The sequence below is a fragment of the Pleurodeles waltl genome, chromosome 12 (assembly GCF_031143425.1).
Source record: "Pleurodeles waltl isolate 20211129_DDA chromosome 12, aPleWal1.hap1.20221129, whole genome shotgun sequence".
Classification (NCBI taxonomy): Eukaryota; Metazoa; Chordata; class Amphibia; order Caudata; family Salamandridae; genus Pleurodeles; species Pleurodeles waltl.
In genome coordinates, this window is record NC_090451.1 from 687,016,166 (window position 1) to 687,088,254 (window position 72,089).

The window sequence follows — 72,089 nt, forward strand, 5'->3', positions numbered from 1 at the left end:
AATAACAAAAACGTGAGCGGTACGATATAGCTAATCTAAGTGCAAATGCATAAAGAATCAGTGTAATGAAGGCTCTCGGTAAATTGGCCAATGCAGAATAATGTGCAAATCAGAAATTATTAAAGCTCCAAGTGAGCAGAAAAATCTGTACGAAAGCAGGCAACATCCTTATTAGAATTAGAATGTCTTCTGGCTCACCCTCTAAAATCTGGGATTTATAATCATTTTTCTCACATAGAAAATCATTTGCTTCTGCATAATCATCGTGGTGTGAGCAAAAGCAGTATGCTTTTACGAAATCAAAACACAGTACTATATAAAATGTCTTATTGTCTTACCGTCTAAGCATTTAATCCCACTACACGAATATTGATTCTGCCCACTCTTTGATAATGCCATCCAGAGATTGCAGGACAAACTGGTTACAAGAACAGCAGAAAACTATTGTGAATGAACACAGTACAGTGAGCTAGTGGAAAGACCTTGAAAGGAGACATTACTATGTCCGTGCTGGAGAATTTTTCCTCAAGAACAGCAAGGACAACTTTATTGGAAATAAACAAATATGACTCTGCTTGACTGTGTGTTTTAGAAATATCAGTGAATATGCAGGTGGAGACATCCATTTTGAAAAAGACGCGTCAAGACCTAATTGATCCCTCGTTAACATAAGTCAGGAAAACGCACTTTCACAAGACACAGCAACTTTGTTTGAATGCAATAGCAGCATGTCAATTTGAAAGGGAATTCACATTCTACGCATTGTTAATAATGCACAAAGATATAAAATGCACTAAAACTCTAACAAACATATCTGTAAGTTGTAGGTGCTTCACATAGGTAAATTTATAGAGACTAAACTAGTCTCTATAACTTGCTCTCTATTTACCACTTGATCTTTCACTTCAGGAGTAGCTTGTATCCCCCCGTGTTGCCCCTGCATTTGAATAGTCCTCCCCTCACTTCCTGCCCTGTCCCTTGGGCAGGATGAGGCGCCCAATGGCCTGACGGTGGACCTGGGAGGACTCTCCTGGATGGGGCAGTCGGTGGGTAGATGGAAAGATGAAGGGGTGGACAGTTGGATAGTTGAATAGATGAAAGGGTGAATAGATGGGTGGATGGAAGGAAGGAGGATGAAAGAAGCTCGTCTATGGAGAGTCCCATTTGCTCGCTTCTCACTCTTGGTCAGATTAGAGGCATATTTCAAGTGGGCGCTATTTTAATTTTCTGTTTACTCTCTTGCAAATAACTCCACAGCGGGCCCATTTTTGTCTGATGTGAACTGGACATGGTGATTTCCTAAGAGGCCTTTCAGGGACCGGTGGGGCACGTGACTGCTATGTGCCAGCTGTAACCCCATCCTTCTACCGTCAGCCTTCCCGAAGCCTCCATGTCACTTAGAGGGCCACTGAAGGAGATCAGTGAGAGCAGGCCCACGAGAAACATTCTCCTAGCTCCCCAAGAGGCAGCAGAAGACAGAATTGTAGCCTGCACCACTACTCGTTGACGATCTCTCCTCACTCAATGAAAAAAGGGGTTCTCTCCCTCACTGGCAAAAGGCAATATGCTTCAGTGGCAGTAGTGATGGATCCCCAGAAGGGAAGGCAAGATGCTTCAGTGGCAGTCGGATGGATCCCCAGAAGGGAAGGCAAGATGCTTCAGTGGCAGTAGTGATGGATCCCCAGAAGGGAAGGCAAGATGCTTCAGTGGCAGTAGTGATGGATCCCCAGAAGGGAAGGCAATATGCTTCAGTGGCAGTAGTGATGGATCCCCAGAAGGGAATTTCTGGACAAATGGGTCAGAAGAAGGAAGTAAGTAATCATGTATGCATGTACTTGTGGGTGCAGGGAACCCCTAAAATTGTACGCCAGAAAATACTACCTTCAACAGCACGCCCAGGGGTCAATAATTGAGTTTTAGAGCTGGAATAACATTTTCAAACATCTAATAACAAAAACGTGAGCGGTACGATATAGCTAATCTAAGTGCAAATGCATAAAGAATCAGTGTAATGAAGGCTCTCGGTAAATTGGCCAATGCAGAATAATGTGCAAATCAGAAATTTTTAAAGCTCCAAGTGAGCAGAAAAATCTGTACGAAAGCAGGCAACATCCTTATTAGAATTAGAATGTCTTCTGGCTCACCCTCTAAAATCTGGGATTTATAATCATTTTTCTCACATAGAAAATCATTTGCTTCTGCATAATCATCGTGGTGTGAGCAAAAGCAGTATGCTTTTACGAAATCAAAACACAGTACTATATAAAATGTCTTATTGTCTTACCGTCTAAGCATTTCATCCCACTACACGAATATTGATTCTGCCCACTCTTTGATAATGCCATCCAGAGATTGCAGGACAAACTGTGGTTACAAGAACAGCAGAAAACTATTGTGAATGAACACAGTACAGTGAGCTAGTGGAAAGACCTTGAAAGGCGACATTACTATGTCCGTGCTGGAGAATTTTTCCTCAAGAACAGCAAGGACAACTTTATTGGAAATAAACAAATATGACTCTGCTTGACTGTGTGTTTTAGAAATATCAGTGAATATGCAGGTGGAGACATCCATTTTGAAAAAGACGCGTCAAGACCTAATTGATCCCTCGTTAACATAAGTCAGGAAAACGCACTTTCACAAGACACAGCAACTTTGTTTGAATGCAATAGCAGCATGTCAATTTGAAAGGGAATTCACATTCTACGCATTGTTAATAATGCACAAAGATATAAAATGCACTAAAACTCTAACAAACATATCTGTAAGTTGTAGGTGCTTCACATAGGTAAATGCAAGCATAAAGTGAATCAGAGATGGGCCAGGCAGCTGGATTCTGGGAGTAGAAGTGTGCACTGCTGCATTGCAATGTAGTGTTCTTTAAAGAGGTGAGTCCTCAACTCTTTCCTAAATTGGAGCAGAGGTACCGCATATGATTCCAGAACCTGGGAGCAAAGATGGAAGTGACATTTCACCTGCACAGCATGCATCCCCCTTCCTCTAGGATATCAACGTCATTAAAATGAGATTGTATTTCACCATGGCATCCGCAAGTCTTTCCCTCTGTGCGCCATGGAAGTAAGCAGTGCAAAAAAGGGGGTTTGGTCCTTGTAAGGGGCATGGACTCTAAATAAAGATACAGAAAATGTACATTATTTTAAAGGTGTAGTCATTGCAGGTTAGCACATCACTTGAAATTGTATCAAGGGAGTAGCCAGAAAATGAAAGTATCCGCAACTTTGAACTAAATCTCTGATGACAGAAGCAAGCAAAGCAAGTCAGCCTAACCCTCCCTCGGAGAGGTCCCCTGTCTCTTCCATCCAAGCATCTATCCGTTCATCCTTTCTACCTTCCACCCACCCTATCATATCCACTATTTCACCTTTGCATTCTGTCATCCATTAATTCTTTCATCCACCGGTCAGGCTTACCTCATTTCTTCCATCCATTCTGCCATCCATCCTGCCACCCACCACTCTCCCATTCATCCACCCATCCATCCATTGGTCCACCCATCCATCCCCCTACTTAACCATCCATTCAGCCTTCCACACATCCAACTCTACCATCCACCCATCCTTCCATTTGTCCATCCAAATTCCTATCCATTCACTCGATTTTAACTCACTCATCCATCCATCCATCAATCAATCCATCCATCCATTCTTCCATCCATCCATTTACTCTGCCATCCATTTACCTGTTCATCCACCCTTCCATCCAGGCCTTTACTCTGCCATTGTTTCACCTGTCCGTTCACCTACCCAGTCACTGTCATTCTTCTATCCCTTTAATGTGCCATCCTTTCACCTGCCGTCCATCTATCCATTCACTCACCCATACATCCACTCATCTACCTACTGCTCATTCCACCCACTCATTCACCCACTCACCCATACATCCTTGCACCCTGCCTTCCATTCAATATTTCTTCCATCTTTGCCTTTTCTGTTTACCCATCTTTCATTCTTTTTTCCCAAGCTTACTCTTACTGCAGGAGCGGCTCACAGAGCTTTGAAGGGGCGTGTGCGGGTGGAGGAATTTATTTAAAAAAAACATAAATAAATAGATTAATAAAAACCTTTCTTGCCGCCCCCAGCATGCATGACAGCAGCATTTGGATTGGCTGGAGCTCCTAGCCAGGGTGCTCCGAGGCAGAGTGAAAGTCTCTGTCTTCTCTCTCCAACCCGGCAACACAGTGCCTGGTTGGAGAGAGCCAAGTGCGCATGCGTGTTTGGCCGGCCCAAGATGGCCGGCCAAACGTACATGCGCACTGAGGGGAGTGCTGTGTACTCCCCCCTCCGTCCCCGTCATAGCCTGTGGCCTCGCCCTTTTTACTATAAAACGATAATACTATAGTAAAAATATAATGGTTTGCAGATGTTGCTGCTGGTGGAGGTGGGGGCTGCGCTCCTGCGCCATTGCGGAGGAGCTGTGCCTGTCTTATTGGTTCAAAGTGAGGGGCTTTTTAATTTTCTGGCTACTCCCTTGCCTGAATTTGTACTATTGAGTGAAGGTTAAAGGATAAGATGCAGGTGATCAAGCACTAGCAGCCTCTTTTAATAATGTATTTTTCTAATGTGTGTTCTCATTTGGAATCCAGCACATGCCTAGGTTTGAGTAGATGCTTGTACCTGTGTACCATCTTCACTACTAACCCTCTACTGTGATTGGGCGCTGTAAGCTGTCTGCCTGTTTTCTTTTCTCCAGGTCGGAGGAAGTAAGAACAAAACCTTCGAAGTTCGCATGCGCGAGGCTAACCAAGGTCCTCACTGCCCAGTCATTGAACAAGAAGTGAGCACTGCATGGTTCTACATCCTGTCACGTGGTTCCTTAGATGACTCCGAGGGTTGGGTTGGCCTGCTGCGCCTGGGTGCCACGCGCTGGACCAAAAGACTAGATAAAAGTGATTGGACATTGGGGGTTGCAGGGAAGTCTCACTTTTTGGTGCTTCTCAGATGCTTTGCTGAATGACATAATAATATTGTGGGCTATGCAAGAACAGAAGACTCAAAGATTCTCTTGTTGGAGAACATCCTGCAATGAAAAAAGATAATTTCACTTCTCCTGGTTGTAGATTCGCCAGAGGGGGGAGTGTTGGGGAGTGAAGCGGGTGGGTGGGGGCGTGTGGGTGGGTCAGTGCTTCAAATGGAAAAACAGAAGTGCAGGTGTCCACACTTTTTAGAGTACCTGTTTGCTCCTAAGAAGTGCAGGTTCTCTCTCATTAAATGTATTACAGCAGTGCTGAGAAGTGCCGGTACACTCCTTTTCAAATTAAAGAAGTGCAGATATTCAGTACCATCCCATTTAAAGCACTGCTTGTGTGGAATAAAACTTGAGCAAAAACTATGACACACTGGTGAGACAGCAGAGTTGTCTACAGATATGTAGAGGGGGAGAAATGGGGAGACTAGATGAACCAGTGCTGGTTCCCTCCCTTAATATCTATTAATATAAATAGAATTTATTATGAAGGAGGGAAGGAGCTACACTACAAAATAAACAACCATTGACAAAGCAAAAGGATCTGGCGTTGGCTGCTGGCCTCTTGGCTTTGTCAATGCGTGTTCTCTTTTATCAAGCAGGGGAAGCTTCCAGGCTCCAGCTTATTTGAAATAAAAACTTTGCCATTTTGTTTAGTCTCAAAAAGCACACATGGCCATACTAGTACCTGGCACTCAAGGGAACTACTTTGTGTGCGGATGTGCTGCTTGTGAAAGTTGGTAGTAAAGTTAGCCAATGGCAGAAGTGGGCTGACCCAAGACTCTGTGATGTAATAGGTGGAAAAAAATATGAATGAAAACACAACAGACCAATGAATGCTGAGTGGTGGGTGAAAACTCCTACGTATAAGTATATTATTCATATGATTTTAGTAAATTAATAGTTATTGGCTAGCACTAGACCTAAAAACAATGAATGGAAAAGGAGGAGCCTAGACTAAGAAATGTTAATGTGCTTTGTACTTTCCTCATTTCTCACTTAGTTTTGATCACTTATAGGTTTGATGAAGAAACTCTAATGCGGGAAGTGGCAGCGCTGCTGAGATGCCCCAGGCATGAAGACAAGACGAGGATCAACTACTACAGGTGCCTAGAGACAATTTACAAAAGCAGAGCAGAGTTCATTGTTGATACTGGAAGTAAAGATATTCAGTTCATTAGCATTTGATCCTATATGTACCGTATAGTAACATTGGCGTTACAAAAGGAAGTGAAGTGTCATTGAGCATCAAAGTAACCCTACTGCAAAGGGCAACCTTATTTCTATTACGGAAAATGGGCTGAATTCGAAAAAAATTAAGTGATTGCAGATATTTTGGTCAGCTCGCTCAGCAAGCTACCGTCCGTGTAATGACCTCCAATTCTAGCGAGTCACATACTTCATGACTATTGATCAGGTAGGCCAGATTGCAGCGCACTGCAATCCAGAATTTTATGAACTGAGCATTTAGAGCATAAGTCCATTTTCAAAATTCCACACTGGTCGCAAAAATAGAGGTCTCAAATTATGCGCAGTATATTGCGATCAGTGTTTCATACATCTGGCTCTTGGTGTCACATAGGTAGGAAATGCGGGAAAATGTAGGGAACACTGCCAATCTTGTTTGCTTGTGGGGAAACATAAACTAGTTTTTCATGTGAATGTCAAGAAAAAGAAACTTGTTTTCAATGAAACATCACAAAATACTTAAGGCCTGATTTAAATCTTGGCGGAGGGGAATTCTTTGACACAAAAGTGATGGATACCCTTTCCGCAGTATTACAATCCCATTATATCCTATGGAGATCTTAAAAAGGTGGACGGATTATCCGTCAGACGGAGTATTCCATCCGCCAAGTTCTAAATCAGGCCCTAAGCCTTGGACATGCAGATCCTTCACACACAAAGGATTTTGGAGGATAGGCAGAGGCTAGGAAGCCACAAGGTTGTGATCTCTAAAACGGAATGTGTTGTGCGAGGTTCTTTTGTGACTCAGGCCCTTCATTTCTATGTGTCTTTCTGCCCTCGCCCATAAAACGCTTACAAACAGGTTAGCCTCAGTCATAAATATTTTAAAACCAGGATATTTACTTTCCCCACAGGTCAGCCTTGAAGCGGTGTTGCAACGCGTCTGATTGGCTAATAGTGACGCAGGAGAACGCACCTCTGGGTCAGAATATTGTCTACGAAACACAAAAAAACAAGAAAGTCAACGTGACAGAGGAGATGTTCAACCTCTTCCCGAAGGTAGCATAACCGGACAAGGAAGCACGAGTGGGTGCATGAATGAATTCATCAGTGAACGAATGATTGTGAACTGGGTGAATTCATTCATTAATGGATGCATGGATGACTGAAGAGTGCTAGGTTGGATCCGTGAATGTGGGGGTGGGTGAATAAATACATTGAGCAATGAATAGATATGTGGATGAATTAATGAGTGTTTGGGTGGGTGGGTGATTGGAAAATAAGCCACCAACATACTACACAAAGTTACTTGGAGGCTTTGTATTTCCATTCATCGTATATCTGTAAGTAGTTGTCCATCTAGTATATAGTCTCCCATCTAGTCTGTCTCTAGTAACAACTGTGAATGCTGCCCTATATATTGGCATATTTTTTACCAGTAACAGTTACTCTCACTCTCTCTCTCGACCTCCTGCTGCCCCAGCTTGCTTTATACTGCCTTCCTCGGCCCGAATTACAAATTGGGTACACTATCCCTCTTTGCCCTGCAGCACATTCAGAGAAGTTTAAGGCATGGGCAAAGTGGGTCCTGGTCCAGGGCCAAAGGCTTCCAGGGGGACCCTGATACAGCCAGCTGTGTTCTGCAGAGAGACTTGCCTGATGACCTTTAATATTTCTTAAACAGATTGTCTTTAATACCATTTTACTTGAATTTATTTTCAATGTGTGTCTATTACAGACATTTTGCAGAGAAACGTTATGTTTATGTTTCATGCAGCATCCACAAAACAGGACCTCACATATGAGAAATGGGAGGGTGTCACAGAGATTGTTCGCAGTAACATTTGTGAGGAGCTGCTGTGTTACAATATTGAAAACACACATTTAGAATTCGGATGAGTGCGTTTGTGCCCTGTCAGTGACCTGGCCAAAGAGGGCACGAAAGAGCTGAAATGGGATCCTTAATCCAAAGCTCTTCTGAACAGGGGCCCCAAAATACTTTTGGCCAGGGCCCCCAAGACCCTTAAGATCTCCCTGAGCACATCCTTAGCTGGGTGCACCTGATTATATTATAAATGCACCGCCCTCAGTGCAGGAGTGACCTTTGACATTAGAAAGACTGGGTTGTGGTTTGAACCAATGGCTGCCTGTTTCGCTTCGGGGTGGCATAGGAGCCCCTTTGCACCTTTGGGAGGGAGGACTGACTGTGCACTACTATATATGTGATGCACAGACAGTGACCCTTTGGGTGAATTTTTTGCTGTTGTGCTTATGTTTGTGACACGACGTGGGTGCAATGGTGTTGTCCCCTGCCGGTGAGTGCATATCTCCTTGTGATGGTGCCAGCGCGATCCATGTTATAAAAACGATTGCACATGCATTTGCAGCCCCTTCTATAATACCAAAGTGCTCCAGGAACACAAGAAGCGGGTGCAAAAAGCCCACTGCACCAGGGGAAACTATCTGTAATACGACCCCTGATTGAAAAGCTCTTCTGCGACCACGGATAAACTATACTAAAAATTTAATTGCGGATGAAAAGATAAGATTGACATTGAATTTTCTGAGCTCTTTGAACTCCATAAAACGTTCCCAAATGTCCTTTGTGTGGCAGGTAACCTAAGTCTCCCTGTTTGGCTGATAATCTGTATGATTCAGATAGAATAAGTCCAGGGCTCCAAAAATACTTAACGCCAGTGATGGTCTGAAGGGCCAGGTCTCCCGAGCAAATCACAATAAAAACACTGATGATTTTTTAAAGCAGGTACACTTTCATGGTATTTGCTTTTTTTTAATCTGTCCTGTGGATCACATGTCTCAACTCTTAAAATTGTCCAGTGTGCTGCTACCAATTTGAAGCATGTATAATCACTTTGGAGGGGCAGCTAAAGTTCAAAAGCCTGGTTTAAAGCTTATGAAGCTCTTTTTCGAGAAGGAGCTTGGAGGAAAGTAGGACTGGGTGTAGAGACCATAAGCCCTTTATTGATTCTGTACGGCAGAAAGCCGTAAGGTGTGCTTTGGGGTCCTGAGGACTGGGCACATGGTATGGTGCTGCTGAAATTGTTTTTGGGGCAGGGATCTGGGTGCATTGCATAGCTGAAGCAGACGGTTTAGGGAGAAAAGGTATTGGGATACTTTTGAAGATTTTCCTCACATGCTATGTATTTCTTCTGTTGCGTGCAGGCGGGGGCCATATCTCCTTCACAACATGCTACATTAGTGGCACCATTTTTCAGTACAATGGCATTGGTTTCACAGTAAAACAACCCATTTGGGAGGCTGTCCATCTGTGGTAGAGGGTTGGGTGCAGGATCTGGCCGCGGTCAAAGGCTGTGCCCTGTGGGGAGTTGACTGCCCTTGGAGGGTTGGGCCCAGTGCCTGGCTGGAGGCCAGGCCCTGCGGTCAATGCATCTCTCTACACGGCGAAAGGCCTTGCTCAGCAGGGTTTTCCACCCATGGGGGTTAGGGCCGGGCCCCCTGCTGGGCATGGACCCCTATGCGCAGAAGGTGATTGGCTGCCCATGGCAGGGCCGAAAGCTGGGCTAAGGTGGCCCTTAGTGCAGTGCTTCTCAGACTGTGGGTCTCCACCCTCTGGTTGGTTTCCATGAAGATTTTTGAAGGGGTGCGAACGTCCAAGCAATAAATAAGCAATAAATAAAGATGCATTTAAGTTCTATATTTATCTTGTCACATTTGCTACACTTAAAAAGACAGAGGTCAAACGTCAGGCTATGTCTTCTGACAAATCGCTGCCTATGTTTTTAACATGGGGATTGGTCTTTACAGCCTGTCACAGTTCAGACAGGGAAAGAAGAGTAAAGTGAATTATGTGGCAATCTTGCTTGTGAACAGGGATTGTGAAAGAAGAGAATATATATATTTTTTTTTAACAGACAACAAAATGTAAATACCTCTAACTGAATTGAACACATTCAGCAGATAGGAAAGCAAAAATGAAGCACATTTTTATGTACTTCAGTTCAGTTCAGAAGTGTGATCGAAACAAAGATTTTAATATGATCAAAACAATTTAACACACTTTACTTGGTGATGCACAAATGATAAGTATTCACTGAAAGTTGATTTCTACACATTATAATTTATGTACAATACATTTTCTAAGGTCGAGTGTGCAAGCGCTCTAGCCTGCTGCAATCTCTCTGTGGGCTTTTAACCACACCCACCGCACACCCATCAGTTTCGTTAGTTTGTGGGCTTGCCTTTTAAAAATCTATTCCTTTCATTTGTGAAAGGCATACATACGTCATGCGTTTTCCGGTCTTTAGCCCTCCTTGAGTGCACCGGCCAACTACTGAAAACATACGAGGCGTCATGTTTTCGGTATGGCTTCTGGACTACTTTTTCTTTTTTTTTTTTCCTATGCAGTGTGATCTCACTGGGCAGTAGTCGAGCGCTTTGAATGACATCGACCCTGTTACATGGATAATAGCGAATTTACCAATACATTTGACGGCGAGCAAACTTCTGTTTCCTTTTGTGTATTCCTTCATGCTCGAGGCGTGGCGTTTTAAATCGGCTTGCTTATGTAGAACTGTATTACTTTTCATTTTCAATTTATGTGGCAATAAAAGTCCGGTTAGGACTCTACAACGCTAATAGCAATAAGTCAAGCAAATGCGAGACCCATTGCATTGCAAATGCTTGTTTTACCAATAAGAAGACATCTGTGCAAAAGTACTGGGCATTTCAATGAAAAATTTGCTGCCTTGAAATGACGCTACCACACGATACTTTGATTACATTTAAAAAATCGTCTTCGTTATGTCCATTAAAGCTGGGTGTGTCGCAAAGGTTTATTATATCAATTGGGCCGTGGTTTCTCCCTAAGTTTGGGAAGTGTTGCCTTAGTGCAATTCGCTCCAATTGCTGTATGCATTGTGATAGAGAAATGCTGTCCTCTTGTGAGACGTTTAAGAATTGCGGCTGCTATGTTTCAAAGACATAATGAATCCTCAAGCTACTTATGGCCCTATTACAAGGGTCTCTGTAATGCAGACTTTGACCGCAGCGGAAATATAAGTGGCCTTTTACCGTGTCTCTTGTAATCCACCCTATCTTTGAAAAGGGTCTTCAGCTGGTGTCACGACAGGTCTCCGAAAGCAAAATACTTCTGGAATGAGGTGGTGGGTTTAACCTGCGCTGCACCAAACACTGTTAAATGGGCCCGGCATTCACATGAAAGGTGGGAGAATGCCCGGTGCTCTGGGCAAAATATAATTTTGCTCCTGGAGGGCTCCTCATGCAGTCATCTAAAGCAGGTTATCGGTCCTTTTGTAGTAATTTGGCACCACCTTGTGGTGAATTCGGATATTTCTTCACCTCGCCTCAATAGAGTCCGCATCACTCGTCAAGCGCTACATCTTTCAAAGTCCTACTATGTGAAAAGGTCTGTCTTCAGTAGAACTGGAACAGTGTCGGTAATGTTGAACTATCAGCACAGTCACAGTGATGGTCGACTCTCACAGTGTTGGTGACAGTCTGACTCGTATTTTGATGACGTAATCAAACCTGAAAGATGCCCTAATCACGACGGGCTCAAAAGCAGCTTCAGGCACCCTCAGACCCACACATTCAGCCCCAGGTCAGGCACGTCAGGCGGTTTTTCGGTCCCAATTCAAAAACTTAATGCGGCAGTTCTGTTTATGCCGATAGCGGGAGCACATGTTTCGTAGTGTAACAAGCATTGGCAAAGCCAATAGGTCTCGTATCTTTGAGAATATTGGCTCTGCCATTACCTTTTGCTTGTGCTGTAGGGCATGGGGATTGCCAATTTTGGCAAGGAGTCATTGAGTTGGAGCCATACTGGACAGCAGTGTGGCACAGCTAAAATGTATTGTAATTAAAAGGACTATCATGCATCCATTGTTAAAGCACTTAACGTGTCGTAGTGCTTTTAAAATTAGTTTTAGCCACACTGCACGTCATCGACGATGCTGTTCAGCATGGCTACAAAACATTGCCAAAGCCAATAGCTCACATAGGCGAGAACTATTGGCTTTTCCAATGCTTGTTAAAACTGCAGCTGTAATGATGCTCTGTGACCAGCCTTTAGCCGCGGCTGCCGGCTCTGGCGGCGGCCATTGAGGCATCAGAACTCAACTGTAATTTAATATTGCAGTTGAGCAGCCAAGGCATTCTTTGTCGTCACATAGACTGTAATTACAGGCAGGACTTTACACCGATTGCAGGCTCCCATGTGCTATCTAAACCTTGTCTACTAACTGTAGACTGCTCTATGTACATTAGTTTGTCTGAGCACCCATCATGTAATACCACCCTCTTATTACAGGAGTCCATGTTTGTCTACTCATTAGACATGCCAGTGGTAGAAGGGATGTTGCAAAGTCTGGCTGTGCAAAATCATCAAATCCATAAAAGCCCTTTGTGGAAGCCACTTCATTGCGTTTTCTTTCACACAACATTTTTCCATGAATTGTGATGGTGAAAAGTACAATAAACTCGATTTGACATATGTCTCTGATGGTAATGAGTTGGTATTAGGGGCATTCAAATCAAATCAAATCAAATCATTAACATTTATAAAGCGCGCTACTCACCCGTGCGGGTCTCAAGGCGCTAGAGTTGCTTCCCAAAGAGAGGCTGCGCACACTGTGAAGTATTAACCCTGGCAGCTGGCGCTCGTAACACAAGGGCTTTGCCCATGAGTTAGGTCAGGGCCGGACTGGGAATCCAAAGCAGCCCGGGCACATTTTGTCAGACCAGCTCCCCTAAGAGGCGTGGCGAGCGAGCTTGACCACAATTGGCCTTGGGGTTCTCCATCCCCAAAAATGTTTTGGGGAAAAATGGCAAAAACGGTGCATTCTACAACACATTTTTCATGACATTCTACTGTATTAGCTTTTAAAGATTAGTAAATTATAGCCTTACAGTGCACCAGAATACAGCAATATTTATTAGGGCTATTCAATGATTCCCTCACCATCCATCACCCTCTAACAATGCCTCTCATCTCTCCATAGCCCCTCTTTCACATGTATTATAAGCACCTCTCTTATCAGCATAGGATATTTGAGCACTTTATATCACACACATACACAATGAATCATACATGTGTGGCTCAGTGTATAGAAAATGCTGACATAGGGACTACAAGGTGTAGGTTTCACATGTCATCCGTACTGGTAGCCATTTTTTTTTAAGAGTGCTTGGCCTGGGGAAGCATAAACCCGGGATTCGGAACATAATACAGTGGTTAGGGTTGACTCTACTAATAATAATTTATTTCAATCCAAACAAACCCTTTCTAGCAAAATTGGGATAATCAAAGACTGGGGGAAAAAACACAACTTTCTAATCTGTACCATGCAGTTTCTATGCAGGTCTTTGATGGCAGTTCATAGCTCACTGTGCTAGATTAGGATTGTAATTCATGAATAGCACAGTAACAGAAGGAGTGACGAAAGCAGTATCGCACTGAGCTACGCACATAAAATACTATTCTTCGATGTGCACAGTACATGTACTTCGCAGCAGGCATATTACCCCTTTGTAGTACTTTAGATGAGTCAAAACTACCAATAGAGAAAACTCTGATCCCTCTCCAGCAGGTACATTAATCACTAGAGTTATCTTGGTGTTTTTTTTGTTGCCTCAAAACTGTTGGAGATACAAGGAACTCTGCAGTATTTTTAAAACTGCTACAAAACCGGCTACCCAGTAACAAAACCGGCTCCCACCCTTCCAGCCTCTCGAGATAACACCCGATGCCACTAAGGCCAGTCTGGCCGTGGGTTAGGTGCCAAGTTATTACTGACCACACAGATGAATTCGTTCCTGACAACAAAATATGGCTGAGAAATCTTGCAGCATTTAATACTAAAATCTGATGTTGGAAACTTGAGCTTTGAGCGAGAAACAAATTCAGTGATTATTTTTTTCTAATTGAGGACAGGCTTGCTGGGTGCAGGATTGCATTTCTGGTAATTATTCGCCACAGTTTTCTTATTTACTTTAATTGTATTGCTTTGTCTTTAACCCAGCAACATGGCATTTTAACTTGTTCATCTGGTGAACATCTTGGCCCGAGATTTGGAGAACATTGAATACACGCATTCGAGATTCATAGAAGAGAAATGGTTCATTGAACTGAACCCAAATCATTTAGGGGGTTACCAGTCAAAACCCAGTCACATAAATGAAACAACGATTGGGCGTGCACTGCTTTTGTCGGGCGAGTCATATTTTTCCATCTAATCGTAGGGTTTACAGGGAAGTACAGCCACAAAAAAATCCTCATGGACTACCTTCACCCTGTCAATCAGTTCCAATCTATCATTCTGATTACCATACCATTACCTTGGTTCGTGCTTTGAGGAAGGATTGGTTGGAGTTCGAACTATAGCAAAGGCTGTGGGATTGCTGACGCTTGTGTGGCTCGACGAGAGAACCTCCCTCGTATTTGGCGTAGGTTGTGTTTGCGGGAGCGCCAAGTACTGCATTGTGTGCTTTCTTGTTCTTTTTTCATTCCATCTTTGGTGCCCCTTCTATTGGTGCTGCTTTGTAAGCCTAGTGTTTAGGCCATGTAATGGATGCTTAATAATTTCTTCTGAGATTTGCTTTCTATTTTTTGTCGGTGTGAGCAGGAAAGGATTAGTAGGATGTGTTGGTTTCCAGGGGCAACCAGTGAACCAAGTCTCATCCCTCACTTGGCCAAAGCCTTCTTTCTGCTAGTGATGTCACACAACAAGTGCATCCTTGCCTTTTTGATTATGACACACAATGTCTTGTTGCTGAGATTCTTTCTCTATCAGCCAGTATAGAAAAAACTGCCCGCTTACTTAGTTGTGAGGGCTTTTGGTGTCTTCCAGTGGCTGGCATGAACGTTTCAGTACACGTCCTGGCAATCCAACTACTTTTCTGACATTTGCTCATGTAACAGACAGGCTAAAGCCCTGAGCAAGAAACCGAATGGATATCTGTACACTAGCCTGAATATAGTATTTCTTGCAGAATTAATTCACACTGTGGGGCTCCATGCTGATAAAATAAAAGGTGTGCAACGGTGTAAAATGAATCCAGGCGCCGTGCTGATAAATGAAAGGCGGCAAGATTTACAGTCCTCTTCTCATGCTCAAAATGGAAAGGCGGGGAGCAGCTGTTCGAAAGGAGAAGCTTCCCATGCTGCCATATAGAAGCAAACAATTTATTTTCTTTTTTTGCAGAAACACGCCTAAATTCACACAAGTGGAAGGCTACAGTAATGGGGAGCTGCACCGTGGGATAGAACAACCGAAGAAAAGGACGGGCACATAGGAAAGATAATAACTTGGAAGCAAGGATTTTTAAAGGACATTGAAATAAACAAATTAAATGCAATTGGTGGGCTCTAAGTCCACAAGATATATACATGTCTTGAAGAAATCGACCTAAAAAAGGTATTCTCCAGGGAAAAAGAAAACGTGACAGCTCCAGCACCTGGCACCATCTAGCGGTTGGCTGTATGTAGGTGCCTCATGTTTAGTAAACAAGCAGGCTTGCAGCAGAAGTGCGATACCCAGAAAAAAACACAGGGCATAGGCCATATAATGGCAGAATTCAATGGAATTTTGGCAGGAGACATCCGTCCCTAAACAGGTAAAGATAAAGAACCTTGCAGCTGAGTATTAACGTAAGGCAAGCCTTATTAGGAGAAGTGTCTCAGAGGACTATTTACATCCAGGACTGCTACTGCAGGTGCAAAGAGCGGATTGTAAACTAGACTTGCACCCTGTTTTACACAGGCAGTAATAACCATTCTGACTGGTATTTATTAATTACTAGAGCATCTGCCTGTATTTTCAATACATCATCTAGTAATTTCAGGAGACATTGCGTGCAATGAAATAAATATGCAATAACCCATTAACCAGACATTTTTCATACTCCACTCAGAAAAGACTACAGGCATGAGGGTAATTTTATTTCTGTTTAAGACCTCTTAGTTTTTTGTGGCGGCGATGGACAGAAAATAAATACATCCAACCACCCTCTCTAAATAGCGCATGCTGTCTAATGTCCTTATTCCGCCGCCTGCTGTGACGAGCTGTCAGAAGAAGCTGTCTGATGGCAGAGCTTGAGGGGAGTGTCATTGGAAAGATGAACGTCTGTCTGACTCATAATAGTGAAGGCCGTGGTGGACCCAGTCCGCTAAACTCTAAATGGGGCCTGCAGTTGTTTTCAGCACAACAAGGCAGCTTTATATTTATCAACTTTTTTTTTTCCCCAGACGCCCCCCTTTTCAAGCAAGCCGCTCAAGTCCTGTGCAGTGGTCGGCAATGGGGATATCTTATCTGGCAGCTGCTGTGGGCGGGAGATCGACCAGAATGACTTTGTAATCAGGTAACTTCTTACTCAGCTGCTAGGTGCCCCCAGCTTGGGAAATGTGTCCCTTCAAAGAAGATTTTCAAAATTAACAGAAAGTTATAATAATAATTAGTAATATAACAGTAGCAATGCTAAAATGTCATACAACAATGTTGAATTTAAAGTGACTTCGATGCCATGTACGGCAGCAGAATACTAAGCCTTAAGCAAGAAGTGCAAACAAAAACAGATTTGAGCTGTAGTTCCCATAAAACTTGTACTTTCTGCCAGGAGCTGCTCCTCCATTATAGTGGAGGAGTGTCCCCTCACTAAAAAACCCTCTAGAAACAACCTGTGCATGGCGGGGGCGCGAGTTAGTTACCCTGGGCACGAGTTATAGTTGTTTGAAATAAATCCAACTGCTGAATTTCTATGGTTTTGTGCAGGTAAATTCAGAACCTAACTAGAACATCTATATATATATATATATATATACACACACATACATTTTTTGTGGATCCCTTACAAAGCGATCCCAAGATTGCTAAGGTATAATGCATAATGAACAAATATGAACACAAAAGGGCCAAGGGGAATATTTAAAGACCAAGCAGGTACACACTCCCATTGAAACAAACAATCACAACAGAGTACCTGGGTCTAACAACCAAATGCATAAAACAATGTTAGGAAATTGCTGAAAGCTAATGTTTCTGACAAAAAGATGTGAAGAAAATATCCTTCAGGATGTGAACTCTCACCCACCCTAAGGTGGCGCGCCTCATCATAGGATTCCTCCTCACACCAGCTTGTTGTGATATGGGATATACCTCCTAGAACAGGAGAACATTTGGGGTGTTTTCACCTACCCTATGAGAGTGGGAGGTGTGGGTGACCTTGGGCAGAGTGCAAAAGTGAAATTAAAACCCAGCTAAGTACAGTACACAAGGCGCTGCAAGTTGCCGAAGCCCCAAGTCTTTTGCCAGGGTGGCCTGGAGTGGGGGCAACTAGTTGTTAGACCCGGGTATTCTGTTGTGCTTGTGCGTAATGTACTATGAACACCTGTCGGGATGGCTGACCCATGACTGAGCTCAGTTCGGTTATTTTCATCATTCTCCAACCCTTCGACCTTAAGAATGGTTGTATGTCAGAATATCAAGCAAAAACTATTAGGTTACAAAAATATCATAGCCAAAATTTCATCATTGACCACAATATCAGGAAGGTAATTATATTTAGATGAGAACAGTAGAATGAATTTGCTAGACTTAACTCCACATATAGGGCCCTTCTGCAGATATAGATGTATGCATGTGTATTTCTTCAAGAGCCAAATATGTGAACTTAGGTCTGGTACATCTCAGAGGTACGTTTATATATGTGGAATCAAGTCTAGAAATGTTCAAGGATTTATATTTTGAGTTAAGTCTAGTAAGACTTCAAGGTATGCAGGTATATATGACACACGCAGACTGAGGCGTGTAGAAAAACAGTGTCCATTCTCTTCAAAGGGAAATGAACGTACAATAATTTCGAGGAGACATAGAACTGTTGAATTATCTCGTTTTTATTTGTTCCCAGAACAGATAGGAAACCTTGCGGCTGAGTCAGTCTGTCTCATTGATTTGCAAGAAGTATAGAGTTTGGGGGTGCGTGGGAAGCAAAATTCAGTATTTCAGGTTCTCTACCACTCCAAGCACCCACGTGCATTGCCATAGTTCATCACCCCAAGGAGTTTAAGCAGCGGGCAAGGACAGCCAGTTTCTTGCCTGCACCAGAGTATTAATAACCCTCCAGAAGTTAATGATTTGTGGTATTTCTGTTCAAAAAGTCTAGAGTTTTGCAGGAAGAAAAAGCTTCACTGGTGGTGTGAGGGGTGATGATGACACTAGTGTTTCAAGTTCATCTAGGTAGAACATTGGTGCGAAGATGTTGCTTTTTCATCACCAGAGAGCAAGGCCTTCCTAAGATGGCTGCTCTTGAGGGCTCTGGGGAGGAAGCAGCTGTCAGAGGAAAGAAGGGCATCATGGGGAATGGAGTTTAGGTGTGCTTTTTAGTGCGATTTATAGTTTTAAAGTATTATTTACCTGCTTTAGATGGCAAAAGAGAGACACCTTTGCTTTTCCAACCCTCTCGGAGAACATCCACTTTTACTAAGTGCTGGGTAACGGCTTGCGCTCTTATTCGCGAAATATGCACTAGGAAGGCTGAGCATCCACGCTTCATAAGGACGACTATAATCCTATGCCATGGTCGAGGCTTGCCACGGTCACGTCTCTTGTCTTTGTTGAACCCCCACACAGATTCAACGTGCCGCCGCTCCTCAACTACACGGATGACGCCGGGAGAAAGGCCCACATCGTCACTCTGAACCCGAGCATTGTGATTCAAAGGTACCGTCAAGACCCTCAAATTTACTTCTACCCATGAAGTTGTTTGGCTGTTTTGGGAGCCCATTTTCTTACTCCGGTGTGCCTCTGCAGGGGCCAAAAGCCTCAGCAAAGCCAGAGACCGGTGTTGGTGGGTGGATCGACTATTTCGACAGTGTATGGCTTTCCATACTATCAGTGTTGTAGCCACTGAAAGAAAAACAAGCATTTTTATAAGGCTCCTCACATGCCACACCTTTGTCAGTAGATTGCTCCCCACTGAAGGATCCACCAGTGGCAAAATGTGCGTTACATCAATTTATAACATTACCTGGAAGGGCACTTGTTGCAGAATCATGCTGCCATGGCATCCATTCTTCGTACTTTACAGACCCATCTCTCCTCCCTATATTATACTCGGGGCCACTGGAATTATGCAGCAGGAAAAAGCCAAAATATGCAGCAGGGATGAGTAATTTATGCAGCAGGAAATGCCAAATTATGTGGCACATTTTGGAATGGTAACAATTAGTTTGCCTTTTTATTTTTTTATTTTGCTAACTCTGGGCATTGGTTGCATTACGTTAGTATTAATTTAACAACAGCAATAATCAGCAGAAAATATGTCCATCTTTACAAAAGTCCTTTCACTGAGCTGCAACCCGGTATGTCAAATTCGCCCCGTCCACATAATTCCAGGCTCCCCCCATCTATACTTCCCCTTTGATCTCTCATTAAAATGAATCCCCTCTATAGATCTTGTTAAAGACCTAAGTCTTTCTTGACTGCTCGTGTATTTCTCCTTACACCATGAAAGATTGAACTTCAGTCTAACATAGGCATTTACAGCAGTTTTCTATTCTGCCATCCAGGTTTCAAAATTTGAATACCAGAAGGAAAGCCTTTGGGGACATGATGCAGTCCTATGGAGATGCCCTCATCCTGATGCCAGCATTCTCCTTCACCGTGAACACCGAGGTGTCCTTCAAAGTGCAGTACACGCTGGATGACTTTGGCCTGGCCTCCAAGATGGTGTCCTTCCACCCAGTGTACCTACAGAACTTGGCAGAGCACTGGAAGGCCAAGGGGCTGAAGGTCCATAGGTTGTCATCAGGGCTCATGCTGGTCAGTGCAGCCCTCGAGCTCTGCGACACCATTACCCTCTACGGCTTCTGGCCATTCAGCACCGACTGGAAGGGCAGGAAACTCAGTTATCATTACTACGACCAGATCATGCCCAACAAGGTGGTCCACTCCATGCCCGTGGAATTTTTAATCTACTCTCAGATGCACATTGACGGGGCGCTACAGCTACATGTGGGTCAATGCCCTGAAAAGAGGAGTCATTCTTGAGAATTACTGGATTTCCCATTTCGCCATGTGATTGATTTTGCCATTATGCTAACCTAAAAATCTATCAATTTTGCACACAGGAATCTGGTTCAAGAAGCTGTCTCATCAAGAAGCAATTTCTGCTCAGAGCAGTCCCCCACAGTAGGTTAAGTAAGTTTTCTATCTGCTATAGTCCTCACCTAGAAAAGTTGTGATAATTTGCACAACTGTACATGCCAAGTATCATAATTTTACCAACATTTTGAAGGGGCAGTGTATATATATTACATGCGGGCAATGTGTTTTGTAAATAAATGCCTAAGGATGTTCCAAAAAAAACAAAACAAAAAAAAAACACTCCCTGCCCATGTTTCTTTATTGATAAAGAGTAAACATATGGATTCAACTTATTGTGTTTAGTACTGCACTCATTTTAGTGTTTTTTTAATTTTTATTACAAATGAAAGATTTTATTTCAGCTAAGATTAGGACGTAGAAGACTGTTTAGTTGAGCTGTGGAAATTCTGGCATTGGGATGTGTGCATCCAGTTTTAAGGGCTGTATTCCCAAAAGATCCACTCGCTGATCAGTTCTGAGCCACATAAGAGTACTGTTCTCCAATCAAGAACTGAATTATACCAGCCTTGCGTCAATCAAGAAATTAAACCCTCCTTGCTTCTATGAAGGACTGAAATAAATATATATTAAAAAAATACACACTTTTATACAATTCACTTAAATCAAGTACTCACTTAAGGCATCTGTTTCACTCATGGAATGAAATGTACCCTCTTTTATGCAATTAAGGGTTGAAATAAAGCCTCCTTGCTTCCATCAAGGATTAGGTTCCATTATGCCCTCTTTGCTTCAATACTCTTATGAATTAGGTCTTCCTTTATTCTTTTAAGGTTTTAATTATATCCCTGTCCTTCCATCAACGATTGGATCCAGGTTCAGAACCACTGCTGAGCACAAATCTGCCTTAACAGTTTCAAAGGCCTTTTGACTTTGGTCAGTCCAGGTGACTTTTCTGGGCTGTTTCTTGAAAATTAGCTCTGTTAAAAGGTGCCACTATTGTACCATATCCTTTAATTGATCTTCTGTAGTACCCATTCAGACCAAGAAAGTCTGACTTGGTCCGTCTGTTAAGAGACAAAGGCAGGCCAGAATTGACAACCTTTGGTGCTGGAGAGGTTGTAGATGGCATCCACCCACTTGGTGGCCCAGGTACATAACAGAACCTTGCTGTATCTGGCATTTGCATGCCTTGATAGTCAGCCTTCCCTGTTGTAGGGCTTGAAGCACTTCCTGGAGGTGGACCATGTGATCCTCCAGTTGGAACTATGCCATCCAGAGAAGCAGCACTAAAATCTTCCTAACTTCACAGCACTATTCACCAATCTCTGGAAGGTGCTTCTCTTAGTCCAAAGGGCATCTCTTTGAATTGAATGACTTATAAGGTTAGGACAATATATCTGTGGATCCAGGTGTGAGGGCTATGTGGCAGTAACTTAAGTCGGGTCAAAGGTGCTCAAATATTTTGCAGTCGCCAACTTAATATGCTCATTAGCCCTTTGTAAGGGTTGAGCATCAGTCTTGGTGACTGTATTTAAGACTCTGTAGTCCACATAAAGTCTCATCTCTGGTTTTCCTCCCTTGGAATGTGGTTTGGACACCAGAACTACTGGGCTTGTTCATGTAGTACTGAAGGGCTCAATAACCTCTGCTGTGATCTGATATGACAAGTCTACAAAGTTTTACTTTTGTAAGACAAGCTGTTACCGATGTCCACATCATGTTGTCAGGCCTGGAGTCAGAGAGAAGAGAACAGAAAACTGAATGAGCAGAATACAGCACTCCTTAGGCTGGTCTGTCAAACTGAAAGAGAAAACTACTCCCTCCATTGCGCCATCTTCGACATTGGTGGACAGGTCAGGGAGCTGTTCACTTTCCTCTTCTTCCCCTCAGCCTGTCACCATGATCCTTGTGGTATCTGCTCTGCCATGATAAAGTTAGAGCCTATTCACATGCATCACCCAATGAGGGTTTCTGCCACACCCCAAAGCCCACCAGATGTGTGACTTCACCCCCCTTTTTCCAAGATAGGGTAAGGTCCAGACCATTTGTGTTGGATGGCCCAGGGGGACCACAGGCTCCAAGACACACCAGTTGTCCAGGTTTGGTATTCAACCATGTAGGACACCTAATCATTCCAGTGCTTGACAAGCTCCTGACTTGCCTCCAAGTTTCTATTTGCTCCAGAAAGGCTGAGTACACGAAGAAAGCAAAGGCCTAGCACACAATCAAAGATGTTCTGTTTGACCTTCGAGAGGTCTCTCCCAATCTTCTCACCATTCTCAAGGGACCTCTTACAGGGTATCCAAAGTAGTTCAAATGGAATAAAACCTACTCCTTTCTGATGAACCTTCCTGTATCCAAACAGCTGGCTTGGCAGGAGACACACCCCATCTCCTTAGTTTCTCAGGGTAACTCATGATTATGCCTTTCTCGGTCTTATTGAATCTCTCCACACGGCCAATTCATTGGGGATGGTAGGGAGTAGTGAAGTTCTGTCAATCCATACTCATCCCACATGGCTTTCAGATCGAAAAATGACATTTGTGCCCCTCAGTAAATACCTCCTTAGGGAACCTAACTCTGGTGAAGATGAAGATGCCAAGCAGGACTCTAGCCACTAAAGGGGAATAGTGTCAGGGTATCTGCTGGCATGGTCCACTACCACCAAGACAAACTTATTGCCAGAGGCTATAGGTGGGTATGGAGCACACCAAACAATATCAATTGCCACCCTCTCAAAGGGAGCACCCCCCCCCACAGGCAGTTTAATCAGGAGCCTTTGGCTTGCCACCAGCCTTGACACTGGCTTGGCAGGTGATACAGGAATGACGAAACTACTTCACTTTCTGACATTTTGGGCCAGTAAAAGTGGCTGACTAGCTTTTCCCAGGTCGTTTTCTGCCCCAGATGTCCAGCTAAGGTGATGTCATGGGCCAAGTTAAGGAGGAATTCTCTGTACTGTTGGGGGAACCACAACTCTTCTGGTTGCCCCTAGTATGCTATCCTTAGCTTCCCTGTGCAGGATTCCCACCTCCCAGTATACCTTATGGGTACCAGTAACATCACCTCCCTTGTTTGAAACTCTAGCTTTCCGAGGCTCTCAAGAGTGAGAAGTCTTTTGTCCCTGGCTCAAATCCTCCGTGAAGCGTCCACCTGCCCCTTGGAGCTCTTCCAGGTCAGGCAGGTCTCAAGAATATATCCTGTTCAGGCATCAGTCCTTCTCATTGAGGGCTAAGCTCCTTTGGGGCCTGTGGACTTTGGAACTTGGCCTTGCCAGACTTCCTGCCCTTTTTTTCTTGATATGAGAACCTTGGTCCATTTTCCAGACTCCAAAGTTTGACTTTCCATTAATGCCTTTTGTGCCCTAGTGGAGACACATACTTACTCTGGGAGAGATATCCAGCATTGCTGCAAGTCTCATACTCTCCATCTGTGCCCAAGGAGAGGTTTAATAATCTTAGGCTGTGCGGATGTCATCTCATTGCCTGGTATCTGATTGCACGTTGAGTCCAGGATCAAGAAGGTCTCCTCTTGTTCTGGCTCCTCCTGGGCAAATTCCTCCCCAAAGAAGTGTGGGGTGTCATCCAGCGTGCCATCTCCAACAGACAAGCTTTTCGGTCCTGAAGGGTTTTCACTTAGTGAAAGGAATTACAGGCGTTGCAGGTAGCTTTCTGGATGTTGGGGGAGGGGGAAGTACAAGTTTCACACCAGCTGTTGATTGGTGTGGGGGAATTTAGCGTGGCACTGAGGACAAACTAAACAGCACCTATTCCATCAGCTCAGCATAGTAGTCATTGCCATGTGGCAAGGTAGGCCAGAAACGGTCAGTCGCCCCCAGAGGGTGTGCAGTTGATGCCCAGACTAAGTGGAGAAGAATAAGATAGCAATATTTGATGGAGAACAATACTGCTGATTGAGACTGAAGGCAAGATTGTGAACTGGAGCGAGTCAAAAGACTGAGCGAAGATACACACGTCCATACCCAACGGCAGAGAGAGTCTAACAAAGGAGTTGCTGCACATGCACAGTATCACTGAGAAGGAGTCACCACCTGATCCGGTGACCCAAAAATGCTTCTTCAAAGAACTTGCAACAATCTGTACCCAACACTAGATGGTAGGAGTACGCAGAGCATGTGTATCTACAGCCACACGTGCCATGGAATAAATAAGATTTCTACAAAAGAGGCACCAAAACAGTATGTCACCACCCAAAAAAGAAAATTAAGCAACACACAGGATGATCCATGCCTTATTAACTGGATGGCAACAGTCAGGATGCATGGCTGATTTGTGATGGAGACCCCAGACATTTTAGTAGCGATTCATTTTGTAGAAACCTCTCCAGTCCTGGCTGTAAGGAATGTACCAACTTGGTAAGAAGGACAAGCAGGGGGACTGAACAACAAACATCCATTTCAATCATGCCTCAGTCTACCACCCATTACAGACAGCAATACTTTTTCACTCGCATGTCTAGCGACCAGTGCTTCATCCAGCAGAACATAGCATGTCATTACACAGATTACTTCACTGCACCCGCAATAACCAGACCAGGCTCAGTTTATTTTCAAAATTAGTAAAACTTTATTTAGCATTTTAAGAAAACAAAAATGACTACAAAAAGCCAGCTACATTCATAGCACAAGCTTTCAAGTCCTTTTTCACCCTCTAGAATCTGGACCAGCTCCAAGTTACCACCTGAGTAGCTGAGAGAAGTGTGGTTGTGCAACAAACGTATTATTCCTTAATACCAAAGCCAAAAAAGTGAAAAACTATACTAAAGGTGAAAGCAGGACCCAGCAAGAGGAGCATCTGGACTCCCAACAGACAGATTCACAGATCAATCCTGCTTCGCCCTCCAGGAACTTAAAATATTCATAAATAATCCCACATCTTTCAACTAAGGATGCAGGAGATAGTTTTTTTTTTCTTTTATGGAAGGGGGGGGGGGGGTGGTAATGGGAAGAACAGGTTTTGTTTTTTAGACAGTTTTATACACATTGTGTTTAACACAGCATTTGAAAATCTGTCAAGGCAGAATTGCTAAAATTATCTTGCACAAAAAAGCTTTTGCATTATATTTGAACATACAACATTTGAAACAGACAATGCAACAGAACAGCGCTATTCAAAAGATTGCACAGCTCTTAGGCACCTAATGGGCTAAGTGCCAGATCAGTTCTAAATCTTCAGAGCCCTAACACCAGAGACCACAAATCACTTTGTGCAGAACCGTACTATGGTTAAGTAGACCTCTGGTTGGGCCCAGATACCCGGATTTGGGTAAATTTGAAGTCAAAATAATATTTACAAAAATCAACTGCTTAGCCCCCTTGATCCAGGAAAAGAACAAACAAAATTCTGGCTCTAGACAGCCATGTTACTGGAATCTTTCTGGGCTGCAACACTGCACTGTTTAACTGGCGTCCTTTTATCTTAAGAGCCAAGAGCTCATAATACAGAAGACACAAAGGATTGTTGGAAACCCAGCTGTGGGAATACAAAATGCCAGTCATGGCAATGAAGTTCTTTGGCCCTTCCAGAAACTGTCGGCTTCAAAGTGAGAAGCAACCATTTGAGGCTTCCTCTGCCTCACTCCAATCCAGGAGCTTTTATATTCAAAAGGAAGCCAATATCTCCTGGGTCTGAGCCATAAGTCAATGTGCAGCCAGGCATTTGTGGAGCATCCTAGAAGCGGGCAGTGTATCCCATGGCACCAGTTTTTCAGTTCTCATCATCACTGTCTTCTGGGCTGACTGCCGGGCTGGTGATGCTGTATGTTGGAGAAGTGGGGCTATAGCCTGGTGACGTGGGCGAATATGTGGATCCCTTTGGGCTGGTTGGAGAGTAAGTAGGAGATGTAGGAGAGTACTTGGGAGAAGTTGGGGAGTATGTGGGGGAGGTTGGCGAATACTTGGGGGAAGTTGGTGAATACTTTGGCGATGTTGGTGTGTACACTGGAGAAGTGGGAGAGTAGGTAGGGGAAGTAGGGGAATATTTGGGTGTGGTAGGTGAATAGGTTGGAGAGGTTGGGGAGTATTTGGGTGATGTAGGGGAGTATTTGGGACTTGTTGGACTGTACTTTGGAGAAGTCGGGGTGTACTCTGGGGAGCTGGGGCTGTAGGAAGGGCTTGTCGGGGTATATTTTGGGCTTGTTGGAGAGTAGCTGGGGCTGCTTGGGCTGTAGCTGGGTGAGCTGGGTGTGTAGGTGGGAGACTGCGGGGTGTACCGCGGGCTCGAAGGGGAATAGCTAGGAGATGTGGGGCTGTAGCTTGGAGATGTTGGGGAATAGCTAGGAGAAGTTGGGCTGTAGTTTGGAGAAGTAGGTGTGTAGTTGGGAGATGTAGGCGAGTAGCTTGGCGATGTTGGTGAGTAGCTTGGAGAGGTGGGTGTATAGTTGGGGGAAGTTGGAGAATAGTTTGGACTTGTAGGAGAGTATGAAGGTGAAGTGGGAGAATAGCTTGGGGATGTTGGACTGTAGGATGGACTCGTGGGAGAGTAACTCGGGGAGGTCGGGCTGTAAGATGGACTTGTGGGAGAATAGCTGGGAGAAGTTGGAGAATAGCTGGGGCTTGTGGGGCTGTAGCTCGGCGATGTTGGGCTGTAACTGGGCGAGGTGGGGGAGTAAGAAGGGGACGTAGGAGAATAACTAGGCGAAGTGGGGCTGTAGCTGGGTGATGTAGGACTGTAGCTGGGCGAGGTGGGGCTGTAGCTCGGTGATGTGGGGCTGTAACTGGGAGAAGTAGGGCTGTAACTCGGGGAGGTGGGGCTATAACTGGGAGAGGTGGGGCTATAACTGGGAGAGGTGGGGCTATAACTGGGACTAGTAGGAGAATAACTGGGAGATGTTGGGGAATAGCTGGGACTGGTGGGGCTGTAGTTGGGGCTGGTGGGAGAGTAGGATGGAGACGTGGGAGAGTAGCTGGGACTCTGTGGTGTGTAACCGCCAGGAGAGCGTGGCTCATAAGCAGGCGATGTTGGAGAGTAGCTGGGAGACATGGCACCTCCTGCAAGACAAAGGATAAATATTTCAGTAGGAAGTATACACCTTTCGAGGTTTCAAACGAACAACCGTATATGCAAATTTAATTTTCGCATTACACAAAGGGCCATATTTAGGATTTAATAGACAGTCAGCAAAACCACTGCAGTAGCTGAATTTACTTAATACTAACTTTGCAGACAATGAGGCGACTCAGTGCTGCAGGTGAAGGCATGTGCTACCCAAGGTAACCACATAACCAGTCACTTACCCACTTTCTCCAATCCTGCCCCATAATCTGTCATTACAGCCAACAGAACACTGGTCCCATTTCCATAACCTATGAAAACAGCTGCCATGTTTGAGTTCTTCTGCCGGTCACAGACTGTACACTGAGTGAAACATTCATGGTTGACTAGATTGTGTTGACAGAAATGGCAACAGAGCAGCCACTCTAAAATAGGGTGTTCAGTGTCACCATTTCCTGTGGCATTGCCGCTTTTTACCCCTTATTGGCAGCAAAAATCACAAGCAGGGGTCCAATTATCACCTTCTCCATATGTAGCAGTTAATAATCAACTACCCTTTCCTATACCTTAACTGTGCAAGCAGGACCACAACTACCATAAACCATTACAGTTGGTCATAGAAAAAGAATCCAACATAGGCGGTAGTATTTACATCCCAAGCGTTAACTGCTGTCTCATGGCATCAACTGGTTACACTTGTTGACTTTCATACCAGCACGGCAACACTGTTGCATCCTCCCAAATACAATTCAGCACAACCAATGGACAAGAAACTGCTTTGCATTAGTCATGCTTATTCAAAATGTCTACATTTGGCAAACCAGGCAACAGATCATCTCCACCACTCTAGATCACTCACCAGGAGAAGGAATGTAGGGGCTGGAAGGTCCGGGAGATCCTGGAGACCCAGGGGTGGGTGACCACGCTGGAGAATATCCAGGACTGAAGCCACTGGCGTCAGAGGCAGCACTTGGCGAAAACCCTGCAGCTCCAGGGGTCATGCCGCTACCTGAAAGACAGAGCAAAAAAATAAAACTACAGGCAACTACCAACAGCAGGAGCAAGAGAACTACCCAAACCCTGCATGAAAACAAGAATATCCATGGTGCCCTGGACTCAGCCTGCAAGAGAAGACCTTGGTATGCAGAAAGGCATAGGCATTTTTTTTTTTTTTATCTGAGACACTCAGATTGGTCACCCCAACATGAAGTATTCACTTTAAAGTAGAGACGCCCAAGTGAAGTTGAGACTTACCTATACTGGGAGACCATGCACCATATGCTGGTGTCGCTCCTTGATTCCAGGGAGTCATTGCAGGTGACATGCCACCCATCGGGCTTGGGGCGGAGCCAAAAAACATTCCAGTAGCTATTTAAAAAAAAAAAAAAAAAAAAAAAACATTAAGTTAAATCGTTTGCAATGTTCCAATTTAAAATAAACATCAACAGTCCTGCCAGCAATCATTACACCCCCCTGAGAAATCAAAGAAAAAAAAGCTAGACTGTACTATTTTTGCAGATCCAGTCCTTCAAAATACTATAAGACTGTAAAGCATACTAAAAAAGGCCTGTGTGTTGCTGTGCATATGCACAGCAGCTGAGCAGATAAATGGCACAATCATTGATACATAGCTTGAGCCTCTACTGCTGCCCCTAGAAAGGCTAGAACGTCTCAGTACAGCATATTTCAGTATCACCCTCATAACATTAGTACATGTGAGCGCGCATACTTACGTCCTCCGGCAACTCCGATGCCAGGGATGTTGGTTGGAATCTCCATGCCATACTTGCACTTCTCTGCATCAAGGAGCAGATCAAAGCATCCTGTGCCAGCAGGAGCCAGTTGCCCCAGCATGATGTTCTCAGAGACACCCTTCATAGGGTCGGACTCGCCATGAGCAGCAGCTTCCATCAAAACGTCAACCTGCAGAGATGTGGTAAGGGAGAGATGAGATCCAGCAGCAAAATCACCAGCTGTAAAGAATAGGACCAAATGTGTGGTGCCCCCTTGGAAGAGAGGCTGCAAGTTACCACAGGAATGAAGTCATGGTAAACAGGATTAACGTAAAGAAACCTATGCACAGCCTTAGAAAATACGCAATTGGTCTACCATAGACAACACACCAACACAAAAACTTCATTCTCAAACGCAACCAAGCCTGAAAGAGAAGGGGGTTGGGTGCAGCTGGGGAAGGAAGCAAAGCATGACATGCAGGTAGAGAGATGGTCACTGGTGAAGTTGGGGAGATAAAGCATGAGTGGCTTTTGGGGCAGTGAGGGAAGGTGGGTTGTGGGTGGTGAGGAGAAAGGGGGGCATTACAGGGAAAAGTAAAGCAAACAGATGGGCATTCGCCAGCTCTGTACAGACTGCAACTATAATGAATAGGGCGACTGATCTGAACTTACCGTTTCCTCAAAGGAGCACTTCATGAGAGGGCCGGTATCCTGTCTGTTCACACCGTGACGAGTAATGGCCATCAAGTGACCACGGCAAGTCATGGTGTCGCACAACAAGGCCAAATGGCGGTAGTTGACGTAGGAGCCATCAAAGGAGATGACATGGTACAGCTCTCTCTCCAGGGCCTTACGGACAGCTTCAATTCCCATCACCTGTGGTAGAAGAAACCAGTCTTCAGAGTCACACAAACCGAGCCACAATGCCCACAAGAAACCTATGCTAGATATCACTGTACAAGGGCAGCAGTTTTACATTTTAAGAGACAGGATCGAAAAGGAAATTACAAGACACGTTCTCCTGTGTGAACACCTCATATGCTACCAAACGGAGGAAATGGCTTCCTTTAAGGTGGCAAATATTTAAAAACCTGTTTATCAGACAAAGATTTGGTGGTTTGAGTTAAAAGCTTGTACAGATGCCCATTGTGGGCAACTATCAGAACCCCAATGTTTGAATTTTACCCACCATCGGCAAGAACGTTTACTGCGCCTTGATACCAGCAACTAATATTAAAACCAAGTGAATCTGAGTCTACAATGCTAGAGATCTAGATGTAGATCCTTTTTGCTGTTGTGCTATCTACCAATCAAAGAGCAAGGTGAAGCTAATAGTACTAGAAAGGAAATAAAAATCCACATGCAAAAGTAGAGGATGTGACTTTCTTAATTACTGAAATTGAGCGCTGAATCTGTGTTGTAGACAGTGTATATCTGATGTTGGAAGCCTTTCTCTGGCTGCGAATCTCATTGTGGCATACACACCGAGCTTTATAGCAACATCTACTGCCCACAGGGAGCCTGTGTAGTTAATGTACATGCCCGAAACTGATCCATGCCTCAGATCCTAGTATGAGCCAGGCCAAAGCATTGAGGACTACTTGTCGCTTTTGGCTGGTCCATTTTGGCATAATCCTCAGTAAACGTACAAGTAGAGACTAACAAGTTACTATAAGGAATGGAGGACAGAGTGGAGCCAACACCACCCAAAGATTTCTTGCGGAGTGGACCCAACTGCGATGACCATCACTGGGACCATATAGATTGTTTACATAATTGCTACCCCAGGTTTTTTTTTTTCTCTCCAATCAGTAAGGGCATTTATTTTGATCCAGATCGCTACTTCTGCCAAACAGTGAAAAACCTGCAGGGTCCCCATTCAGCCTGACAATAAGCAAAGTATCATCAGCGTAAGCAAAGAATTGCAAACCACAAGTTAATTTCACCAGAGGAGTGACAAGCATGGAATATGGAGGTTAGTGCGGACCCTTGTACGGACCCAGATTGTGGTAATTTTTGCTGGCAAACTAAAATTTTCCAATATAATGGCTTGTGTGCAGTCAATAAAACAGAACCACCATGTTCGATGGCATCTGTCGCTGTAGATACGCATGTTATGCAATAGCTCGCCATCTGGTGTTGGGCCGGAGTGTTACAAGTTGTTTTTCTTCGAAGAAGTCTTTCGAGTCACGGGACCGAGTGACTCCTCCTTCTGTCTCCATTGCGCATGGGCGTCGACTCCATCTTCGATTGTTATTTTTCCGCCATCGGGTTCGGACGTGTTTCTGTCGCTCCGAGTTTCGGAACGGAAAAATAGCTAAATTTCGGAAGATTTGTCGGTATTGTTGCGTTCGGGTTCGGCGTAGTTAGATTCAACACCGCGTCGAAGGATCGAAGAGCTCCGGTGCCCTTCGGGGTAGTTTTTTCGATCCCCCGTCGGGGCCTGGTCGGCCCGACCGCGTGCTGAAGAACGCCGATGGAACGGACCCCGTTCCGTTTCTGCCCCAAATGCCACAATAAATACCCCTACACAGACCAACACTTGGTCTGCAACCTGTGCCTGTCACCTGAGCACAGCGAAGACACCTGCGAGGCCTGTCGTGCGTTCCGGTCCCGAAAAACACTCCGAGACCGTCGAGCCAGAAGACTTCAGATGGCGTCCACGCCGACAGCCCAACGGGAGTTCGAGGAACAAGAAGAGGAAGGTACCTTCTCGATTCAAGACTCGGACTCCGAAGGATTCGACGATACACAAACCGTGAGTAAGACGTCGAAATCCACTCAGAGGAACATTTACAAGGCCCAGGGGACGCCACTGCCACCAGGCCATGGCTCGACCCATAAATTCGGTGACCGACCGTCGGCACCGAAAAAGGCCCAAACAGTGCCGAGATCGTCCGACTCCGGTCGAGACACCGGCACACAGCCTTCTCGGGACCGAGAAAGTGCTGGAGACAAGCGTCGACACCGAGATGCCGGTGCTGACACGGCTCGACGCCGAGACAGCGGGCCCGACGAAGATCGGCGCCGAGAGGTTTCGGCCCCGAAAAAGAAAAGTCACCTCGGAGCCGAAAAAGGACGCTGACAGGGTTTCGGTACCGAAACAAGCTGCAACCGACCCAGCTTCAGGCTCTTATACAGAAGAGCACTCGCTAACCTCACAAATGCAAAAGCATAGGTTTGAGGAAGAGCTACAATCAACGGATGTGGACCATACGCAAAAGCGTATTTTCATACAGCAGGGGACAGGAAAGATAAGCACCCTTCCCCCTATTAGAAGAAAGAGAAGGTTGGAGTTCCAGACTGAACAGACACCACAACCAAAAGTGGTGAAAAGAGTTACTCCACCACCCTCTCCACCGCCCGTGATTAACGTCTCACCAGCACAAACTCCATCACACTCCCCAGCTCACACCACCATGAGCCAGGGTGACCAAGATCAGGACGCATGGGACCTATACGACGCACCAGTGTCAGATAACAGTCCGGAGGCATACCCTACCAAGCCATCTCCACCAGAGGACAGCACTGCGTACTCTCAAGTGGTGGCCAGAGCAGCACAATTTCACAACGTAAGCCTCCACTCAGAACAGGTCGAGGATGATTTTTTATTCAACACACTCTCCTCCACCCACAGCTCATACCAAAGCCTGCCTATGCTCCCTGGTATGCTCCGGCACGCAAAAGAAATCTTTAAGGAGCCGGTCAAAAGTAGGGCAATCACACCAAGGGTGGAAAAAAAGTATAAAGCGCCTCCTACGGACCCGGTTTTCATCACTACACAGCTGCCACCAGACTCTGTCGTTGTAGGAGCAGCTAGAAAAAGAGCCAACTCCCACACATCTGGAGATGCACCACCCCCAGATAAAGAAAGCCGCAAGTTCGATGCAGCTGGTAAAAGAGTCGCAGCACAAGCTGCAAACCAGTGGCGCATCGCGAACTCCCAGGCCCTACTTGCGCGCTATGACAGAGCCCATTGGGATGAGATGCAACATCTCGTTGAACATCTGCCCAAGGATCTACAAAATAAGGCAAAACAGGTGGTTGAAGAGGGACAGACCATTTCTAACAACCAGATCCGCTCCTCCATGGACGCTGCAGATACAGCTGCACGGACAATTAATACATCTGTAACTTTCAGAAGGCATGCATGGCTCAGAACGTCTGGCTTTAAACCAGAGATTCAGCAAGCAGTTCTCAATATGCCTTTTAACGAAAAGGAACTGTTCGGCCCAGAAGTGGACACAGCGATTGAGAAACTCAAAAAAGACACAGACACTGCCAAAGCCATGGGCGCACTCTACTCCCCGCAGAGCAGAGGAAATTACAGCACGTTTCGTAAAACACCCTTTAGAGGGGGGTTTCGGGGTCAGTGCACACAAGCCAGCACCTCACAGGCAACACCGTCCAGTTACCAGGGACAGTATAGAGGAGGTTTTCGGGGACAATATAGAGGAGGGCAATTCCCTAGAAATAGAGGAAGATTTCAAAGCCCCAAAACCCCTACTACTAAACAGTGACTCACATGTCACTCACCCCCTCCACACAACACCAGTGGGGGGAAGAATAAGTCAGTACTACAAAGCATGGGAGGAAATCACTACAGACACTTGGGTTCTAGCAATTATCCAACATGGTTATTGCATAGAATTTCTACAATTCCCTCCAAACATACCACCAAAAGCACAGAATTTGACAAAACATCATTCCAATTGCCTGGAGATAGAAGTGCAGGCACTATTGCAAAAGAACGCAATCGAACTAGTGCCAAACACACAAATAAACACAGGGGTTTACTCACTGTACTTTCTGATACCAAAGAAAGACAAAACACTGAGACCAATCCTAGACCTCAGAGTAGTGAATACTTTCATCAAATCAGACCACTTTCACATGGTCACACTACAGGAAGTATTACCATTGCTAAAACTGCACGACTACATGGCAACTTTAGACCTCAAGGATGCTTATTTCCATATACCAATACACCCATCGCACAGGAAATACCTAAGGTTTGTATTCAAAGGAATACATTATCAATTCAAGGTACTGCCTTTCGGATTAACAACCGCACCAAGAGTCTTTACCAAATGTCTAGCGGTAGTCGCTGCACACATAAGAAGGCAGCAAATACATGTGTTCCCATATTTGGACGACTGGCTAATCAAGGCCCATTCGTTCATAGAGTGCTCAAATCACACAAATCAGATCATACAAACCCTCTTCAAACTCGGGTTCACCGTCAACTTCACAAAATCCAACATTCTGCCGCGCAAGGTACAACAATACCTAGGAGCCATAATAGACACAAAGGGAGTAGCCACTCCAAGTCCACAAAGAATTCTAAATTCCAACACCATCATACAACGCATGTATCCAACACAAAGGATACAAGCAAGGATGGTGTTACAACTCCTAGGCATGATGTCTTCATGCATAGCCATTGTCCCAAACGCAAGACTGCACATGAGGCCCTTACAACAGTACCTAGCATCACAGTGGTCTCAAGCACAGGGTCACCTTCTAGATCTGGTGTTAATAGACCGCCAAACTTACCTCTCGCTTCTGTGGTGGAACAACATAAATTTAAACAAAGGGCGGCCTTTCCAAGACCCAGTGCCACAATACGTAATAACAACAGATGCTTCCATGACAGGGTGGGGAGCACACCTCGATCAACACAGCATACAAGGACAATGGAACGTACATCAAACAAAACTGCATATCAATCACCTAGAACTTCTAGCAGTTTTTCAAGCACTAAAAGCTTTCCAACCAATAATAGTTCACAAATACATTCTCGTCAAAACAGACAACATGACAACAATGTATTATTTAAACAAACAAGGGGGGACGCACTCCACGCAGTTAAGCCTGCTAGCACAAAAAATTTGGCGTTGGGCAATTCACAACCAAATTCGCCTAATAGCACAATTTATACCAGGGATCCAAAATCAACTCGCAGACAATCTCTCTCGAGATCACCAACAGGTCCACGAATGGGAAATTCACCCCCAAATTCTGAACACTTATTTCAAACTCTGGGGAACACCTCAGATAGACTTGTTTGCGACGAAGGAGAACGCAAAATGCCAAAACTTTGCATCCAGATACCCACACAAACAGTCCCAAGGCAATGCCCTATGGATGAACTGGTCAGGGATATTTGCTTACGCTTTTCCTCCTCTCCCTCTCCTTCCTTACCTGGTAAACAAACTCAGTCAAAACAAACTCAAACTCATATTAATAGCACCAACTTGGGCAAGGCAACCCTGGTACACAACGCTGCTAGACCTATCAGTGGTACCCTGCATCAAATTGCCCAACAGGCCAGATCTGTTGACACAACACAACCAAAAGATCAGACACCCAGATCCAGCATCGCTGAATCTAGCAATCTGGCTCCTGAAATCCTAGAATTCGGGCACTTACAACTTACCCAAGAATGTATGGAAGTCATAAAGCAAGCCAGAAGGCCATCCACCAGGCACTGCTATGCAAGTAAATGGAAGAGGTTTGTTTGCTACTGCCATATTAATCAAATACAACCATTACACACAACTCCAGAACATGTAGTGGGTTACTTGCTTCACTTACAGAAATCTAACCTGGCTTTCTCTTCCATTAAAATACACCTTGCAGCAATATCTGCATACCTGCAGACTACCTATTCAACTTCCCTATATAAGATACCAGTCATTAAAGCATTCATGGAGGGACTTAGGAGAATTATACCACCAAGAACACCACCTTTTCCTTCATGGAACCTAAATGTGGTCCTAACTAGACTTATGGGTCCACCTTTTGAACCCATGCACTCCTGCGAAATACAGTTCCTAACCTGGAAGGTGGCATTTCTCATCGCCATTACTTCCCTAAGAAGAGTAAGCGAGATTCAGGCGTTTACTATACAAGAACCTTTTATACAACTTCACAAAAATAAGGTCGTCCTAAGGACCAATCCTAAATTTTTGCCAAAGGTTATTTCACCGTTCCATCTAAATCAAACAGTGGAACTTCCAGTGTTCTTTCCACAGCCAGATACCGTAGCTGAAAGGGCACTACATACGTTAGATGTCAAAAGAGCATTGATGTATTATATTGACAGAACAAAGAACATCAGAAAGACTAAACAACTATTTATTGCATTTCAAAAACCTCATGCAGGAAACCCAATATCAAAACAAGGTATAGCCAGATGGATAGTTAAATGCATCCAGATCTGCTACCTAAAAGCCAAACGACAGCTGCCCATTACACCAAAGGCACACTCAACCAGAAAGAAAGGTGCTACCATGGCCTTTCTAGGAAACATCCCAATGCAAGAAATATGTAAGGCAGCCACATGGTCTACGCCTCACACATTCACCAAGCACTACTGTGTAGACGTGTTATCCGCACAACAAGCCACAGTAGGTCAAGCCGTATTAAGAACATTATTTCAAACTACTTCCACTCCTACAGGCTGATCCACCGCTTTTGGGGAGATAACTGCTTACTAGTCTATGCATAACATGCGTATCTACAGCGACAGATGCCATCGAACTGAAAATGTCACTTACCCAGTGTACATCTGTTCGTGGCATCAGTCGCAGTAGATTCGCATGTGCCCACCCGCCTCCCCGGGAGCCTGTAGCAGTTTGGAAGTTACCTTCAACTATTTGTATATGTATCATCTCAACCTTAAGTAGGTACATACTTAGTCACTCCATTGCATGGGCACTTTTACTACAATTCAACTCCTACCTCACCCTCTGCGGGGGAAAAACAATCGAAGATGGAGTCGACGCCCATGCGCAATGGAGACAGAAGGAGGAGTCACTCGGTCCCGTGACTCGAAAGACTTCTTCGAAGAAAAACAACTTGTAACACTCCGGCCCAACACCAGATGGCGAGCTATTGCATAACATGCGAATCTACTGCGACTGATGCCATGAACAGATGTACACTGGGTAAGTGACATTTTCATTCTCTATAATTCCAATCAGCAAATCTGCCAGCTCTTTTGACGAGATAGAAAGGAAAATAAGAGTTGAAATAGTATAAGAGCCACCATACCACTCATGTCAAAGATAGTATGGCTATAGTGTGTGGCTTTCTCCTGCACAGTTTCTGTACCAAGGCCCCTACTGAGTCCTGAGAGCCAAGTGCAGATGATCACTAAGTAGATACTCTGCGGTTCGCTACTAAGTCACTAATTGGACCATCCTGGGAAGCTAAGATTTAGCAGGGTTGTTTGCCATAACAAGTGTGACGACGGCACACAGACTTTTCCATGTGGTCATATGCTCTGCCAGTGCCCACCACACCCTTTGAGTGCCTCATGGACCAAGAACTGTAAAACTCACAGTGAAGATCTCCACAATGTCGTTTGACGTGGTCCGAATGGGGTCCACATCTTTCTCGCTCAGGACCCGCATCAAGCCGACACCGTCAGTTTCCAGGATCCACTCCTGCAGCGCTTTGAACTCTCCATCCTCAGTGATTATGATTTTCTTCTTGTTGTCCGTCTGCGGCAAGTGCATGTAGACCTGAAAGAGTGCAACTTAGCGTCAGAGTGCCATAGGAGTGCCTGAGTGTTTGCAAGAAACCCTTGCACCGCTTCCTTATGAGATTAACTGAAAGGGCCCTTACCTTACTGATCTGTTCAATGCCTTGCAGAGTCATGTCTGTTAGCATGTTTGATTCAATACAGCGCAAGAACACGTCGTCATCCATTTTATCAACCACCTCCTCTTCCTTTAAGGGAGACAAAAAACGTCACCTTCATGCAAAGTGCCAGGGGCACAATACACTGCTTACAAAGCCACAAAAGCCTTCGAGATGCCAGTTTTTACTTTGTGGTAGAACCATACCCTCCCGCCTCTTCATGGGAAAGAATGAGGTGAAATCCCATTGCCTAAAGCTTGTGGTTTTATAAGTCTGGGATGATAGCTTGGGCAGTCTGATATGCCTACTGTTCCAAATATGCAAAGCGAACTTGCGTTAACCCCCTTCAACCACTATTGAGTCACACCTTCAGTATGTCAGCCTCAGGCGGTTAGCTACCTGGCATTTCACCTCCCAAAGAGCAGTTCAACTGCAAAGCATTAGGTGCAATCTTTGTAACAAATAAGTTTGGTCACTTCAGCTTTCCTGAAGTCCTAGGTGGCATTCCTGACATGTAGGTCTACAGCGCATACGCTCATTGCCCAAAACTGCTTCCCTACTTCTTAACCATAGAAAAGATTCCACACTAAAATGAGACCCACCTCTGCCATCTTGTTCTCGTCACTGTTCATGATTCGGATGCGAAGAACCAACTTTTCTGCATTGTCATCATTGAAGATGCAGTTAAGGTCGTCGCCGAAGCCTGTAAAAACAACCATGGTAATTAAAGCAAGCTGTGCATATTGATCAATGCTTCAACATCCATATCATAGTGCAACCTACTGCTTTTAAAAACAAACCGTGCTTTTCAGGTGACATTTTGATGCCATCACAGGCCTGCCTTTAGTTTCTCATCCCGGTGTACCACTACCTGATAATTTATCAGAAGAATCAGACTTCTATTTCATACCTTGGTTCCTGCAGGATTCTGCACTAACCTGCATTGATTTTCTCAGCAATCTGTTCCATGGTCAGTTTGCGGTCAGTCATGTGCTTTCGGTCCAGCTCCACACGCAACAGCCAGGGAGAGATCCTAGTCACATCAAAATCAGGCATCTCGTAGTACACATTCACCCACTCCTGGTCCTCAGCCACCACAGTGTTCTGAGGGTTGGGGTCATAGTAGATGGCTGTGTTGGCTGTCACCTTCCGGAGGGTAGTGTGCTCCAGTCGGCACAAGATATCCTGAAAGGATTCAATTAACAATGAATCTGCTACTTACATACAGCAACACCTCTAGAGATAAGCTGTCCAATTAACACTAAGAAACTAAATTGTTAAGTGATATTTACATGTATTTTGACAGTACAAGAATCAGGCTTAAATAGTGGCTTGAATGTTAAGAGCGAATTTTCAAAGAAGCACAAGTAAGACTGCACAAAGTGATTAAAACATTATTAGGAAGCAGGCATGGACGATTAAACTAGGACATGCCGACAAATTGCAATTGCTTCCCTCAGCAATCAACTTCTCGGAATCGAGAGTTCAAGAAGGATGAAGAATACTTTCTTAGCACTGTAGAATACATTGTGACTAAGTTAAAGAAGGAGGACGTTCTTTACCTTTGCCCGCTCGGCGTCTCTGGCAGACTGACCCAAGAGAAACACCGTCAAGGAAGGAGTCTTGGGTTTTTTTGAGATGTTAATCAACTCCTTGAGACGAGGTACTCCCAGGGTCACATTCTTGGCAGACACACCAGCGTAGTGAAAGGTGTTCAGTGTCATCTGTGTGGCAGGCTCTCCCAGAGACTGAGCAGCGAGAGCGCCCACCATTTCACCAGGATGTGCCTGTGGGCAAAAGAAAAGCAGGTAAATTAACCACGTAAGCGTACCAGAACGAAGTCTTTCTCCAGGAGGAGAAAAGAAGTAACAATTAACCACACTTGGATGCTCAAAACATAATCTGGAGGCTTCTAGTTTCAGAAAACTACAGCCTGAAGGATGGCCTATGAAGCAGGAAAGACATTTGCAAAACTTAGGCCTGACCGCTGCATAAGGGTGTGAAGAAATGTAGCCTTCAGGACCAAGAAAGGCTGGAGTTGTGAAAGCTGAAGGGGCACTGGCAGCTGAAGTATCAAAGGACATCAGCACAAGGAATGCAGGATGCCTTAGCCTCATACAAGTGAAGACAAGGCTTGTAATTATTTTTCCTTCTAACTTGCAATCTGTCAATACACATGACTGTCATAACCCTAAATGAGACCAATTACTAGGAACTGGCTTACAAAAAGGATCCCATTCAGTGTAAGAAATGGAAGCTACCCAAACCAAGATCTAATGGATGAACGCATGCAAGATGGCACCGCCCCTCCCCCCACCACCTTCCCCTAATAAGTAGAGCAGGTGTGCTTACAATGGCCTGATTGAACTTGGACTCAATTTCACCCAGCAGCCAGTCAAAGGCTTCGCTGCTGAGGCGGAACTCCTCGATCATGCGGCGGCTGCACAGTGTGGAGCGCAGGTGAATGTTGAAGAGCAGCGTTGCGTTCTCCTGGGCCTGCCGACTCAGAGGGTCATCGCCGTTCACAATCACCAGCTTCTGACTCAGGTCTTTCACCCCTGAGGAAGGAGAGCAGGTGGTACAGTGACTTCCGGTACAGTCGCCATGCATCACTTGTGCATTTAACCTGCAAATCTATTCCCCCGAAGTTGCAATCCAGACAGAACCTTAACCAATACAGGCCCACACATCTTAAGTACCATGGCACAGATGTATTACAAATTACAATTCAGATACAAAGTAGACATGTCATTTACTGCAACAGAAGCTACTGGCCAGCAGACAGCACGATTTGTGCTTTGCCTCAGTTTTTAAAATGTGCACAATTTGGCCTGTTCAAATGAGAATGTCAGTGGTGCAGGATGTATCAAATGATTCCCACCTGCAGTCACAGGCATAGTCATACTAGTTTGTGTAGCGGGTTCTGGCCTTTGTTTGCACAAAACCGTATTTGGAAAATTCCAGACAGGTACTGCAGGCCCATGCACAGCCTGCATGCAGCCAGTGCTGGTACTTATTTCAGTTACAGGAGTTGGACAGGGCTATCAGAGCATGCTAATGCGTCTAATTTAGAAAAGGTCTTGGTAGCAGTACCAAAGGTCTAGCCATTCTTCTCAAACCCATGCCCTTTGTAGCCACCATTTGCACCAGTCCCTAAACAGAAGCATTACAACTGGAGGTTACAAAACAAGGCTCAGATTTCATTGTGAACACAAACCTCTCACCCTCAGTTCCTACACACAGGGTCTAGACATTTACCGTCAAGGACTTTCATTGGATGCAGGTCAGTGGGCACCCTTGTGTTAATGTGGAAAATCTTCTGTGCATTCCAGATCATTCTCATGAGGTTACATGGCAGCACCACCTATAAATAAAGTAAAAAATAAAATAAAAGGACGGTTATCACCATGGAGCATAGTAGGGGTTCTACACAGCAGTAAGACAGAGGTTGCAGCCATCCCAACATTCAGGCTTCTTGCGTAGACTCGTACAACCCCTCCCTCTATGTAGCAAATGACTGATCAGACTACAGACTTATCTTGAAGGACCGGCACTGCATCACCACAAGGATGGTCCTCACCTTGCTATCACCTGTGGGGAAGATCACCCGAAGCACTTCACGGTCATCCTTCATCTTCTCAAACTCCCTCTCCAGTTCATTCTGGATGTGAGCATCACTGAGGATATCCTTCACCACCTCCTCGTGCAGAGTCCTTCGCAGTGCACGCTCATTGGCATACTCAAATTTGAACCTGAGAGGGGGGGGGGGGGTAAGAAAGGATAGTCAGCACAAACAAGAGACAGCAGCAGCAGATTCAGCCCTTTGAGCAGCCTCCTGTAGCAAACACATGCGTAGCACTTGTTAGGAGGTTAACTAACAAGGGCTGCTACACTGATCATCCATCATCTGCCAAAATGGCTGGAGTGAGGTACATCCACTTGAATGACCCCTTACTCTTGAACAGGCTGGCCCAGGAACAGAACTTTACATTATCACCCATGGCACGGAGGGAATAGGGAAGAGGCGATTTTAGGTCCCACTCTGTAGGTAAACACGCTGCCCAGCAATTATTATTATATATTATATCTCTATCACTAATCTAGTAAAGAGAGGTCAAAATGCCTCTAAAGCTATGGTACTAAAATTCTTAATGGTGTAGAGGCTTGAGAAGTAACGGTAGAACAGGTCAACATTTTTTTTTTTTTTTTTAAAGTCTACAGATAGGTGTGAAGAGTATTTATAAGAAAACCTAGCAACACCGATGAAAGCAGCAAGCTACTTCACCTGTGATGCTCTAGCAAGAAGGGGCTACTCACTTTTTCTCAAAGGCCTTGTTAGATGGTTTCAGCGTGGCCAAGTTCTGGAACTCTACACACTCGCCGGCCAGGCCATCCTCCCCGTATCTCAGCTGTACCACCTGGTTGATCGAGTTCCTAACAGTGGCATCATATTTCACCATCACAGACTCCATAGACTTGATCAGACGCCGCTGGATATATCCTGCGAAGGGTGGAGAGATGACAGAAAAAGGTTAGGGCTGCTAATAATTACGTTTGTAACTGGTAAACAAAACAAAAAAATAACACTGAAATGTGGGCGATGATGGTTAATGCTAAAACCAGCATGTCAACAATTAATCTAGGTTGAAATTTATATTTCAGTGTCTAGAAATGCAGCCCTCTCCATTTTACTAGCCACTAAAATGTAAGAGTACAGCACAAGCACTCTGATAAATCGGCGTTTATTTCTCAGGTTAACATGACATTTTCTGTCACTCTGCAGAAGAAAACCCTCATGAAGAGAACCGGAAGAATATTTTCAGAACCTCAATATCAGGCCTTCTACAGTAGTGATGTTGCATATAAGCATATGTGGCGCGGGACAGACAGACGAACAGTACAGGACACAGCAGAGGGATGCAATAGAGTAACGTTTTAATGCCTTTTTTGCCGGTTAAACAGTCATTATCAGCAGGATGCTCATTTTGCCCTCCCCCCCCGATCATTTACAGCCCCCCAGTTTGAAGACCCCAGCATAGAGTTAGAGCAACCAAAATAAGCTAGCAATGCTTGCAAAAGGAGGTACTAATCCCCCCCCAAAAAAACTTACTTGCATCTCTAAAGTGATAGTATTTTATAAAGCATCTTAAGAGGACAGGGTCCAAAGAGACAGATAAAATGCATCTATGGACTGCTAACTTCAGAAAGAAAACTACAGAGATCACATATCCATGGGCGAACACCAGAAAACAGAGGTGGAAGGAGAAACCTGGTTGCAGCAGTTTCAACATGATATTAATGGGAGACAAGCTACATCGCGAACCTCCCATCACACCATTACAGCCTACTCCCACCCCAAAACCTTTTATGCTGTGCCAATGAAACCAAAAATGCAAATGACTGCTCAGCCTATATAAGTTTCTGTATTTGGCATTCAGCCCCTATTAATTCAGTTTTTCGTTACACGCCACCCCTCCCCCAGCTGCGCATTAAGGAAGCATGCGAGTCCTTTGGAAAGCTCACCAGTTTCAGCAGTCTTCACGGCTGTATCAATCAGACCTTCTCTGCCACCCATGGCATGGAAGAAGAACTCTGTAGGAGTCAGTCCGGCCAGGTAGGAGTTTTCTACAAAGCCTCTGCTCTCAGGACCATAATCATCCTTGATGAAGTGAGGAAGCGTGCGATGCTTGAAGCCAAAGGGGATTCGCTTTCCCTCTACGTTCTGCTGCCCCACGACAGCAATAACCTTCAGATGGGAGGGACACATGTTAGCATGATCAAAAATCACCCTGGAGAGTGATGCTCAGATACAATCACACAGGGTACCAGAGAAATAATTTATAGCTGATCTTGAGTTGCAAGTATGTGTAGTGAACACTATGGCATGTATGCAAGTATGGTCCCATTTTCTATACAGGTTTATGAATATCCATTGACAAGGCCCATCTTCCACTGTGCAGTGAAATCAGTTTCCGTAATGTTAAAGGCTTGTATTGATTAGCAACATTTAACGTGTACAATACAGTGAGGAGTCCTAGTTTACTAGGAGCGCCGCAGAATTCAGCTGTTAATTTCAGCTGCCCAGTGGAGATTGGGGATAACATTTTATATTTTCATCATACGTCATGCTTCCATCAGGGTTTCTGGCACTCACTTTACCGGCCTCCAAAATAAAAATAAAAAATACAAACGAGCATGTGGGATCGAAGCAGTATTACTTAATATTTAGAACTCCTGAACACAAATGCCGGGTGTTGAAATATTGACACTATACGGGCTAATATGTAAGTCACAAAACTAAAATATGAACTCAACATGTTGGAAATAGTAAAAAATTAAAACAAGCCAGGTCATTTAAAAGTAATGCCGGCCATGAAATGGATGCATGCTGTGGCTTTCATGAAGGCCCACCAGGCCTTGTAGATAACGTCAATGATAACCATTTGTGACCAGTGTGCAAATTCCCATCTTCTGCCCTCCCAGTTCCTTACAGGCAGGTATATTCAAAATGGTAAGGTTTACGAGAGATGATCTAAGTGGAATTGGCGGACTTATTAACAATGGAAACATTGGGGGGGGGGGGGGGGGGGGGGGAGGTATTTTACCTTGTATTCTGCTATAGTCTTACACCATCCAAACCATTTCTCATTTAGTTGGTTTTTTTATCTATACTTTTACCACAGATGGCAGATAATGTTAGAAAGGTCAAAGAACAACGTCTTAACCTTTTAAGGTTATGTGGGATTGATCATGTACGTCAGTTAGCCCAACAAAAGTCCAACAAACTGAGGTGCTAATGTTGTTCACTTTTGCAATCAGTAGAAGAAACTCCAATGACAGATACCAAAGTAAGCACAAGGGTCCTTACCTGGGAGATGTTAATCTTCGAGCCCTTGGCCCCAGACACCACCATGGACTTGAAGTTGTTGTACTCAGACAGAGACTTCTGCGCAGAAGAACCAGTCTTGTCACGGGCATCGTTCAGAATACGGTTCACCTGGTTCTCAAAGGTCTGACGCAGGGTGTTACCTGGCGTGGGTTCCAGCTCGTTGTTGTGGGCTTTCTCAATCACCTGAAAGACAAGATATTAAGGTACTGGATGTAAAGAGGACAAGTGGAGCATATTTGGGCAAGTTGTATACAAACAGATTATGGTTACCAGCACCCTATTATCACACAGGATAAGCATGCAAGGCTTTCCTAGGTCCGCACGGTCAACTGTACTTCCCATTTTGTAAAGACCACCATACACTGGTAGGACAAGTTTAGAACTAACCTCTATCACATCCTGCTTGGCCTTCTTAATGGTGTTCTGAATGTCCTGGTAGGTCTTTGCATCAGCAATGGAGTCTCCAATACCGATGGAGTGACCTGAAAACAAATTACATACGGTCACATGTAAACCTGAACAGTAAAATTAAGATGAGGTGACACTGGCAATCCGCACTGGAGAAGCAACCAGCAAACAAGAGAACGCACCTTCAATAAGCAGCCAGTTGTTGATGACAGTCTGGATGTTGGAGTAGAAGAGACGAGTGATGTCGTGCCCCATCTCCAAGTAGGAGATGTGAACAAGGGACCCAGCTGATGTCCCCAGAGACTTTTTACAGAGGATCCCCATGATCAATTCTCCGTTCTCCACAATCACCTGGTGAAACAGAGATGGACTTCAACCACAGGAGTGAAGTTTGTAGCAACCACACAGAGATGTCAAGGTACTGGTTCCAACCAACCCAAAGTTTTCCTTCAATAAAGTAGTCATGATAACACCCAGTTGCCTATTCCACCTCTAATTTCTCATGCCACCATAGCACCAGTTTCATAAACTTGAAACCCACTGCCATACCCCAGCCATTACATAAGTATTGAGTCATCACCTGCAATTAGAAGGCACACAGGAAAATACCTTTGTATCTCCGGGAGAGATGTGCTTGTAGGGTCCGCTGTCCTCATCGTCTGGGTGGGTGCTGTGGGTTCGAATGGCATTGATGTGGCCAGGGACGATCAAAGTGAAGATCTGCTTTCCTGTCCACAGTGGCCGTGGCTTCAGAATAGCCGGCTGAGGAACTTTCCCATCCCAGGTGGATAAGAACATGAGCAGGTTCATTACCTCCCCCTGAAAACAGACACCTTGTTTAAGACCAGGATAATAGTTCATATACCCTCAGAATGGAATGTGCAAAGAGGACGAGGGATGAACAATCTAGAATAGTTTGACACTGTCCTCAAACTGTAATGCTGCTCTCCTCTTTTGCTAAATAATTTTACCAGTGCCCAATTAAATGCCAAATCTTAATACAAAACTACACATCATAAAATGAAATGCACTATTGGTTTAAATACCAGAAGGTACTAAACATCAGGCCTCTTAACTATTAACAATCCAGAGCCTGAGTTTGCAAGAGGTAATTGAACATAACTTCAAATACATGATTACCACATACTATTGGCAGACAATTCATCCTAAAAGCGGAGGGTCGAGGAGTTGAGTAATTTGACACCTACCCTCAGCAAACAGTGAAATTGTTCAAGACAGCACTGGCTGTCCCTGGGACAGCGGCTTAATGCAGATTTTCTCTTACTAGATCACAGCACTCTCTCAGAAGAATCATTTTGTGCACGTAATACTCTTTGCCAGAACCTGGTAGCTTCCACTTGACATCTATGCACACATTGCTTGGGGTCTCGCACCCAACGACTTAAAACTGCTCAATCCCATCAGTCCTAACTACAATAGTACATATACTGCAATCTATTAAAAAAGATGCTGGCTTAGCTTCAGCGATGGCGGTCTGAAAACCAATCTGCACAGCTCACCCTTTCCAGAAAGACGTCTCGCTTGGTGAACTTGCGCACTGCAGTTAGTGTGTCTTGCACAATACCCATGACGGGCCTGTTGGACTGGGGGGTGACTATCATTCTTGGGACCACTGCAAGCTCTTGGATCTCAGCCCTGGTCTCCAGTGACTGAGGCAGGTGAAGGTTCATCTCGTCACCATCAAAGTCAGCATTGTACGGTGTGGTCACACTAAACGAAGCAGAAGGCATCAGGTCAACGCATGCATCTCAAGAGAGTCAAACATCACATAACGATAGGGAGCCGAAACAAAAGCAGGTGTTACACGACTGGACACAAGCACCCAAAGAAATTAAAGCTCAGATGAAGAATTAACAGCATCCTAAACAGCCAAAGTGCAGGAGGATATCAAGACATGCCTGTACAGGCAAGTTACCTCAGATGAAAGCCATATGACCAAAATAGACTGGAACCTTGCAACCAACCAAAACCTGCCACTACACGTGCAAACCAAAGATCTTCTCAGACTATCTGCAACGCCCCAATAATACTGACAATGCGTTTCCACTGGTGGAGCTGCTTACCTGAGATTAAGCCTGAAGGTGGACCATGGCAGGATCCGAACTCTATGGCCCATCATAGACATTTTGTGCAACGTAGGTTGTCGATTGAAGATGACAATATCTCCATCACACATGTGTCTCTCCACCTGCAGATTGAAAATTATGATCATCAAGACTTTACTTCCGAGCAACATGCACCATTATACAAGCCGAAAAAAATCCCATCATTGATTGTGCTTCCACTTAACTGTTCACAGGACCATTAGCTGGCATTAAAACTGGAAAAATAGCTTTCCTTACAGGGTCCACAAAAACATTCTTCCGCTGTGAAACAAGTGGCATTTGGAAGAAAGTGGCACTTCACAATACTTGCCCCTGAAGAACGGCTTTGTCATGCATAAGGGATTTTAATATGGCCAACTTTTTTGTTGTTGTTTTTTTTAGGGAAAGTGGGGCTATTTAGGAAATAAGACAACCAAGAACTGCTTCTTGCAACCAGGCTTGAGATAAGACTTCTAGACAGCTTTGAAGACAGGATGAAAGTACCCAAGGAGATAAAAAGCAGCGTTCCCACCTCAGCTTGGCAAAGGCTCTTATCTAGAAAAGTAAGCAGGTGGTAAAAGGAGGGCAGCCAAGCAAACGTTTCTAGAAATAACACTGACTAGGTGTGATTGCCATTTCCAGAGTAGGTGGATCCCAAACGCAAGCAAGAAGTTACAAGTTGCATGCTTGATCTGGAAAGCAATAGTTCACACAATTTTGTCAAAGTGAACAAACAGCCGGAGCAACGTAAAAGATGAATTGGCACATGGCTTACAGAGGCATGCCCAACAGGTTTGCAGACTTGGACACAGCGCTGCAACAAGACCTATTTAATATGAAGTGCAAGTGAACTATGGGAGAGACCTGCAAGTGCATTGTTGGTCCCTCATTTCTTCTCATCTGCAGTTCAGGTAGAAAGCCCCCGTCCTACTCCTCAACCATGCAACAAACTTAATGTACAGACGCTCAAGTCCCTATCCCCACACCCTCCACCCGAAACAACGAAGAGTGATTATTTACTGGTGCAAGGCTATTAAAATGCTTGAGGCATGTGGTGGTTATACTTTTTCTGCACTCACCTTGTAGCCAATCTGCAGATGAAGGTCGCTGGGTTTGGGATGGAATCGGAGATCAATTCGGTCACCGTTGTCACGAATAATGTATTTGGCTCCAGGATACTGGCTGTTACCCCGACGCACCAACTCCTGAAGTCTGCGGGGGAGAGGAGAAAAACAGGAGAAAAAAGTTACTACGCACCTTAAGCTGCAGCTCAAGTGACACAAGTACTTGAGACAATGTACCCATTTCACTAACACCTAAATAATAGAACTAGGAGAACTCCAACCTGTCAATGTTAAATGGTGTCACGATCTCTGGGAAAGTCATGTTAGCGGCAATGGAGCGAGGTACTCCGACTTGGTCGATGAAAAGGTTTGGATCTGGCGTGATGACAGTACGTGCAGAGAAGTCCACACGCTTCCCCATAAGATTACCTCGGACTCTCCCTTCCTTGCCTTTTAATCTTTGTTTAAGGGATTTCAGAGGACGGCCAGACTTCTGCATGGCCTGCAATTCCAAAATAGAGAATACATGTCACAACAGCCCGTGAGGAGTGGAGAAGAGAGAAAAAAAAAAAAAAACACTCTGCAAAGCCCCTTCTTTACAACTGAAAATAGTCAAAGCAAAGTGATAACCCAAAAGAGACTTCAAATTTCACAAAGCAGAACGCCCACATCAATGCATCCCCACTTTATGCCAACAGCCCCACACCAGCCAGTTAAGACTGGCCAGTTTTGACCCACAGACCACCCGTTCTGCTAAAGAGCTGCCTCCCACCCTTCACAAAACCACAAATTTCTAAATTACTAGTTACTCACCAGTGTTCCTAAAACCCTCCAACACCACTCTAAGTGTTGATGCAGACTAAAGATTAATTGTTAACGTATTTCCTTTCTCCCCCAACATTGCTGGCTGTAGCACCACAAGCGTAGGAACAGAACACATCCATACAACAAAAATATGTGAAAATAAAAAAAACACACCCTGGGCAAGCCGGGCAACTCGTTATCCACCATGGTGGCTACGTGGAACTGCAGCAGTTTGACGTCTTCTGCGATGACGTGGGCAGCTGCGCCATTTTGCTCATTGCGACGTAGCTGGTTATTGATTTTCACTATGTCAGCCAGCTTGTGCGTCAAGTCATCCTAAAAAATCAAAGGGCAGGACTTTTAGGTTATGTGACGGAAATGGTAATACAGTTCAGCCCAAACTGTACAATCAATCCACCTAAAGCTGACAATACAACAAATCACCTTGAAGGATGCTACCATAAAGGATCACCTAAGCACCCACAGAATCACTCGCCACTGCTACAAGCCAATGCTTAAGGCGTAAAGTTGCAATTCTATCACTACAGTACAACCAAAAGCCTCAGCTCACTAACATTTAAAGAGTAAACAAGTTCACCTAGCCACGTTTGCCCGTCCTACTAGACTCCTTTAAAAGCTGGTGTCGCCAGGTTACAGCCCATAAAAGCATCTTCCCATGAAATAAGTGATGGGATGGTTTTAGTGGCGAAGCCCATTTCATCCTGCCATATTTCATTCTTGTTTTTATACCCCTGTCCTTCTCTAGATGTCCCTTTCCAGGCCACTACTTGTTCTTCCTTTCTCATTCCTCCTTGGCTCCTGCACACTTATTTTCCCCTTTCTACTCCACAATTCAGCTAAATTGGTCTTGCTCTATAACAGAACACATTTTTACCCCAGACAGTCCAGGATCAATTGTATTTCTCATCTGCTGAATTTCTAGAGGCAGGTTAAATTCAGTGACTGAGATGAAGTTGCGTTTGGTTTTCCACCCAAAACAGAGCGAATATATATGCCTCACTTCTATGAAATCGTTTTTTCATGCTGATGGTTAATATTTCAATATGGAAAGGAAGTAGACAATATATTACTACAGACCTTGAAGAGATCAGACCTGTGCACAACATGTCCACGCTTCAGGAGCTCATTGAATGCTGGGGTATCCACTAGCTCAATATGAATCTAATTATAAGGCAATCACACAGCTCTACAGAGGGGACATCCCAAGTCAATGTCAGGAACACACCCACCAAGAAATAAACGTTATTCCTGGCCACTATTTCATTATGTATTAGTGATGCTTTCCTATGCTGTGCCATTTACCAGTCAAGCCCATCGAAAATACTGAAGATCTAACAAGCTAAAGTGTATAAAATGTGAAAATGCACAAAGTTTTCCACTGATTCAATACAAAAGTCAACATGTAAACTCTTGCATATTTCTGCAAGTATTCACCTGAGAACAGATCAACTGTTTGACTCTCATTTACAGGATAGTGTTAATAAGTTATGTGGAAATATTGAGTCTGCAACACACTACAGCACATTTAGAAAACTGCTGCAACCTTGCACAGCTGTGTTGTAGTTCACTTCACCCTGGAAAGAAAAACAACCTGGCATGCTCTAAAAAAAAAAAACAGTCACTCACCTGATTTCTAGCAGAGCCTTGCATGACAACCGCAGGGCGGACAGACAGAGGAGGTACTGGCAGCACTGTAACAATCAGCCACTCAGGGCGGGCATATTTGGGATCCATGCCCATGATCTGACACTCCTCGTCTGTGATGCGTTTAAAGATCTCGTGCACCCGCTCTGGGCTCAGTAAAATTTTCTTTTCCTGGGAATCCTCATTCACATGTTTCCACTCTGCATACAGCTCCAGGCCTGTGCGGCGAATGCGGGGCTGATAGCGGCCGCACCCACCATGACCCTGAAATCAAAGGGACAACCCCGTTAGGGTGACAGAAGGGCAATCAGACAGTTGGCATTCGCGAAAAGCTGCCCTGGACACAGCACTCCACCTCACCTTCTCCTTTGTGATGTCCTCATCTCCTTCTGGCTGCTCAACACCAAATTTGTTATCCATCTCCTCACCGCCTTCACAGATATTCTTCCCCTTGCACAGGTCATAGACATGGGTCAAACGTTTCTTGGGCTGACCTTTGGACTTCACCATAATGTCTTTAATTTTGGGGTTATTCTAAAAGGTAAAAATCGGTCACATCACAGATTGTATAAAATCATCAAAAGAGGTTTTGATGTAAAAGGTAAAATGTGCTGCAACAACCACACAAAACACTGAAAAGCCACAAATTCAAATTCCTATTTATTCAGCAGGGTACTAGTTGTGTTTTAGGACATGCCACTATTACTAGACGCAGTTCATAGTTACATGAAGAGCGAGATCTGAACCAGCATTACGTAACATCTTGCATCACTTGGGGGCACAATCAAGTGGACTAAAGATGTTGGCCCCCTGCCAAACTTCTAGCGCTAGGTCTACAAGGGAGCAAATTTTCCTAGGAACCTGAGTTAATCAAAAGGATCATTAGGACTGATTTGCTCTCATTTCTTAACAGTAGCATTGGTTATGCCACTGCTGTTTGTATTTGTGCCAGTGTTTAAGGTTATATTTCAACCTAACAACTGGGGGGGGAATAAAAAAAAAATACAAAGCATAACCAGACTTATATCAGAACATCTTATGTTTTTGTCTTGAATTCATTTTCTGCCCAATGCTTTCTTGAGATACTTATAAAAAAAACAGACTAAATACAGCTAGAGGCAATTGTTCGTTCAATTGCAAAATCTATATTTTCTATTTTACCCAGGGGTGTGGAATTCCTATAGCCCAACACCCAGGACATAACTATTTGGGTCACGGACAACAAGTTATGTTTATTTTGTCCTTTGAACAAATAGGCCCAACCCCCTGCACAACCAGTTTACAAGGTAGGGAACAGCCTGCAGTTGAGGTAATGTGTGTCCATATGTTAATGCTCTTCAAACTTGTATTTATAGTTCATTAATGTAATGTATTTATTATATGGGTAAGCACTTTAAACGTTGTATGGTCACACTGCACTACTGACACGTTCGAGAAGTTTAATATAAAGGCTACGTATAATACTCCCAAGATGCTCTGATTAGATGCAAATGTTGAAGAGGCATGTAAGCATCATTGATGATTCTTTGGTTTCAAAACAAAATATGCAGGGACAAAAATAAAAACACGTAAAACATGTTTTGCTAAATTAAAGTGAATGTTGAGGTACTATTTCTTTAAAGCATTTAGTGAAATGATACATGTTAGTATTTCCCAAAAATATTCATAATGGAAAAATCTGTGCAACCATTTTTCAAAAAGGTTTTGGAAAACATGAAGTTTAACAACTACTGACAAAGCCACCTATATGTCATTGTTTGTTAATCTTTTGGTTTTGTCGATACGGGTCGTGTTTTGAAATGACTTTTATAACACTTTGTTAGAGCTGCCAGGCCCTCACCACTGTAACACACTGACCACAATAGTAATGCTAGACCCTAATTAGGAGCCACACAGTCACAAAAGTGCATCCATGGTATATGTTGTTAGATTAGTGGCTTTCCTAAATTCACAAGACTTTACAGATGTAGACCAGGAAATCTTACTCCTAGAAAATACTTGGGAACTGAATGTTAGCATGAGCAAATATGGATGTGTAGATTTTCTCATGTGAAAATGTATTGAGTGTTTACAAGATCACTTTCCCTCCAACCACTTTTTTCTCCCAACCCTGGAAGAACCTCTACTTCTGCTTTTGTAAGGAGTACATTTCCAGCCTCTCTCTGTATGGGAAAAGATTAGATAAGAGCTGGTGAAAATCCTTAAAACATGCATGCTAGTAGATTTGCACAGGCTCAAAGGGCATTCCATCCCTGAAACCATTGCTTACTTCTTCCTCCAGCCCCAGTATGTAAACGTGCAGAAAGGTGGCAAACAAAGAAAGGAGGGTTTGAAATTGCAAGTATTCAAAGCCCTACTGTAGTAACCTTGGCATATTTAGAGAGGCTATTATCAGAGCTCTTACATAACAAGATTGCTGCCATAATTGGTCACTGCACTACATGGCAAAGGAACAAGCAGACTTTTTTTTGGAAGACAAGTTCATTTATGAAGCAAATTGTCCCAGGAACGTGTGGATATTTTATTAACTCCCACACCTGTTTAGAGTTCTCTTGGCCCCAGAACAGAACAACTGAATTAGAGAGGTTTCTTCACTAAGATGATCCTAATGACAGACTGTAACAGGCTCTCCGAGACCCCAGCCAAAAAAGCCTGGAATTCCTTTATAACATAGCAAGAGAGCACTTAAATTGTGTTGCCTATCATTAATAAGTTGCGGGAGTGAATTACTGGATGAAAAATCCAGACACCAGCGCCAATAGCTCTCTGATAGCCATGAACAACAGGCTATATGCTTCCCAGTTTGTTTTTATAACAATTTGTTTTACCGGTGCCGTGCTTAAAGTAGGGCTTGTCCATATCTCATGCAGGATATATCCTTAATAAAGAGTTTATTGTGCAGTAAAGGAATGACATGTATAGGCTAGGTGTGAAACTATCAGTTTTAATAGGCAATGTAATAGTATTAAAAATATAATCAATAAAATCACCTATCCCACACTAAAATGGCCACAAAAGCAACTTTGACTGTTGAAGGAGGTCACTGATATTAGTATTAATAGAAATGGATGTCATAACTATGTTGTCTTTGAGGACATCAGAAGCAAGTACTAATGTAGGATATTGTCTGAGAAACAATTCAGATGTGTACTCACTGAATCAACCAGCAGCTTGGAGCAGAAAAAACATACACAACGAAGAACCTTCATGGTTTTCACCAGGAAGCCCACATGGAAAACTGGTTTAGCCAATTCAATATGTCCAAAGTGACCAGGGCATTCAGTCATGTTACCTGCAAAGAAAACAAAAGAATATTTCAGAGTGGGGATGTGGATGTCGCGATCACAAGTACAAAACCAGGCAGCAAACAAAACTGTGCCGCAGCCCATTTCTAAGTCCCACCTGCTTATATCAAGGGTACAATGTATTGCTACTCAGTATCAATACCCCTCAACCGGGGCTCTGAAAAAACCTATTCTTGAAATGCATGCACCAACCACCCCTTTCATTAAGTGACAATGTAAAGATATCTGACAGTAAGCCAAATACTCCCCATTAAATACGTGACCCCTTTTTCTCAAATGCATGCACACCCCCACCACTATATTATATGACAAATTCTGGATAACCAACAGAGTAAGCCACTCCATTCACAATCGTTGTGTGAAATGTTTACAAAACATTGTTCTGCACGGAACTGCAATCTGGGTTTTACTTATGTAGACCACTAAGTCAATGTATTGCGCCTTCAAAACCAGAAACTAGTTGTTTCACCAGCACTTCAATGAAATCACCTCTAGGAAGTGTTCAAAAGAGATTCTTAAATGAAAGACTAGAGACATTGGTAAGAACAAGAACAGTGTTCACACTAAGATTTACCTGCACAGGTCTGACACCGGCCAGATCTCTCAATCACTCCCTGGCGGGGATCCATCAGCCCACCCAGTTTGGGTCGACCCCCTTCTGTGGTTTCAGAGTACTTTATTCCTCCTTCTGTAACAGACATCCGTTTCTGGAGGGAAAAAAGGGGTTTAAGAATCAGAGTCCAAGTGCTATCCGGGTTCCTTAGGACATGGATGCTTTCAAATACAAGCATACTACAGTGATTTGGAAGCACAACCCTCAAATTCACAACTCAAATTTTAATATCTAGTACAACTCTGCAAGTAAATGAAAATAAGATCATACTTAATAAAAGAGCATGTATCCTTTTAAATGAAGAGCATGACCTACCACCCTGCAGTCACATCAACTCCATGTCGGACAGGTTTACACACTTTTACTGTAAGTGTAGATAATTGACATTCCTTACTGCGGTCTTCCTAAAAAGTACCTAAAAAGACATTTTACCATGGTAGGCAAACACCCTAGAATATCCATGCAACACATTCAGGTTTACAAGAAGAGATTAGTCATTGCTGTCAATATTTGGCCTCTGAATGGACTGCCAATAACTGCTACAAAGTAACAAAATCCTGTAATAATTTTGTAACAATGACAAGCCATCAAGGAACACTTATCCTGCCATCAACTGCTAGTACACATTAAGAAAGGAACAACTCTTCATGACTGACCACTCAATACTGCTATCCAGCCTATGCAACAACAATATCCAAGAACCACAGAATGACGTCAGTATTTAAGGTAACTTGGCAATGGCTCAATACACGAGGTGGGCGACTAGGTACAAGAATGTCACATTCAATTTAGTAAACAAACACCACATCAATGGCAAGCCCCCAACAAAACACACAAACATCAAGCAATAAGAAATAGAACAGTATATTGGTCATTTCGTGACTGATAAAATGCGGAAACTGGGCGTGTCAATGTAGGGTTGGAGATTGGTTACCCATTGCATTATATCTGCATTATCTACGTTATATGAAACGCACAAAACTCTTAAAGAGTTAACAGTCTATGTCAGACTTTAAATATACATACACCATGGCTTTGGGTCAACCCACCTCACCCACTGCTCTACTAGGCTGCCACTCATGTTTTGTTTCAGGCTCATTACAAGATACGGTAAAGATAGGGTAATCGGTCAGACCACTTCACCCCTATGTTATCGTGCACTATAAAGAAGAAAAAAACTGGCAAACTGCACCCCCCCCCCCCCACAAAAAAAATGCTCACTTTAGTCATATCTTCTTACTAAATAAGATTATCAGATTATATTAAAAAAATTAAAGCAATCACTTTGTAAAAAAATTATTGCGCACATAGCTGCCATGTTTGGGTGACTTTCTCATAAACAGACTACTGAAATTAAAAATGAATACAAAAAAATAAGTCAAAAGCTTGCCCAATTCTTGTTATGGCTAGATTCACCTCGAAAGGGAAGTCTGCTTTATTTGACATATGGATAGTGCGGTCTGAGTTTAAAAATAAATTACATTGCAAACTGCAATTTAATATTACTTTTTGCTTAGTTGTATGTAAAAAAAAAATAGATGGGTATTTTGCAATACACGCTTTGCAGTATTACAGTTATTTGTTTCCAGCTTTTTAAAAAAAAAAGTCTGCTCGTTTGGTATTCACTTCATTTTCACACTATTTTTCATGGTCCAATTTCAAGCGGTATACGTACTCTGCATAACTGAACACTTTAGGTGGTATTTCATGCCATCCATTTGGCATAGATTACGTGTAATATTAGGCAGTTTACCACGGCATTTATAGATTAAAACAATTTGGCAGTGATGATGAATCCAAGGCACAATCTGTGTTAGCTTGATGTGGAGAATATACGTATCATCCACATAGTCATTTAGAAAAAAAGAGTGGCTATGCTATACATCTCTTGTCCCAACGAAATTTCAATGTATAGCCCTCAAACCAGTTAAGTCGCAATTTTATCAGAATTAACCCATCAATATCTAATCTAGAGTGTGGCAAACACTAATACATTGATATGTTCGACTCTAGTTAGCCACATGCAAGCTCCCTATGGCTTCTCATACAAACCAATAGCTAGCTGGCCCACACTTACTACTACCCAGTCACTGCAAATATACACACAAGCAATCCCTCCAAAAGCCAGATAATGTATTACGTGAACACCCCAACTGGCATTCCTTCATGTAGCCAAAGACACCACCCAAAGTGTCACCCCGCCCCCTGTGCCCCCACTATTCCTCCAACTTAACTGGCAGCACCACACATACGTGCCTTATGAAACGACCCAAACTGGCAACCCCTCACATATTCATCCATTACGCTATCACCCAAACTGACACCACCCCTCACGCGTACACCCAAACTGACACCACCCCTCACGCGTACACCCAAACTGACACCACCCCTCACGCGTACACCCAAACTGGTACTATGTGTACATCCACCATGCTACCACCCAAACTTTACAACCTCAACACACACCACTCACTAGTATGCCCCCACCTACTGCGCCACAACCAAATCTGGCAAAATCAAATGTGTGCTAACTATTTAGGCTACCACCTAAACTGGCATCCTTCACATTTAAAACCATTGTTACCACCAACCAAACTGGCTGCCCCTTAGGCATCATAGGCCACTTATATGGTACCCACATTGATCTAAGTCACAATATAGTATGCGCTTTACTCAGATTTAGGGTTTCCACCTTTCCATAGAGTGCCAACCATTTTTTGTTTTTCAACCAATGGCTGGGCGTAGTACTACATTTGACTGTAAAGGAAATTGTATTAAATTCGGTCATAGTTGAGTTTAATTGTTGGTCGTGGATCATTAACGCGACTCTAGAACACATTTAAAAGTGCATTCTATTTATATTTGATGTGTGAAGTTTGTACAGGTGATTGCTAAAAATACGGTTTAAAAAGTGTTTGTTTTTTTTGGTTGGTTTTTTTTTAACTTGCCAGGACATCAAGATACCAGTAGTGGCGATAAAAAAACGGCCAGGTGGCAACCCTACTCAGAATGTCCCATAATATGCCACCAGCCAGATACAGACAAATACTGATACATGAAAACAATGGCACCACGCATCACCCCTCTTTTCAGCCTTTTACACTCACGGTACCTCCGATGCCGCCCGCGTAACCACAAACTCAGACACAAAGCAGTCTCTCCGTTTTCCATCCAGCTTCCACGCCACGGCTACCCAACCGAGTGGGAGACAAGTACCCCATTCGATGGGAGACAAGCAGAAAATCGAGCCCACGCACAAAATAAAAACCATTGTTTAATACCTAGACCTAGTAACTTGCAAACTTAATTCCTGCCAATGACCCCCACGTCTCAAGATGCCAAGACTGAACAGAACCGAGAGCACTCCACGTGAACACCATTCAATCACCTGCTCTCTCCCGCCATCAGATTCGTGCATCTCCATACAAAAAAAGAAACAATATAGATACATAGGAGGCAATGACCCCGGATGCAGGTCAGCCTGTGACATCACACCACCCTAACCCAGATCAATGCATGGAACGAACACCTACAAGCTCGTCGGGGCCGAGCACGCCGAACTGTACGCGCCGGATGTTACGTAGCGGGCACGCGCTGTCCCCGGAGGGCGGACCGCCGCTCATCTTGCCGCCTACGCAGACGACCGCGGGGAGAACGAAAACTCTTCTCGGGCCAGCGGAGGCTTCAGAAAATGGATATTGTCGTCGGTCGGTGCGCCCACGAAAAATAAGCTTGAACACCGACTACTACTGAGGGAGCCGCAATTAAGCGTTTAGATTGTCGTGGAGCTTCCCTTTTACCATCCGCTCCAGCTGCGCCCCTCAGCGCATCTGAGGGCTACGCGTTCGGGCAGCCTCTTATATATCTTTTCTCGGCTTCGTACGGGTTTACCCAGAATAACCAGCAGGGGTAGTGGGCGGGTCCAGCAGTGCTTGACGGTGCGTTCAAGCGGACGGGAGAACGAACGTGAGTACGTAACACGCGAGGGGCATGGTCTATGCTAATGCCCACTATCTGATTCAATGCGCCTGGGCTGTTTACGTATTCCACCGTCATGAATAATGTAGCAAGGTTGATCTGTATTCAGAAGATAGATCTGTCCGAGTACGTCACGGTATTCGAGGTTTTCCGGAAATTGCCGAACGCTTGAGTAGTTGAGATGTGGGTTGCACACACGGCACTGCTGTTTATCGTTTGTTTGATGGTCCTTTTCCTGTTTTCCGCTTGCGACAATGTTGTATATACTCTTCGACATCTCGCCTTCGCGTGTTTTTTTGAGTAAGGACTTCGGTTGTTTTCAATGTTTGTTTTTTCCATTTTCGACTGTTCCGATTTCTCATCGTGGATCCCCGGCCTCGGTTAGGAAGCGGTGACCGCCTTTGATGCTAATCGCTCGGGTAGGAATCTACTCGAGTCCCCGGCTTCAAGGCCGCAGTAGGCCACTGTGGAGGGTCTCTTCTTTTGTTAGCGAGCCGTGAGGTAGGGTGTTGCCGAGTCTTTGTCATTCGCAGGTAGATGTTTTGAAAGCGGGAGTGTACTTGTTGATTCCGAGGAGGGGCTGAGAGCTGCCTACAGCCGTGTCTGATTGAACCAAGGGGGTTCATTCCCCTGACGCCATGCCTAACCATGTAGGCTGAGAACCTATTCCAAGGGCTTTGAAGAGATTTTGATTTGTTTGTTTATGCGCAGGCCACCTGTCCGTTCGACCTTTCGTGGGAGCAACACCACATTGATACCCCCGTGGCGGGGTGAGAGTGGGGTCGCGGGAAGCAGTCTACCGAACGGGCAGTTTATTTACATCGCCCTCCCCCGTTTAAGATGCGGAGCGTATCCAGCACTCTTTCGCGGCCATTTTCCGAGGCCCGTAGGAGCTTTTTTACTTGGGTATCAGTTCTTGCTTCTCGGTATTGCACTGAACCCTCCTCTGGATTCGCAAGCCTTCCTGACACGCATCACTGTATCCATAAACGAGAAGGTAGCCGCGAGATGACCCTACCCCGGCCTCTGAATCGAGAATCGAAACCATCTCTTCTGAACAATTCCTGAAACTTCACCAAGGTTTTTCTGATCTGAAAGGCTCTCTCTCTCACCCATTCTTAAAGCATATGTGTGTACTAAACCAGTCGTGACTCCTGTTACTATCACCCCCCCCCCCCCGATCGAGAACATATCAACTATTATTTCTCGCGTTTTTATTGGTTTCTTTCTCCTGTGATTGATACCCACTTCCAAACAAAGGACCAGTGTCTGCGTTTACATGCAGTCTTAACCGTTCTACCTTCATTTGGCAATTCTTGATTCCGTTTGATCACCTTTGCTTCTTCAGGGTCGTATGTGAGCACAGCAACGCAGTACATGCTCTTAACCGCTGTTTAAAATGAACTTAACAGCAGTCCTGCACATTTTCCTTTCAAGGGGCATATGCAGTTTAAGTTCGGGTTTCTGTATTTTACAAACTTTGGCACATGTTTTATGTGATTTTCTTTACAAGTATTACTACAGTGAATGATAACTGATATTTCGGTTTCCAATACATAAGAATGGAAACCCCTAGTTGAAAATATTGAGCACAGGTTTGAAATAAACTCAATTTCTCACCTTCTCACCATATAGCAGTTTGCAACTGCAATGGTAGGCTTTATGTTCGCATTCACGATATTGGTTATCCTAGCCTCTTTTTTTCACCAGAACATGCAGTTGTTATTTTTAAATTTCTCCCTCCTTGAGACCTGGCACCAAAAATTTAATTGACTGGACTTATGTGAAGGTTTTTTTTATGTTTTGCTTATGTCTTCTTCTTTCTTTCTTCCTTTTTTTTGCTGGAATCTTCTGTTGTTCTGTGGGTGCTGTGCAGTGCTGTAGAAATAAGTCTTTCTTGCTTGACACCTTAAATAATTTTCTAAAACATTCTTGTTTACGGAACACCCTGCTCTAAATAAGATCCGTAGGGCAGAGTTATAACTACAAATAGTATAAACAATCCCAGACAACCAGTATTTGTAACTTTATTTATCACACAGGTAATGTTGTGAATGTATTCATCTTGTTAAAGTATTAAGAATGCATTGAAAATATTGCATTGTTCGGCAGATATTTCTGGATGTTGTTAATACAGGTCTGCAATGAAACACAAAATAAAGGATTGATTGAAGCACCCAGTCATCCTCCTCAGTATCCTTCATTAATTCCATCTGCTCAGCAGTCTAAAAACATCCTTTAATCCTTGTGTCAGTTGCAACCAGGGCCTTGAAGACTGTCATAATCATTCCATTTTACTTCGTATAAATATATGTAGTTTGGTACAGCTTTTTCCAATGTAATACTATTAAGTTTGTTTTCATACATATCATACAAATATTGTCCCAGTTGTAATTTTTCCCTCAATCTGCTGTATCTTAAATTCCAAATCTTTTCTAACACTACTGTGCCTTTTATTTAGTATCTTCGCATGTTTCGCCACAGAGCACCTTTTAAGGAATGCCACATTCATCTTCTAGAAGCCTGTAGGCATAAAATCAGTCACTCATAGCTGCACAGTAAATATAATAAAATATATCTAATATACATTCGAAACATAAATGAATTAGAGCCACAAACTACATCAAACTCTGTTAGTTAACAGGGTAACTTCTCCAGTTGGAAAGTCAGTTGGAAACCCAGTTGCCACCTATCACACACCCTCTTTATACCACCGGCGGTATGGACATGCTCGCCAGTGTCTAAACATCATGATGATGGAAGTCAAACCTTGCTCCGCCCTTGACCCCTGGCCCCATTTTATCTATGCCCAATTAGCAATGATTTTAGGCCCTTCTTTCCCTCGAGTTTCTAAACAATCTCTGGTAGAAACAATGTTTCCAGAGATGGGGAAAGAAACAATATTACCGCCCCTGGCAAAAAATACCTGGTGTTGATGCCTCAATTTGTTTGAATTATAAATCGATATCTCTTCTTCTCTACATGTGTAACATTTTAGAAAAATTGGTGAATAAGCTGCTGTCCAGTTCTTCTTCTTTTTTTTTTTTTTTTTTTTTTTTTTTTTTTTTTCAATAAGCTTTTGGATCTTTCTCAGTTGAGTTTCTATACTAATAATATCACTCAGTCTACACTGGTAGTACTGCTACAAGACATCAGGTCAATAGTTGATAGGGGCCATGATCCAACTTGACCTGTCGGCAGCATTTGACACTGTCTCGTACAGATTGTTGATTGGAAGACTTCACAAGATTGGCCTATACTCTCATGCCCTTAAGTGGCTGTGCTCCTTTTTATGGAATAGAACTTAAACAGTGCAGCTAGGTGCATGAAGATCTTGCTCTTTTATTTCTAGCTGCAGAGTCTCTCAGAGCTCCTCGTCTTTTTAATGTTTATTTAGCTCAGCTGGCCAAAACAGTTTAAAAAAAAAAAGGAACTTCAAAGTCCCTTCTTACGCAGACAATACCCCCTTGATGTTATCACTATCATTCTTTTAACACACAATATCTGGAATGTGTCAAAAAGTAAATTGATGAGGCGATTGTTCCAGTGCGGGAAAGGCGATGCGTCGGTTTCCTGGAGCGCAGCCTTGGTTCCTTACTGCGAAGCGGGGATATTTTGATGCTCAAGGACGATGTGTGGAAAACCCAGAACGTGTTGAGCAGAGACAATAGGTGCTGGGTCAGTCTGGCAGGCGATGCAGTATTTTTTTTAGCCGTGAGGTGGGTGTTACGTCAATTTTCCGACGTGCTGGAATTTCTAATCTTTGGTGAAGTCTTTGATAGCCCTGAGACCTCAGAGTAGACGGCAAGCTCAATCCAAGCCCTTGGAGAGCACTTGAGGAGGGAAGCAGAGTCCTTCCAGCAGCATCATCAGCCAGCAGGGCAACAAGCAGGCCACCAGTCCTTCCAGCAAAGTAGTCCAGGTGAGTCCTTTGGGCAGCCAGGTAGTCCCTCTGACAGTCCAGTTGTAGGACCAGAAGTGTCTGATGTGGTGGGGGTTATAGCCCCAATATATATATATATCTAGTGTCCTTGAAGTGGAAGAAACTTCGAAGAGTGATTGTGAAGTGCACACGTTCCCCTTTCAACCCAGGTCTGTGTGACAGGAGTCCTATGAGGAGTTATCAGTCCTTTGTGTGAGGGCAGGCCCATGGCCTTTGAAGTGTAAGAGAGCCTTTCCATTGTTCCTGCCCAGGGAGAAACCCATCTGTATGCAGATGCAGCTGAGTGTCCTGTGTTTATGTCTGTTGGGGCGACGAGGGGAGCTGTCAACCAGCACACACCAGGCGTAGATTGGAGACAGGCTGTAAGGCACAGATGGCAGTAAGTAAAGAGAAATAGTAATGTAGAATCCAGCTTCACTAGTAAGTAGGATTTCTCACTACCTTCCAACCATACCAAATGACAAATCTATTCTTTTCAGATAAAAAATGACTATTTACAAGCATATAAGGGAATCTCCTATGCTTGCCTATGAGAGAAGCCAACTTCACAGCAGTAAAAACTACTTTGGGAGGTTTTCACTGTCAGGATGTGTAAAACTTGTAAGAACATGTCCTGCCCTTTCATTACTCAGCAACCTGTCCTATGGGTTACCCACGGCCTACCTTAAGGTTGACGTGTATATATGAAACAGAGAATTTAGGGCTTAACAAGTCGTTTTAAGCACCAAGTCAAAGTGGCAGTGAAACTGCACACACAGGCCTAGCAGTGGCACAACTGAGACAAGGTGAAGGGGCTAATTATATGGGTGGTGCAATCAGTGCTGCAGGCCCAATAGTAGCATTTAATTTACTGGCCCTGGGCACATTTAGTGCACTTGACTAGGGACTTATAGGTACATTAAGTATGCCCCTATGCATCTTTTGAAGAGTCTGTCTGCATGATGAATTCCTTGGAGTTATCTGGGGCTCTGAGTACGCGTGCTGTGCACATGTCTTCCTTGAGAGAATTTAAAGCTTTTTGACAAGCCTCTATTCAGATCACCAACCTGGGCTGCTCCTTAGAAGTCAGCCCAGTTAAGGGGGCAGCAATGGTGCCATATGCCTTGCAAAATCATCTGTAGTAGCCAGTGAGGCCTAGGATGGTTCTGACTTCCATTTAGGTTTTAGGTGTTTGCCAGACCATGATGGTTTCAATCTTGGCCTGGAGGGAGCAGCACCTTGCCACCACCTACCAGGTGTCTCACATACACCACGGAACCCTGCCCAATATAGATTTTGCTGGCCTTGATTGTTGGGTCTGTCTTTCTGCAGGGCCTGAAGCACCTCTTGGAGGTGATGCAGATGTTCTCCCAGCTGAGACTGAAGACAGCAGTGTTGTCTAAGTAGGTGGCACAGAAAGCCTCATTGCCAACCAGGACCCTGTTAACCAACCATTGTAAGGTAGTAGGGGCATTCGTCAAGGCAAAGGGCATCTCCTGGAATTGGTAGTGGCCCTCATGGGTTGAGAATGCTGACCTCTCTTTTGCACCCTCAGTCAAGGCGATCTGCCAGTACCTTGATGTTAGATCAAAATTACTGAGGAATTCAGCAGCGCTTAGCCTGTCAATGAGCTAATCAGCTCTGGGAATGGGTTGGTGGCAGTTTTGATGACAGAGTCCTCTGTAGTCCATACAGAACCAAAGTTCTGGTTTGGTGGTGGTGGGTCAGCCTTTGGTACCAACACCACGGGGCTGGACCAGGGACTGTTGGAGGGCTCAGTCATCCCTAAAGCTAATTTCTTGGAGACTTCCTCTTGGATGCCAGCTCTCCCCCTGACACCTGAATTTTTTCTTCTTTACAGCGGGACAGTCTCCTGTGTCAATATCATGGGGGAAAAGGTGTAGGAGTCCCGGTTTGAGAGAGAACAGTGAGGCAAACTGTCACAGCAACTGGTAACAGTCACCTTGCTGTGCTGGGGTCAGGGTGGCAGAGAGGTTGAAACCCTTCACTGACCCATTGTGTTCCTGTGCTGAGAGGTCAGGGAGAGGCTCTCTTTCATCCCCCTTACCCTCATTGGGCACAAGGAGCATGCTCACTTTGAACCTCTTAAAGTGGGGCTTTGGTATGTTGATATGGTGCACCTTTAAGGGGCTCCTTGGGGTCTAGGGGCCCACTAAGTACATTGCCACCCCCTTATGCTCCTTGATTTCGTATGGGCCAGTCCAGCAGTCCTGGAGGGCTCTGGCCGCATTACCCATACTTTGTCAACAGGTAAAGACTCCACCAGGGAGGTCTTCTGGCCATACCAGCATTTCATTACCTCTTGACATGCTTTGATGTTGCTTTTGGCCTTTTACTAGAAGTGGTGCATCTGGTTCCGGTGGACCAACTTGTAGCTGACCACACCCAGGGGGATTTCCTGGGAGCTTTCTCCCACCCCTCCTTAACAATGCTTAGAGGTCCACTAACAGGAGTGCCATAGAAGAGTTTGAAGGGACTGAACTCTACTCCCTTCTGTGGCATCTCACTGTATGCCAAGAGAAGGCATTGCAAGAGGTCGTCCCACTTATGCCTCATTGCCTCAAGTAGGCTAGCAGTCTTGCCATTCAAGGTCTTGGTGAACCTTTCAACTAGACCATTGAATTGAGGGTGATAAAGTGTTGTGAACTTAAAAGTTACACCACACGCATCCCACATAGACTTTGCAAATGCAGACATGAAGTTAGTGCCCCTGTCAGGTGCTATCTCTTTGGGGAACCCCACACGAGTAAAGATCCCCACCAGAGTCCTGGTCACCACAGGTGCAATCACTGTCCTCAAATCGATACGCGCTGGGTAGCGTGTGGCATTGTTCATGAAGTCCACGGATTCCCCTTTTGCCTAGGGCTGTCTTGGGGTCCAATGGCATTGATGCCCACCCATTTAGAAATGGTGCTGACAACAGCAAGTAGGATCAGTGGATCTTCCAGCTTTTTTCCTGACTTTTCACTGGCCTGGCAGGTGAGACAGGGCCTGCATAATGTGTCTGCGGCTGTTTTCATTCGGGGCCAGTAGAAATGGATGGCAATCCTGGCAAAGATCTTGTCTTGCCCTAAATTTCCTGCCAGGGGTATGTTGTGAGCCAGACCCAGGAGGAAGGCCTGGTAACACTGGGGGACCACCAGCACATCTGCTGCCCCAGTACCCGGAGTCTTAGGCTCACTGTGTAGATCATTCTCACTGTATATTAGGTGATTCTCCAGAGGCTTCACCTGCTGCATGGGCTGAGGACTGTTGCCTCAAGCTCTCAAGAGTATGACACTCTTTCTGCGCTTTGCAAAATTCCTCCCTGGTGAGCCCACCCTCAACTTGCCAGCCAGCAAGCTCGGGTACATCTCCTAGGGGTGGCAGTGTCCTTCCTGGTTGGCCCAGGGGTCTTCTGCTCAGGAACGCCGTTAAACTCCACAGTGGGAACTTAAGGGACTGGTTTCCCCTGCCCCTTCTTGTCAGCTGTCTGGGCCATGGTTCCAGCCGCCCTTGACTCTCCTCCCAGGCAGCCATGGACTCTGTGGTTGTACAGACCTAATCATCTCGAATTGAGACCTGATCTCTACCTCCCTCTGGGTAGTGTGCTTCAGGTCATTACCTAACAGACAATCTACAGGCATGGCAGGGCTCACAGCTACTTTCAGAGTACCAGAGACCACCCCTCACTCAAAGGGAACCATAGCCAACTGTAGATGGCTCTCACTATTGGTGAGTATGACTTGGTGGAATGTGTTCGGTGGGACCTGCTCTGCTAACACTTGACAGTTTTCATGCTGGCTACTGTGTCAAGCAGAGCCTCCACCTGTTGCCCATTAATGGTGACCCATTACAGATACTTAGAAGTATTGGCACGCATGTGGGCTTTTGGCATCATATCTTCATCCTATGGGGACACTAGGATTACATCTGTTTGTTCCTCAAAACTATTTGGGACTATATCCTCCCTGAGTCACTCTTAGAGTTACCATACTTGGAGCTCTCTGCACATTGGGTACAAACCTCTCTGTCTTTTTTTTTTTTTGTGGATAAAACCCATTCTTTTTAGGATAATTTCACCCCCCCCAAGTGTTAGCCTGTGTTTTCAAAGGCCTGCCCCCAGTGCTCTTCAGGAACCCCATGTACCCTCAGTGGAGCTTCATAAGCAGAAAGCCACTTATCACTGTCATCTCCCACCACACAATTGGGCACCAAGTCCTTGGGGATACAAACCTTGTCTCCATTAGGCACTGTACATATGCTGCCACCATCACTGCTGGAATCCGCCTGCCTGGCCTTGAGTTCCAGCTCTTTCAGACTCAGTTCATGAACCTTAAGTAATTTATTTTCTGCTAAGGCTTTTTCAGCCTCCTTTAGCTTTCTTGGCTTCTCTTTCAGCCTCTATTTCTAATCTTGCTAACTGCAGCTGACATTTTTCCTCCTCTCTCTCCTTTCCGCCGCGGTCAGGTCATGATTTGAGACGGTGCTCCCTGCCCTTCCAGGTAATCAATTTCGGGGTTGTCTCCCCTTCACTGCTGCAGGTAGCTCCTTAGAAGAAGCTCATCATCCCCTTGGGTGTGGGACTCTGCCCAGACCCCCGCACCTTTTGAAACTCCACCTTCTTAATGGCTCCTTTGGTAGGTACCCTCCTCCCTTTCCATAAGCTTTTCAACTGGTTAACACTTTTATCCTCCAGCTTAGCCAGCTCAAACTCCGTGGCTCCACTTGTAGAACCAGCGAGGGACGTGATATATAGGATGAATTGAATGAATGAATAGTTGTACAGATAATAATACACAATACAATTAAACAAGAAGGAAAAGAGACCATTAAAAAAGTACAACCAAAAGTTTAATTCATGCTAAAAACACAGTGATTTGAACACGCAACCTATTAAAAAGGAGACATTCGTACCTAAAAGTATAACACAATCCTAGAATATAAAAATAGAATGAACCACCAAGCCCAGAACCCCACATAATACATGAAAAAACAAAATACATAAGGCGCAGGCCCTAAAGTGCGTAGTGCATTAAATAATGGTCACAATAAATATCAACATATGCCGTTAGAACTTCACAACCTAACCAATAACGGGCAGTATGGCAAGAGCAGGGAAAAAATCCAATTATGCTTATCCATTGCTCGCAGTGCCACTGAATTTAAATTGGTCAATTTTAATAAATGTAATCAATGACCCTTTTAGCATTGAATTAGCTGGTTCCAGAGACTGGATGATAGCCTGTCGCCAGGAGCGAATTCCCCGTTAGTTCTGATGCAGAAATCTATGCTCCTTTAGTAAAGCTGGGCACAAACAAACCACATGATCAAAAGTTTTTTCTGCTTTGCTACAGCCTGTGCATGGCACGCCATCCCCAGGAGCTAACTGCCATTGGGGTAGATGTTAAAAATAAAAATAAAAAAACCATTGCAAATCCTTAGGCCTTTTTCAACGAAAACCCATAAGAACAGGAAAGAAAGCTAGAAGGCGTACCTGGCTTAAAGGATTTAATTACTAACCAGGCATGCTTCTGTTGAGCAAGGAGGGAGCAATCTGAGTGATACAAAAACAGTTCAATGAACCTTTTTACATATAGTTTAAACAGGGAATGGGGGAGGATTTTTTGCCTAAAGATCGTCAGCACCCAGTCGCCATTTACATTCAACCGAAAAATAGAAGTAAGATCCCTTCGACTTTGACTCAATGATTTCTAGCCACAAGACTGCCTCCAAATGACCATCCGTGGCCCGATGCAGCTTATGACAGAGTTTCAAAAAAGCACCGACACTAACTGCCACCTGATCCGGAAGCCCAAATTCCAACCATACCTGCACGGGTGAAGCAAGGCGTGGGACATGGAAGACTCTCTTGTAGGTTTTATTGACCAGCCTATTTAATGAGCAAGCGCCTTTGCCCAACAAGATGTCTTCGCCGTAGGTCAGTGAAAGGATAATGTTTGCTCTCATACCTTCCATTAGGGGAAGAACGGTCGGCCCCTTTAAAACTTTGGATAATAGAGAGACGGCCACCTGCAATGCCACAGCTTCGAGTTCAGTCTCCTTCTTATGTTCAACAAAATTGCGCCTGGAATCAAAGTGCACCCCTAAATATTTATACGATTGGTCAGAAACAAGTTTACAGCTTTTATAATACCAACTAGAGCCTGAGTGTTTTTTTCCCCTTCCAAAGGAGACCACTTTGGTTTTAAGAAGATTAACTTCCAGTTGATTCACAGAAGTATAAGATGCAAGTTGGTTAAGCAAACGTTGAAGGCCAATCTTAGTGTAACTGAATAATGCAAGAGCATCGGCGTAGAGCAGATGTCTGAGCCTAAGGCCACCAATCTTAGGGGGATGAGAATTAATAGCATCAAGGAACGTTGACATGTCTGCGATGAACAGATTAAAAAGAAGGGAAGCAAGCACACAGCCCTGTTTCACACCACGAGTGGTAGGAATTTTTCTAGAAAGAGAGCACCTGTCACAGAGCTTAATAGAGACCCAGGTATTTGTATGGAGTTCAATAATAGCACCCAGGAGCACTGGAGGGATCCCCAGTTTTGTAGTTTAGCCCACAGGGCACTCTGCGGGATCTGTTCGAATGCCGCCTTGAAATCAACAAAACAACAATTCAAGGTCAAGCCTGTCAGAATCGCCCTGTCAATAAGAGTAGAACGTGCTAATTAATTTGTCGAAGTGCCTGAGCCAGCAGAAAACCCTGATTGGAGAATAGGAATTAAAGGCTTTGATTCAGCCCAGGCACGAAGATCTTGCAACAAAAGACTAGCATACAACTTGGCCTCATTGTCAAGCAGGGTTATCATCCTAAAATTAGCGGGGTCTAACCTAGAACCACTTTTATATAGAGGGTGAAGGATGGCACCACGCCAGGACTCTGGAATTATCGAAGTCAGGAGGCAGTGCTTAAACAGATGGCCAAGATGATTGGCCAAAAAGAGGGGATCCTGTTTGAACAGTACCTATGGAAGACCGTTGGGACCGGGGGCTCCAGATTGCTTAGCCCTCGAGATATAAGGGAGACATAGTTGAAAGGACTTCTTCACTCCAAGTGAGGGAGTTGAAGACCCAATAAGCAAGGGACACTTCTTAGACAAAGCAGGAGTAGGACTATAAGCCCCCTCATCCAACAGTTTCCCATCCTGCTCGTTAGCGGAAAAGTGGGTAGTCAAGTAAGACGTCCAAACTGCTTCTGAAATATTGACAGCACCAGTGCCCCTTTGATTGCTCTCTAGATTAAGGGACCAAAAATGTCATAGGTTTTGGATCTTTACTTGCACTTAAGTTGAGCCTAAAACATATTAAGATAAATCTGATGGTCATCGAAAAAATGGCAGGGTTGGGGGGAGGGTATTATCGCGTAAACAGACGTTCAGAACCCTCAAAGCCCATGCTGTTGAGGTGCATTACTGTGTACTCTCCCAACGTGGACAACCCTGAGGCCTCAATTGTTTGGGAATTAACTGGCGATCAGAGATTGGGACCATCAAGAGCCTCCATTGTGTCCTGAAACAGGTTTGTATTAAAGTCACCAGTCATGAGATAATAGGCACATGGATATTCCCCGACTAAACGCTCACAGTCTGTATTAAGCTAGACAACCTGCCCCTTTTTTCCTGTGTTCCGGGCACAATGTAAACGTTAATTATTATGAAAGTTTGCTGCGCAGTCCCGTTCCTGATGACAATCCCCTGGATCCAGTTATCATCCCAGACCAGTGGCAGAATGCTCTCATTTAGTTTGACAGTCACATAGGTGGCCAATCCTCCCTTGGCACGGCCATTCTTGCTTGTTCTGTGGGCAGGTTTCCGTATTTCTTAATACCCTGGCAGCAGACCGTTGTTCTCAGCCCAAGTTTCCTGAAGGGTGATTACATCGTAACTGTTTAAAAATGATAAGAGAACAGCCGAAGCTAACTTGTGCACAACCCTGTTAATGTTCCATGAGCATAGGGACAGACATCCTGGTGTTGACACAAGACCCCTTCTCCCCTCCCCCCACCCGTAGGTGTCAATAGGGACGCTCATGCAGAAGGGTAAAGGGCAGCCAATCCCAACTGAGGGGTGCCATTGAAAGTAGAAGTATCACCTAAAGCACTTTTCAAAATTTAAAAAGGGCTTCAGTACTGTGGGAGCCATTGAACCTTGGGATTCTGTAACGCAGGATACCCAGACTCCTTATAGGGAATAATGCGAAATTTCCTAGCTATCGAGAAGAAAAGTTTCAATTATATTAAGGACACGGAGGCGAGGATTATGCATATCTTTCTTCACTTTTTATTCAAACAGCAAGTTCAAAGTTCAACAAAAGAAACAAAAAACTGCAAAGAGCTCCACGAGACCGAGACCGCGACCATGGAAACCATCGTCCAATGAGGATCCAGTATTGCTGGCATTATAAATATCCTCGAGCCTGTCAATCTTCCTCGACTTCGCTGTGAAAGGAATTGTAGATGTCTCAAGAGGCCGTTGTCTCAGATCCTATGGGTAGATATGAGAGATTAAAGTGGCTGAAACAACGATGCTAAGTATCAAGCAAACCCAATAGTCTGTATGTCTATAAGATCTTAGCTATAGCAAAGAAAATAGAAGTCAAGATAAAAGTACAATCAATGCAGAAATAATCTAGCCAATAAAATCGTTAAAGAAAACATACGATTATGTATATATGTAAGATATATATATATATATATACCACCTCAGTACAAGGAGACGTGAAGTTCGGGTGGGAAAAACACGTGTCCAGTGTTGGGTGGGATAATCCTCGCCTCCGTGTCCTTAATAGAATTGAAACTTTCCTTCACGGTAGCTAGGAAATTTTGCATTCTATGTCAGGACCGGAGGCGAGGATTATGCAAGTTCAAAGCTTACTTACCACGAAAGATGCTGCATCGTGTATCGGTTTAAAATAAAACTTTTTAAAAGTAGATTCGGAAGACCAGTCTGCTGCATTCATAATGTCTTGGATGGCTTTCGAGGCCATGGCACCCTGAGCAGAGTGTGCGCCAAACACTTGTACATTGATACCTGCTTCAGACAAAATCCATCTAACCCACCTAGCGATGGAGGGGGATGAAACTGCCTTAAAAGGTTTCTTTAATGAAATTAAGAGTTGATTCTCCCCTGGAGGTCTAAGTTCCGTTGTTACATCCTCGTAGGCCTTGAGGCAACGTAATACACATAATTTAGGAGCGCTAGGGAAAGCGGGGTAAGATACTGACCTTGTATTATTCTTAGTTCTTCTAGAAATTGTAAAAGTTACTCCTTCTGGAGAAAAAACTCTAGCAGAGATGTCCAAGGCCCGAATGTCCGAAACCCTTTTACATGAAATGAGGCATAAAAGAATGGCCAGTTTTGCTGACAACTCTTTCCTTGACAGGTGTTGATTGTCCTGCCATGAGGATAATAAATTAAGAACTAGGTTGACGTCCCAGAGTTCCGAATACCTAGGTTGCGGAGGTCTGGAAAGTCTAATACCTTTAAGAAGTTTACATATCCAAGGATGTTCCCCGATCGGGTGATTATCAAGAGGAGGATGACCCGCTGAGATGGCTGATCTAAAAGAGTTTATCGTACAATAAGCCAAACCTGATTCCGCTAATTCTGCAAGAAAATTCATGATGTTGGTAATGCGGGCCCCCATGGGAT

General features: G+C 44.3%; 2 protein-coding genes across 3 annotated transcripts in view; one reads left to right on the forward strand and one right to left on the reverse strand.

Annotated features, from left to right (window-relative positions):
* LOC138268744 (alpha-2,8-sialyltransferase 8F-like) overlaps positions 1-20,601 on the forward strand; it is a 22,945-nt gene extending 2,344 nt beyond the window's left edge. Inside the window, exons 2-7 of the mRNA XM_069218727.1 lie at positions 4,711-4,794; positions 6,003-6,089; positions 7,086-7,230; positions 16,418-16,530; positions 18,798-18,887; positions 19,736-20,601. Coding sequence (XP_069074828.1) covers positions 4,711-4,794; positions 6,003-6,089; positions 7,086-7,230; positions 16,418-16,530; positions 18,798-18,887; positions 19,736-20,216 — 1,000 coding nt within the window. The 3' untranslated portion in view covers positions 20,217-20,601. The remainder of the gene's footprint in view (positions 1-4,710; positions 4,795-6,002; positions 6,090-7,085; positions 7,231-16,417; positions 16,531-18,797; positions 18,888-19,735) is intronic.
* Positions 20,602-25,854: 5,253 nt separating this feature from the next.
* On the reverse strand, positions 25,855-58,353 carry POLR2A (RNA polymerase II subunit A). 2 transcript variants are annotated; one of them, XM_069218729.1, is made up of 29 exons: positions 58,055-58,353; positions 54,483-54,615; positions 53,759-53,895; positions 50,964-51,137; positions 50,586-50,867; positions 49,113-49,274; positions 48,416-48,636; positions 48,150-48,282; positions 47,050-47,174; positions 46,486-46,696; positions 45,575-45,784; positions 45,148-45,316; positions 44,945-45,039; positions 44,537-44,740; positions 43,192-43,414; positions 41,986-42,169; positions 41,249-41,420; positions 40,927-41,032; positions 40,021-40,226; positions 39,231-39,455; positions 38,607-38,853; positions 38,271-38,371; positions 37,654-37,758; positions 37,368-37,550; positions 29,692-29,895; positions 29,020-29,209; positions 28,541-28,654; positions 28,146-28,295; positions 25,855-27,282 (listed from the first exon to the last, which is right to left on the reverse strand). In XM_069218729.1, exons 1-29 carry the CDS (start codon positions 58,142-58,144, stop codon positions 26,000-26,002), a joined length of 6,039 nt encoding a protein of 2,012 aa, XP_069074830.1. In that variant the 5' UTR covers positions 58,145-58,353; the 3' UTR covers positions 25,855-25,999. The 2 variants fall into 2 exon arrangements, with proteins under 2 accessions (XP_069074830.1, XP_069074829.1); XM_069218728.1 differs by lacking the exon at positions 58,055-58,353 and adding an exon at positions 57,910-58,035.
* Positions 58,354-72,089: the final 13,736 nt, after the last annotated feature.

Excerpts from the sequence above, each read along its gene's own strand:
- POLR2A (XM_069218728.1), bottom strand. The coding sequence starts at position 58,011 with ATGTCACAGGCTGACCTGCATCCGGGGTCATTGCCTCCTATGTATCTA. Across the intron at positions 50,868-50,963 it reads AGGACATCACAAAGGAGAAG|GGTCATGGTGGGTGCGGCCG; the intron begins GTGAGGTGGAGT and ends CTTTGATTTCAG. Across the intron at positions 45,317-45,574 it reads TCTCTCCCGGAGATACAAAG|GTGATTGTGGAGAACGGAGA; the intron begins GTATTTTCCTGT and ends CTGTTTCACCAG.